The 68,090-nt window shown below is 50.6% G+C and overlaps 5 protein-coding genes across 9 annotated transcripts in view; 3 read left to right on the top strand and 2 right to left on the bottom strand.

The window, feature by feature from the left end:
- The window catches only part of MAPK8IP2 (mitogen-activated protein kinase 8 interacting protein 2), a 12,951-nt gene extending 42 nt beyond the window's left edge, over positions 1–12,909 (bottom strand). The window contains exons 1-12 of one of the 3 annotated variants that reach the window (XM_060188875.1): positions 12,146–12,903; positions 10,992–11,097; positions 9,101–9,397; positions 8,926–9,046; positions 7,605–8,819; positions 7,269–7,344; positions 6,974–7,146; positions 6,772–6,881; positions 6,131–6,235; positions 5,924–5,994; positions 1,172–1,270; positions 1–685 (exon numbers count right to left, since the gene is read on the bottom strand). The exon at positions 1–685 is cut by the window's left edge and continues 42 nt beyond it. In XM_060188875.1, the coding sequence (XP_060044858.1) occupies positions 613–685; positions 1,172–1,270; positions 5,924–5,994; positions 6,131–6,235; positions 6,772–6,881; positions 6,974–7,146; positions 7,269–7,344; positions 7,605–8,819; positions 8,926–9,046; positions 9,101–9,397; positions 10,992–11,097; positions 12,146–12,210 (2,511 nt within the window). In that variant the 5' untranslated portion in view covers positions 12,211–12,903 and the 3' untranslated portion in view covers positions 1–612. Of the gene's footprint in view, positions 686–1,171; positions 1,271–5,923; positions 5,995–6,130; positions 6,236–6,771; positions 6,882–6,973; positions 7,147–7,268; positions 7,345–7,604; positions 8,820–8,925; positions 9,047–9,100; positions 9,398–10,991; positions 11,098–12,145 lie in introns of all 3 variants that reach the window. The other 2 variants (XM_007519364.3, XM_060188876.1) reach the window with 2 other exon arrangements.
- A 10,588-nt stretch (positions 12,910–23,497) lies between these two features.
- On the top strand, positions 23,498–27,038 carry CHKB (choline kinase beta). 2 transcript variants are annotated; one of them, XM_007519365.3, is made up of 11 exons: positions 23,499–24,023; positions 24,109–24,217; positions 24,439–24,552; positions 24,744–24,877; positions 25,107–25,196; positions 25,348–25,406; positions 25,506–25,587; positions 25,703–25,811; positions 26,118–26,221; positions 26,493–26,574; positions 26,733–27,038. In XM_007519365.3, exons 1-11 carry the CDS (start codon positions 23,800–23,802, stop codon positions 26,805–26,807), a joined length of 1,182 nt encoding a protein of 393 aa, XP_007519427.1. In that variant the 5' UTR covers positions 23,499–23,799; the 3' UTR covers positions 26,808–27,038. The 2 variants fall into 2 exon arrangements, with proteins under 2 accessions (XP_060044861.1, XP_007519427.1); XM_060188878.1 differs by lacking the exon at positions 26,493–26,574 and having other exon boundaries at positions 23,498–24,023.
- A 391-nt stretch (positions 27,039–27,429) lies between these two features.
- CPT1B (carnitine palmitoyltransferase 1B) lies at positions 27,430–37,350 on the top strand. 2 transcript variants are annotated; one of them, XM_016186560.2, is made up of 19 exons: positions 27,430–27,649; positions 28,208–28,367; positions 28,719–28,858; positions 29,164–29,341; positions 29,546–29,647; positions 30,132–30,269; positions 30,351–30,428; positions 31,322–31,429; positions 31,505–31,589; positions 33,512–33,707; positions 34,030–34,215; positions 34,289–34,394; positions 34,474–34,590; positions 34,976–35,140; positions 35,213–35,347; positions 35,454–35,606; positions 36,156–36,269; positions 36,787–36,879; positions 37,019–37,350. In XM_016186560.2, exons 2-19 carry the CDS (start codon positions 28,227–28,229, stop codon positions 37,097–37,099), a joined length of 2,316 nt encoding a protein of 771 aa, XP_016042046.1. In that variant the 5' UTR covers positions 27,430–27,649; positions 28,208–28,226; the 3' UTR covers positions 37,100–37,350. The 2 variants fall into 2 exon arrangements, with proteins under 2 accessions (XP_016042046.1, XP_016042048.1); XM_016186562.2 differs by lacking the exon at positions 27,430–27,649 and adding an exon at positions 27,742–27,875.
- Positions 37,351–49,661: 12,311 nt separating this feature from the next.
- Positions 49,662–60,154, top strand: SYCE3 (synaptonemal complex central element protein 3). The gene is made up of 3 exons (XM_007519366.2): positions 49,662–49,731; positions 51,417–51,525; positions 59,818–60,154. The coding sequence occupies exons 2-3, from the start codon at positions 51,417–51,419 to the stop codon at positions 59,973–59,975; spliced, it is 267 nt and encodes an 88-aa protein (XP_007519428.1). The 5' UTR covers positions 49,662–49,731; the 3' UTR covers positions 59,976–60,154.
- Positions 60,155–61,434: 1,280 nt separating this feature from the next.
- Positions 61,435–65,229, bottom strand: KLHDC7B (kelch domain containing 7B). The gene is made up of 2 exons (XM_007519420.3): positions 64,569–65,229; positions 61,435–63,614 (listed from the first exon to the last, which is right to left on the bottom strand). Exons 1-2 carry the CDS (start codon positions 65,227–65,229, stop codon positions 61,435–61,437), a joined length of 2,841 nt encoding a protein of 946 aa, XP_007519482.3.
- Between the last annotated feature and the right edge of the window lie 2,861 nt (positions 65,230–68,090).

Here is a 68,090-nt window from a genome sequence, read left to right as displayed (position 1 = left end):
GGTATTGCAGCAGCAAAGCAGACGCCCGCGTGGGCAGGGCACCCTCCTCCCAGCAGCATCGGGGGGATTGGGGTGAGTATCAGAACTACCTCAGTTTCCCCCAGGTCCTTCTAGGGAACCCCTCCCTGCTCCCCCTGAGCTCTGTGTGGGCAGTGCGGGGTAGTCCCTCCCCCCTCCCATGGTCAAGGATAGGATAATCTCTTGAGATTCACTATAAAAATTAAAATTCCTTTATAAATCACAGAGGAGAGGCAGGAAGGGTCACCTGGGAGCCTGATGCCATCTACAGCTTCACCTTCCTCCCTCCTCTTTCCAGTTCTGACACCAAAGTAAAGAGCAGAAGGCAGGAGTTTGCAGGCACAGAGAAGGGGAGGGGACAGAAGTGTGGGGGGAGGGGGCCCAGGGGCAGACAGGGTGGCAGAGAATGGAAGGGGGAAGCAGAGGGTGCATGGTGTTCCTGCTCCCAAGGCCTGGAGGGAGCATGGAGAAGGTTTCTCAGCACAGCCCCGAGAATCCCTGGACCATCAGGCCCCATGTGTCCCCATCCAAGCCACAGTGGTCTCTTGAGCCCCACCCCGGTCCCAGCTGCACCTGGAGCAGGAGTGGCGGTGGCTACTCCAGGTAGATGTCCTCTGTGGGGCAGGCGTACTCCAGGTGTTCCTGGTAGTATTCCAGGAAGGCTCGGCTGCAGAAGAGTGTCACCAAGCTGTCAGGGCTGTCCCTAGCCCTTCCCTCCCTTCCCAGCCCCACTGCAGTTCCTATCTTCCCCCTACCCCCACTGCAACCCCAATGCCCTGCCTACCTGCCCTCGTCATACTAGATCACACCCTGAGCTCTCCTGACTCAAGGATCATGTGTGATCGGGTCCCAGTCACAGGTCACTTGCCTCAGAGCCTCCATTCCCTCCATATCGAAGCCCTCCTGGTGCCCTCTTGCCACGCTCCTGCTCTCCATCTGCCCTCTTCCTGTCCCTTCTCATCTGAGCTCTCCTCTCCTCCTGCCCTAACTCTTCACCCCCATCTCTCCTGTCCCCAGAACCACCCCACCCCCAAAGCTGAAACCCTCCCATCTTTTCCATCTGTCTGTTCCAGTTCTGCACCCCACACTCTGTCCCCACCATCCCTCCCCATGAGTCCAGCCTGACCCCCCCCCACCCCCAGGTCTAACTCACCCCACACTCTGGGCCACTGGCCTCATGGACTCCTGGGAGACAAAGACATGGCAAGCAAAGCGGCTCAGCAGAGGGTGTTTGGTGATGAAGCCAAAATAGCTGTAAGGGGAGTCGGGGTGGAGGGGCATCAGAGCACAGACCCACAGCTCAGCACCCCCATCCCTGACTCGGGGCTCTGGAGAGAAGAAGCAGGAACAGAGGACTTGGGAAGAGAGTATGAGAAGTGGGCCACATGATTCCAAGCTTTTAAGGTAACTTTAGGTGGGTTCCAGTTCAAGGCACCTATGAGGAGTTGGTGATGGCTCAATTTTTTTTTAAGATGTATTAATTCCCCACCTCATGGAGGACTCTTCACAAGCCATGAAGTAGATCTTCAGGGGTGTGTGTGTGTGTGTGTGTGTGTGTATGTATGTGTGTGTTTCTCTCTTTCCTTCTCTGTCTCCCTCTCCCCTCTCAATTCCTGTCTGTTCTAGCAAACAAAATAGAAGGGAAAAAAATAAATAACCACCAAGAATACTATATTTGTAGTGCTGGCACTGAGTCCCAGCAATAACCCTGGTGGCAATAATTTTTAAAAAGTGTATTATCATTATTTTAAACATCTATTCATTAAGGGGGCCAGTGCCGCGGGCCACCACAGTGGTCCAGAGTCACCCAATCTGTTCTCCCTCGTGCTGACTCCTGACCGACCGGGGAGGTTGCCTTCAAGACCCCTGACCTTCCTGTTGCTCATCCACTGTGGTGGTCCGCGGCAGGCCAAGTAGTAGCGCAGCAGGTTAAGCACACATGGCATGAAGCACAGGGACCAGACTGGCATAAGGAGCCCTGTTCAAGCCCCCGGCTCCCCACCTGCGGGGGGGTTGCTTCACAAGCGGTGAAGCAGGTCTGCAGGTGTCTGTCTTTCTCTCCCCCTCTCTGTCTTCCCCTCCTCTCTCCATTTCTCTCTGTCCTATCCAACAACAACAGCAGCAATAACAATAATAACTACAGCAAGGACAACAATAAACAACAAGGGCAACGAAAGGGAAAAAATATAGCCTCTAGGAGCAGTGGATTCATAGTGCAGGCACTGAGCCCCAGTGATAACCCTGGAGGCAAACGTATATATTCATTAACACAAAGGAGGATAGAAGGGAGAGAGAATGTGAGCCAGAGCATCATTATGTAACATGCGGTGCTAGGAACTGAACTCAGGACTTCATGCTTTCAAGTCCAAAGTTCTAGCTACTACACCACTTCCCAAAGAAATCATTCTTAGTATTTACCAGAACACTGCTCAGTTCTGGCTTATGGTGGTGTCATGAATTGAGCCCAGGACCTCCAGTGCCTCAGGTATGAAAGTCTGTTGTAGTACATATAGTGTTATCTCTTTGTCCCTATTTCCTTTTTTAATTTATTTATTTATTGCTTCCAAGACTATCGCTGGGGCTCAGTGCATGCACTACGAATCCACCGCTCCTGAAGGTCATTTTTTCCATTTTATTGGACAGGACAGAGAGAAATTGAGAGGGGAGGGGCAGAGATAGGGAGAGAGAAAGACACCTGCAGATCTGCATCACCGCTTGTGAAGCGACCCCTCTATTGGTGGGGAGTTGAAGATTTGAACAGGGATCCTTGCATGGGTCCTTACACTTCATACTACGTGCACTTAGCTCAGTGCACCACCACCCAGCCCCTGTTTATTTATTTTTAAATAATTAAATTGATTTATTTCTGAAAGAGATGGATAAAGAAAAAGAGAACCAGAGCATCACTCTGACACATGTGTTGCAGGAGATTGAACTCAGAACCTCATGCCTACAAGTCCAACACATTATCCACTGTGTCGCCCCTGAGCTGCTTTATTTATCTTTATGAGAGAGTAAGGGATATCAGAGCACCACTCAGCTCTATCGTACAATACCTGGGATTGAACCTGAGGCTCCTGGGGCTTCAGGCAGGTAAGTTCTGTGCTCTCATGAGCTATCTCCCAGCCCTGGGTTAATGACTCTATGACAGGCTGTCTAGCTGTCTTTCCTTCACAGCTGATACATCCTGCCTCATGTCCCCATTGGCAAATGCCTCACTGTTACCAGATGCTCTAAACCTTTCTTTTTAAAATATATATATATATATATATATATATATATATATATATATTTTCCCTTTTGTTGCCCTTGTTGTTTTAACATTGTGGTTATCATTATTTTTGTTATTGATGTCATTGTTGTTGGATAGGACAGAGAGAAATGGAGAGAAGAGGGGAAGACAGAGAGGGGGAGAGAAAGATAGACACCTGCAGACCTGCTTCACTGCCTGTAAAGCAACTCTCCTGCAGGTGGGGAGCTGGGGGCTTAAACTGGGGTCCTTGAGCCGGTCCTTGCGCTTTGCACCACGTGTGCTTAACCCACTGCACCACCACCTGACTCCCGCTCTAAGCCTTTCTAGCTCCACCTCTGATCCTTCAAACTCAGAGTTATTTCTAAGTTCTTATGTGGGGCTTGACATTGACCCTGGATCTGTCAAAGCCTATTCCAGACACAGCCTGCACCTCAGTTTTGTTGCTCATGCAATCACCAACCCATCTCTGCTTCAGCCTTTTCTAGAACTTTCCTGCAGTCTTCTGCTTATTCAAGACACTAGTAACAGGTTGTTGGGATAGCATAATGGTTCTGGAAAAGACATTCATGCCTGAGGCTCTAAGATCCTAGGTTCAATCCCTAGCACCACTATAAACCAAAACTGAGCAGTGCTCTGGACTTTCTCTGTGCATATTATTTTCTGTACGGCCTCATTAAAGTAACAAATAAATAAATAAAATCTTTAAAAAAAAAAAAGAAGAAGAAGGGCTTGTGGGCCAGGGAGATAGCATGCTATGCAAAAGCTTTTCATGCCTGAGACTCCGAGGTCCCAGGTTCAGTAATCCCAGCACCAGCATATGCCAGAGCTGGGTAGTGCTCTGGTTAAGAAAAAAGCAAAAAAGGAAAGGCCCATCGCAGTCCTTCAGCATTAGACTCAAGACCCCGCCAACTGTGGTGAATCCAATCCACATCAGATCAGTCTGGGTTTTTGTGGGAATCCACACGACAGCATCAGTGCCAAGACAACAGGCTCATGTTACCCAGGATCGCATCACAACCTCATCTCAAATGCTGTGTTCAAGTAACCATAGTCCTAGTCACCAACACTTAGCTGCGGCTCCCTTGTGCCCAGCACCATCCTTGGCACTTTATATTATGTCCTCACACAAAGCTCTCAAGAGTCTATGGGACTATGAGAATCTGTGCCCTGCTCAGAAGCCAAGGATCAGAGAGGGTCAGGAACCTGCCCCAAGGAACCACAGCAAATCTGGGGCAGAACTAGGGCTACTTGCAAGTCCATCCTGAAACATTCCTGTCTCATTCAGACACAGCAACTTCCTGATCTACCAGGGGCTTCACAATGAAACAAGTTCACCTTTTGTTTGGCACTTTAGGGTTCCTTACCATAAAGGACTGACTGCCCTGAGTTCTAGAAGAACAAATATTAGAAAGGCCTGTGCCCCGGTGTCTTCTTTCAACCCTGACATTTCTCAGAGAGGCGTTACACAGTGGAAACACTGCTGTATCTAACTCTCTCCTCAGTGCAGAAGCAGCCAGACTGGACTCTGGCACCACTCTTAACACAGAAACATCCCAGTGAGAACAAGCTGGCCTCAACATCTGTCCCAGGCCTCGACCCCAGCAGTACTGTGATCTTCCTACAGCTGTCTGCCTTTAGCACCTGCAACCTCCAACACCCCCGCTGGCCTCTGGCCCTGGGCTGCCAGTCTGCCTGCCTGCTCCTGTCTCCTGCATCTAGGATGCGGGCACTGAGAAGGCACCAGTCTGGGCTGAGCAGGAAGCCCATTACCCTGCCCACTGGTGAAGGGAGGCAAGAGCTTCTCTTTCACCCCTGTTTCCTCTCCCTCAGTCTGGCTCTCTTGTCCTCTTCACAGCTAACCACTAGACTTCTCCCAAGGAATGCCTGCCCTCCAGGCCTCCCTCCTACATGCCAAGCCAACATAAGGTCACTTCAACCTCCCTGCATCTGTGATTAAATGCTACGGTGCCTGCAGATACTGGGCTGTTTACCCCATGTTCCTTCTCCTGGTGAGGGTCACCATCTGCCTGGTGCCCAGGAGGTATGTCATTGGTGCCCTTCCAAGATGCAACACCCAGATGACCTCTGCAGAACTTGGTTCTACCCTGTCTGCCTAACAGCCAGAGCTCAGCTGTCACCTAATATCACACTGGGGGCCCATCACCAGCAGGAGTAAGAACAAGCTCCCTAGCAAGTCAGGAGAGCACAGGTGCCCAGTGACACTCCAGCCTCCTTCCAGCTGATCCCTGAACTCCAAGTGTTTCTCATTCATAGCTTCAACTCAGCTGGTCCCCAGTCAAGAAAACCCACCCATCACTGACTGGTTCTCAGAGGCTAATAGAGCAGTCTTCAACCACCCCCACTGCCCAGGAGAACTCACGTCCCTCTCACTGTGCCCTCAACCCCCACATTGACATCCTCAAGACACACATGCCTGCCCCCAAAAGAAACTTCTGGCACTTACTCGTCTCTGTCTCCCCACCTGGACCAGAGAGCACTTGATGCATACATCTCAAGCCCAGTACAGAGTGGGCGCCACATGGGAGCTCAATTTGCAGCCCCAAATGGGTGCAAGTGGGGCTATCAGGGGGAGGCAGTGGGGATGGGCAGCCCTCAGGGTGTGTGAGGACCCAGGAAAGGTGAGGCTCTCACCAGCTGTTGCGGGGGTGGCAACCACAGAAGGAGATGTTCTTCATCTGGAAGAAGTGGCTGCAGTGCTGGAACTACAGGACAGAGAACAGTAGACGTTGGGTTAGAGGGAGGGACCCGAGCCATCCTGATACCCCTGACAGACATTTCTTAGCTCAGCCTCGGGCCTTACCCCACCCCCATCCTCCCCAAGCCTCCAGAGTCCCCTACCTCAGGTCCTCCACTCAAACTTAGCTTGACCCCCCGAAGAGAAATCTCGAGGTCACAGGAGGCTGGGGGACGCAGGTGGACAGTTAGTTTCCGGGCAGTGGCAATCTAGGAGAGAGGTCAGGGGACAAGCAGGTCTCAGCACTGTGAGGGTCTCCGTACTCCTTGGTGGAACATTCTCCGTAGTGCTTGAAGACTCCTGACCCTGATGCTGGAAGCTAGGGGCCATGCCTTGGTCTCAGGACCAGCAGGTCCTCTCTCTGCCCCCAGCCTGCCTCCCTTTTCTTTGGTCCCTCCTGTCAGGTCCACACTGTCCCATGGCTCCCAGCTCCTTATACAAGTGCCAGCAGATGGTGCTCAAGAGCATCTGCTGAGTGAAGGACTGAGTGAGCAAATGGAAGGGAAGGGTCTGTGAGGGCCAGTTTTCATTTTCACACAAGTGGGCTAGTGAAAAGGTTTTGGGACCTCAAGGTGATGGGGAACAGCTGCCAAGTCTCTGAAGCAGGGTTGGGGGGCAGGCCTGCCCCAAGGTGCCTGAGATGTATGTCAGGATGGTGAGAGGCCTGGAGCCTCCAAGGGCTATGCCAACAGATCCCACACACACACACACACACACCGCCCCAGGCCCCCACCTCTAGACTCACCTTCTGCATGGCTGCACAGAGGATGCCATTGCCCTGGTGACAAGGCACCTCCACGGAGCCCAGGAACTGGACGTCAAACCGGTCCACCCAGCAAGGACTCCGCTTGCTCCCTGGGGTGAGGGGGGCACATGGGCCCAGGTCAGGCAAGAGAACAAGGGCCACGGTCTAGGATACTGAAGGTGACTAAGGGGCGGAGCCTCACCCAGCAGGTCTTTGGCAGGGCCGGGCACTGCGTGAGCATAGAAGGCAGGAAAGACCCCACGTTCCCCCGTCCGCATGTTGAAGCCTCGGAACCAGAAGTCGTCCTCCTCAGCCTCCACCAGCACTGGATCGTCCACATCCAGCTCTAGCTCATCTGGGTGTCGAGGGATGAACCTGGGTGTGGGGGGGAGAAGGGAGCAGAAGGTCGCTGGGGCTGGGGCATAACTGGGTGGCTTTTGTCCAGGGTCCTGTCATGTGGGTAGACTGAGGCTGAGGTCATAACAGCAGGGCCATACCTGAAGACAGCCCGATGCGTTTGCTCTCTCTCCTCCCCGTTGACCAGGCAGGAAAAAAGGCCAAATGACTCAGTGCCTGAGACACAGAGACAGAGAGAGACAGAGACTCAGAAGTGGGTGGGGAAGAAAACGCCAGAAGGTCAAAGCCAGGGCTGGAGCCACTGTTTCTCCTCTAGAGCTACCCTTCCCACCCCATCCCTTACCTTAGCAGGGATCCAGGGAGATCCCCTGACCACCCCCCAGACCTCAGGGGGCCTGGGCACTCTGGAAGACTGGGCCTGAGAGTCCTGTCTGCTACCCCAGGGCCACACCCCTCTGCTCCCCACACCCACTCACTGGAAGAGCGGGAGGTGCTATTGACGAATACGTTGAGGAATTTCTTGGAGAAGGTGAGGTCAGGGCTGTCCGGGGAGGCGTCCCCAGGGGTCTGGTCACCTCCCAGCAGCGCAGCCCCCGGCTCCTCCTCGCTGGCCTCGCCACCACTGTCCTCGCTGTCGTCGCCCAGGCCGGCACAGCGCCGCAGGCTCACCAGCTCCAGCTGCGTGTGCTCGTCCACCACCAGCGTGTACTTGACCGCGTCGTACACCAGAGAGGCGTCCAGGGGCGCCACAGGGGCCGAGCCCCTGCCCCCAGGGAGGCCTGGCTTGTCCTCAGCATCATCCTCATCCTCTTCCTCCTCATCCTCCTCTTCCGAGCAGGCAGCAGAGCAGGAGCGGCCGGAGCGGGCGGCGCGGCCTGAGGCGGCCCAGAGCGGGGTGATGGTGTCGCGCGTGGGGTTGCTGAGAAAGAGGCAGGGCCCGGGCTGCGCGGGGAGTGGCCGGGGCGCGGGGGGCACGGGGGGCGGCGACCCGCACAGCGTCTCCATGTCCAGCAGCTCCACATCTCCGGGCCCCGCGGCCGCGTGGTCAGTGCTGGCCAGGTCGCCGGCGGGAGAGGTGGGCTCCCCGGGCCGCTGCGCCGGGGACAGGCACTGGCCGGGGCAGCGGATGGGCGACGAGCCCTCGGAGATCATGCGGCTCACCAGGTTGCTGAGCAGCCAGGGCGAGTCAGCGTCCTCGCTGAGGTCGGGCTCCGACTCGGAGCCAGACTCGTACTCGCTGTTGGTGTCGTCGGGGCCCACGGGCAGGAAGGCGGGGCGGCGCGGGGGCTCGCAGGGGGGCTCAGGCTCCGGCTCCGAGGCCGGGGACGAGGCCTCCTCGATGGAGTTGGTGAGGTGCGAGGATCGGCCGCTGCTGCTGCCCCCATCGCTGCTCAGCTCCAGCTCCGTCTCGGAGATGGACGAGATCATGCGTCCCAGACGCGCGCCCCCGGCGTCCTCGGAGTCCGAGCCCGGCGAGGACAGCTCCTGGCTGCTCCGCCGGCCGCCGCGGCCCCCGCTCGAGCGGCTGCCCAGGTCCGCTTCGATGCCGGGGTCCGAGGAGGGCGAGGTCCCGTCGGGCGCAGGCGGCCCCGCGGGCCCGTTCCCTTCGCAGTCGCAACCCGGGTGCTCAGGCGACTGCGCCCCGCAGGGGCTCTCCTCGGCGGGGGCGGGCGGGAGGAGCGCAGGCGGCTCTGGGGGGCAGCGGGGCGCATCAGCCAGTACCCGCCCTCCTCCCCCACCTCCTGCACCTCGGACCCTGCTTTCCCTTCCTCCTCCCCCTCCGATCACACCCCTCACCTCTGGTGGGCTCCTGGGTGGGTGAGCTGGGCACTGTCTCTTGCCAGGAGGCTGGGGGCGCTGGGGCAAAGCCTTCATTGTTATTCAACGAGTCCTGGCGGGGTGGGGGCAAAAGAGCGGGCTAAGGAGGCTGCTTTGGTATTCAGTGTCTGGGTGCTATGGGGCTGAAGCTCACCTGGGCTCCTAGTGTAGTCAGCTGGAGCGTGGTGGGCCGGTGCTTGTGGGGCTCCTCCTGGGACGGGGAGGGGATCAGGGCATCCAACACGGGGACTTTCTTGCCTCCTCCCTCTTTGCTCTCCCCTTCTCCCTCCTCCTCCTCCTCCTCCTCATCATCATCCTCTTCTTCTTCCTCCTCCTCCTCCTCATCGTCATCATCGTCATCATTGTCATCTATCATCTCAAACTCCTGGAAGTCATCTTGGAAGGAACAGATGGGGTGCGGCTGCTCCGAACGCCCCAGGGAGAGGCTGTCCTGAAGGAAGAAGGGACAGGACAGAGTTAGGTGACTTGGAGCCCCAAGGCCAGGAAAGGGGGGATTCAGAAGCTATAAATCAAGCTCAGACTCCAGCTCTCTCTGCCTTCCACCAACAGAGCAATTTGGCTTTCTTTCTCTTTCTTTCTCTGCAATCTGCTTAAGATAGGTAAGGATCACTCCAGTTCTTGATAAAAGATCAAACTCCCAAGCCTGGGAGACAGATTCTCAACCTGTCAGCCCCCAATATCTATCACATTTGATCCCAGAACTCTTCCTTACAAGTCTCTCTCTCTCTCTCTCTCTCTCTCTCTTCCTTCCTTCCTTCCTTCCTTCCCTTCCTTTTATCCCCAACCAGGACTTCACTGGGACTTCATGTCTGCATGATTCCACTTTCCCTGATGGCCTCCTCCCCCACCCCCCAGTCAGGGAGAAGGTTAGAGACAGAGAGGGAAACAGGGAGAAAGGGAGACACCATAGCGCCACTCCTCTGCTTGAGGAGATCCCCTTTTGCATGGTGTTCCCATGTGGTGATGGGAGCTAGAACCTGGGTCCTCCCTCACACATGGTGAAGTACATTACTGGGTGAGCTATCTGCCTGCCCCTTTGCTTCATGGCATTTTTTTTTAAGTCACCATTACTATACATAGTTTGCAATCTGTCTACCCCACTAATATACAAGCCCCACCAGGGTAGCCATGGCAATATTGTGTATTGAGGTAGCTCCACTTGTAAGAACAGGACCTGGCCCACAATGAGTGCTCACTAATACGGACTAAGTGTACACAGACTGAGACACCAGGACCCTTCTGTGAAGGGAGCTTCACCAACCTGGCTCCAATCCCAGGGCCTTTTCTGCGGCCTATCTTTCTGCCCACTGTTCTTCTCTTCCATTTGTCCTTTGTCCTACCACCCTCTTGCCCCACCTCCCTCATGTGCCCACCTCCTGCATTTCTTCCTTCAGGGCTCTGTGCTGTGCCATTTCCACTGAAGAGTATCTCTTGTGGCCTCAGTCTCAGTTGGGCTCCCCATACTGCACCTGTGTCCTCCTTTGGGAATTTAGTCCTTGGTACTCAGGCAGCCAGTGCCTCTTACAGTATCTCTTTCTTCCCAACTAGTTTTGCAAACCTCTAGGAGCCAGGGCCATACCTATCTTGTTCTTCTCCAAGTGTCTGGGAACCCCCAACACTCACCACATGGCAGTAGCTCAAAAGTATTCTTGAATCAATGAAAACAGAAATGTGGAGAAGCAGGAAGGAGCAAAAGCAAGAGATGGGGCAGAGAGAAAGGATTTCAGTGGTGGGAACAGGAGGCATAAGAGGGAGGGACAGCACTGGGGAGAAGAGGAGGTGTGATGGCAGCTGAAAGAGGTTAAGAATGTGATCTGAGGGCAGTGAGGACCCAAAGCATAAGCATACCTCCCCTCCCCTAAGCTAGCTCACTGGTGGTAGGGGGCATGTGAGGGCTGGGGAAAGCTCTGGGGTGAGCTCAAACTCACACTGAGACCCCAAGTGAGCCCTCAAGTGAAACCCGAGCCAGGTTATCACCTGAATGGGCTCTGCACCCACCCACCCCACCCCTGCCCTCTCCCCACCTTCTCGCAGTGGTCCGAGTCATAGCTGAGACCCAGGCCACAGTCGTCAGTGATTTCAGACAGATCTTCATCATCAAATTCTTCCAGGCTTATGTCCTGAGGTGGCCTGGAGAGGAGACCAGGGTCAGAGAGCAAGGATAGAGCTTCTGAGAGAGTCACCAATCCTGCCTAGGAGCTGGTCCCAAGGAGGGACCAAGGCTCATCCCCGCCCCCTAATTCCTAGTTTCTTGATCTCCAGAGTCACCAGCTTCCAGACCCAAATCCTGCTATCACCTTGAATCTCAAGCTTTACTCTCCATTGGATTGGCCCCCACAATCTGAGCCATGACCACCCCAGCCAGAGGAGCCACTCTGATGTCAATTCTCCTCCACCCCTCCCCCCTCACAGAGCCTGCAGCCTCTCCCTGTACACTCAGCTCCACGTCCCTGTCCCTCTGGGTCCTACTGGCCTCAGCCTCAGGGGAGTCAGGCTGAACAGTGCAGGGGGGTGGGGAGGAGCTGAAGCTGCAGCAGCAGAAGAAGAGGGAGGTGTCAAGCTTGTTCAGGGAGCAGAGTCTGGTCAGCTTGCATCTCCCCATTCCTGCCCACAGCAGGTTACACCAAGGTCCAGTCTCTCCTTCCCCACCCTCTTCCCCAGCCCCCTCCCTCAGGGCTCCAGGCTTGATTTCAAATTCCCCCCCCCCCCAGTCCCATGGACCAGCAAGATTGGGCTCAACAAGGCCCAAAAGACACCAGCCAGCTGAGAGTGTGTGCTGCCCAGGAGGGGTGCCCCTTAGAGGCTGGGCCCCCGGCCTCCACCCTTGAGGTGTCAGATGGCCATGCTGGGTGCGGCACCCGGATCTTAGTGGGAAACGGAGGTGGGGGATGGGGTCATTAGGACCTGAGAAGAGGAATAAGGAGGAGGACAAAAAATAAGAGACCCTGAATCAAAGGGTGGGAGATAGATGGGGAGTGGGCATCAGAGGCCTCAGGGCAAGACAGGGGCCTTGACTTGGGTCCCCCAAGATGATGATGGGGGTGGGGTGGCTGGACCAGGTCGCGGGGGGCTGGGGGCTGGGTCCGAGTGTGGGGGGGGGGGGGCAGGGGCGAGCATGGGGATGGAGGGCTGCAGGAAGATGGGGACCTGCCAAGGCCCCGGGCACCAAAATGCGTACCTGCAGCCTGGCGGCGACAGCGAGTGAAAGGTAGAGAGAGAAAACATCTCCGCCCGATCCGCCATCTTCTCCGGGGAAAGGCCTGCGACTGCGGCGGGGGAGGGGTGACGGAGCGGCAGCCCCGCTCGCCCTTCGTGCTTCCTCCTCGGTCCTCAGCCCTCCCCGAGTCACCTCGTGACACGCCCTGCGACACCCCGCCCGCGACACACCTCGACACCCTGCCAGGACACCGCGGCAGCGAGCGGCGGCGCCGCAGGGGGAGGGGAGGAGGGAGGATCCGGGAGGAGGAGGAACCGGAGGAGGGAGGGGGCGCGGGAAGCTGGTTGGAGGAGAGGAGGTGGCTTGACTTGAGAGGCTCTGCTTAGGGAAGGCTCGGGTCTGTGCTTTTTTTTTTTTTTTTAGGGGTGGGGGGAGCTGCTGAGAAGCGTAAAGGTTGGGGGTGGGGTCAGGTTCGTGCTCCCGGGGGTCTGCAGAGGGGAGACGTGAGCGCTGCAGTGGGGGTGTGGGAGGAAGGCTCTGTCCAGGTCTGCAGACTTCTGGCTAACTGGGGTTGGTTGGTCGGGGCAGAGAGGCTTTTGAATGGGTACAGCCCTCGGGGTTGCGGTGACGACCCTCCCCAGGAATCAGATAGGAAGAGTTGGGGGGTGGAAGTAGGGGCTTATCCCAGGCCTGGATCCGAAGTGGCTCAGCCAGGGCTGGGCCGCGCGTCTCGCCCGCTGGAGGAGCTGTCTGCCTCCCAGTGCTGATCAGGAGCTGTCCCACCGCCGGTGCTGATCGCTGTTCGCTGTTCGCTGGTTAACCTCCCTAGACTGGCTGGCTCACCGGGACTGGAGAAGCTGTTCCCTGACTGGTGCTGGTCAGACTTGGGGAAGCTGTGCCCCCAGAGCTTGCTGGTTGGTCTGTGCTGGACAGGGACCTCCGACCAAAGGATGCTGAGACTGGCTGGATTCAGAGTTGACCATACTGAGCATGCTGACTGGAACTAAAACTCCCAGTGCACAATACAGACTACGCAGGCTGGACAGAGGTATCAATGGGCACTGGGTGAAGTTCTAACCTTAAGGCTATGTTCATGCAATTAGAGGGAAAAAAACTATTTCTTCTGCATCGACTACACGAAGAGCACTGATGGCTCGCCATGTGGCTGTGTGTGGGGGGTGGGCTGAATTAAGCTGCTGGGGTGAGAAAGAACAGCGCAGGGTTCTGAGTAGGGTTGAGAAAAAAAAAAAAGGATAGAGAACCATGTCAGGGGGTCTTTATGGAGATTTGGCCCCAAGAAGAAGACTGCAATTTCAACAAGAGCGCAATGAAAATATCATTTTACCCCCTTGGTGAAAATTATGTGCCTTGATATTTCTTTGTTTAAATTTTCTATGGAAAATTATTTCATGGAGCTGGGTGGTGGTGCACCCGGTTGAGAGCACATGTTACAGTGTGCAAGGACCCAGGTTCAAGCCCCCAGTCCCACCTGCAGGAGGAAAGCTTTGCGAGTGGTAAAGCACTGTTGCAGATATCTCTCTGTCTCTCTCCCTATCACCCCTTTCCCTTTCGATTTCTGGCTGTCACATTCAATAAATAAAGATAATTTTAAAAATTTTAAAAAGCAAAATTATTTCTAAAGGAAGAATGAGGCACTTGAATAATTAATGCCTGGAAGTCACAGGACAAAAAGAGCTCATGCAAATTGGGAAAGCTGATGTCATTCTTTAAAAAATAAAGAAAGAAGACTTATTTGTTAACTTATGAGAGAGAGCATCACTCTGGTATATGCAGTGCCAGGGATCGAACTCAAGAGCTCATACTTGCAGGTCCCGCACTTTACTGCTCCAATCTTTCCCAGATGTGAGGGTTAGACCATCCTTTGGGTAGCAGTTATCCCATCCCAGAGAGAAGACCTATGACCAGGGACAGACTGTGTCCTCCTTTGTAGCCACAATTTATATTTTGTCTAACTTTTAGTGTCTTTCTAAGAATAGCATTTGAACTATTTGGAAAGTTGGGAAGGGAACAGAACACTGGACTTGCATACATGAGGTTCTGAGTTCAAGCCCTAATACTTGCATATACCAGAGTGATGCTCTGGTGTTCTCTCTTTAGCAAATAAATCTTTTTTTTTTTTTAAGAATAAGGAAACTTACAAAGGAAGGGATGGGATATGGAACTCTGGTGGTGGGAATTGTATGGAACTGTATCCCTCTTTTTTTTTTTAAGAATTTATTTATTTATTCATGAGAAAGATAGGAGGAAAAAAAGAACCAGCCATCACTCTGGTACATATGCTGCCGGGGATCCAACTCAGGACCTCACACTTGAGAGTCTAGTGCCTTAGCCACTGCGCCACCTCCGGACCACATAAATCTTATTTTTTAAAGAGTAGATTTGAGTCCCTAATGCCTGAGAGTAATGTGAGATCAGAGATCTTATCTTTCTTTGAACCTCCAACTTGAACATAGGAATTAATAGTAGTATATATGTGAATTAACTAGTTTGTGAACTCTACAAAGTCTAGGGTACTAAGTCATTGTCATCATACTGTTTTTGTTCCATTTTAGGAGTATCAAAACCATTTCCTGTTCCTGAAGCTCAGGTCTAGACATACTAACTATTCCCTGACTTACAGAACTTTAGATTTCCTCAGATAATTCAATTTGACTCTGATTTCCCAGTTTCCTTTTGGTCCCAAATCTTTTGTCATTAATATGGCCAGTCTAGCATCAGTCCCTGGGCTTCTAACCAGTTAATAGTCTTTGAGTCTATCTAGTGCATCTCAAAACTTACCTCCACCTAGAATTACATCAACTTAATTCCTAAATCTCACCTTAGATCATCACCCCCTAAGCTTAAGCTTAAGCTTATCTTCCTTTTCATTCCCTTATTAGATTTGCCCCCCCTTCCACCCAGTTCCCAATGCTATAATGGTCGAGAACTGAGTCTTCAACTTCCACTTTTATCTGTGGTGTCTTCCATCTGTCTCCAGAAAATTAGAAAAGAGTCACCAGTATTACAGTTTGAGAGATCACGGTACCTATCTTAATTTTATCATCAATTTTCTGAACATGGGCAATTAGTCTATCCTAAAAAAAAACCTGTATATTGTTATTTTAAAAGTCACATGAAATAACACATGCACAGTACCAGATATCAGCCTTACCTCTTACTTGTAATCATGTCCCTCATAGTAGTGCCCATCTCCTCCCATCCACTCAGGACTCTACTCTTTCCAGCTCAGGGATACATGGGTAAAAACAAACAATCTATTTCCTGAAGGGGCATATAACATCAAATTTGTATGTGTAACTTCATGTGAACTTCATAGCATCTTTCTCTGGATGAATAAACTGAGGTTCATGGGATCTGATATGGTCAGTCTATTTCTGAAATTTTTTCTTCCCTCTATATATGGGTCCCATGCACTGCTGGTTTTTCACCTGCTTTCCTGACTATTATTGACCATTACTTCCTTCCAGACTTCTATTTCATCTCTTCAGTGTCAATACAAAGTGTTCGGGCTCTCCCATTTTATCTATGTAGTACTGGGAATTGAGCCCAAGACTTCACACTTGCAAGGAATTAGCTCTACCACTAAACCACTTCCCCTGCCCTAACTCTACAATTTTAAGATTTTGGTTTGCTCCATCACCCACTGATAGTACAGAAACTTATCACAAAACACAAAAATTGACTGGACTTACATGGGAAAATTGGAATAGCAGCACAGTTTCAACAATCCTGAACACTAATCAAAAAAAGTCAAGGGACATTTTGTGAACAAATTTCTCACAGACCTGAATGTTAAGTAAATGGAAAAAAAAACTGCCATTTATTTTACACATCTAGCATAGAAGTTACAAACACACACACACACAAAAGAAGTTACAAACACAAAATAAAAATTCCAATGGCTAAAAATGTGAAAACAAACATATGACAAGTATGAAAAGCTTGAGCCATACCTTGATGAGAATAACCAGTAATTTCTCCACATTCCAAATCTTGATTTTAAATATCAGATTCTCTATTACTCCCTATTTTCTCACTTTCTTACTATATTACTGTGATGGCCATAAGTCTCTGACTTCATAAATAATGTGTTCCATTTACTATTTCTGTGTAGCATATTACCACTAAATTTATTAAAATAACCATGTTACTCTAATACAGTTTGGGGATCGTGAATTCTAGGACTTCAGTGGGAGGTTCTTATATGGAAATTCTTGTATGGTCTGGTTATAGTGAGAGGTCAGCTGGGCTGGACATACCAGATGGACCTTTCCTGGGCATGGTTGCCATGCTGACTGTGGCTTAGCTGACTGGAGGGTGAGAATCAGCTGTACACCTGTACCTGGCCTCTCAGGGTAGTGAGATTTCTTTTTCTATTTTTCTTCTTCTTCCTCTTCTTCTCCTCCTCCTCCACCTCCTTCATCTTCTTCTCTTCCTCCTCCTCCTCCTCCTTTTGCCACCAGCGTTATTGTTGTGGCTTGGTGCCAACACTACAAATCCACGGCTCCTAGAAGCCTTTTTTTTTTCATTTTTCTCTTTATATTTTATTTTTATTTGACAGGACAAGAAGAAGGAAGGGGGGATATAGAGAAGAGAGATAGATACCTGCATACCTGCTTCGATGCTCATGAAGTATCCTCCCTATAGATGGGGAGCAGGGGTTTGAACCCAGATCCTTATTCATGATAATATGTGTGCTTAACCAGGTATACCACCACCCAGCCCCCTAGACTTATCATTTTCTTTCTCTAGTTTTTTTCCAACAAGATTATTGCTGGGATTCAATGCTTACCTGACTCCACCATTCCCAGAGGCTTTTTCTTTTTTCCAGATAGAGAGCAAGAGACAGATGTTGAGTGGGAGGTAGAGAGGGAGACAGAGGAAAGACATGACAGCATTGCTCCACCACTTTTGAAGTTCTCCCCTAGCAGGTGCTCCCATGTAGTGTTGGGGACTAGAACTGGGTCCTTACAGATGGTAGCATATGTGCTCCATTGAGTGAAACATCTCTCGGTCTTCCAGGGTAGTCAGATAAAACTTGGGGATTCATGTCTGAGAGTTCAGAGCCTCACACACTGACCCACTTTGGGGTTGAGTGGGTAGTCAGATATCTTAAATAATGACTGGCTTATCCCAGAGTGAGTGTCAGTTGGAAGCTACAGTCTTTTTCTGATCTAACCTTGCAGGCTATATGGTTATTACTTTTGCCATGTTTGTTGGTCAAAGAAGTCATAAGCCCATGCAGGCTTAACAGAAGAGCTATAGGCACCACCTTTCCTTATGAGGAGTCTCAATGATTTGGGTGTCAAAGAACTGATGTTGCACAAAGCACAGGCATAAGGATCCCAGTTCGAGCCCCTGGCTCCCCACCCGCAGGGGAGTTACTTCACAAGTGGTGAAGCAGGTCTGCAAGTGTCTGTCTTTCTCTCCCTTTTTCTGTCTCCCCTCCTCTCTCATTTTCTCTCTGTCCTATCCAACAACAACAACAGCAGCAGTGACAATAATAATAATAACAACAATAAGGGCAACAAAATGGGAAAATGGCCTCCAGGAGCAGTGGATTCATAGTGCAGGCACCGAGCCCCAGCAATAACCCTGGAGGCATGCTGGGGCTCACGTGGAGTAGCTCCAACTGGGGGGGGGGGTTTAAGCCTCCAACCCTCCCTCACCAGCTCTAGTGGCTGAGTGAATTAGAAAGAGGCATCGGGGAACATTCTGGTATGAACATTCATTTATTTGAAGGTGGGTACAGGCTTTTATACTGAGTTAAACAAAGAACATTTTTCACACATGTCAGAAATTACAGGTTTCTTAAAGGTCAGCTTGCCCCCATGGTAGGGGGTTGGTATGACAAGAATTGATGAGATACATAAAGGTCAAGACAATTAGTTTCCATGATGCAGACAAGTTAATTATCCAAAGGTATTTGAGAGAAGCATAGGGGTTAAACCAGTAGGGTGAGGTAGAGGAGAAGAAAAACAAAGCTTGATGTGAATCACAGGTATCAAAGGGCACAAGGAAATGGAATATGGGGTCTCACTGCCGGGGTGTATGGTAGAGTGTGTTCCCTTATCTGATCAGAAGGTGAAGTTATAATGATGTGTGAACTTTGAGTGAACGCTCAAGCAGGCAGCCATTTGGCCTGCTGCTAGCAGGGGGCACTAAGTGTGAGAGGCCTGTAGGCTTTCTGTGAGCTTGAGAGACTAACAAGGAGAAACTGAGTCTGGGAGACTTTTCCCTCTTGGCTCATCTCTCTAAGGAGAGAGGCTAACAAGTGGGGTGTCTTTCCAGACCTCCATCCAAGGATGGGAGAGCTTCCCTAAGCTCTACCAAGCTTTCACATAGTCTCACAGTGGCAAAAAAAAAAAAAAATGACTTTCATGTTTGAGGCTACAGAGTTCGTTTCAATCCCCAGACTAGCATAAGTTGAGCAGTTCTATAGTAGTAGTAGTAGTAGTAGTAGTAGTAGTAGTAGTAGTAGTAGTAGTAGTAGTAATATGATTGGTGTTATAAAATGGCCAGGTATGACTTGACTATATAATAAAATGTGTTGGGGTGTGGGGAGAAAGCTCATCTGGTAGAGAACACATTTTACCATGCACAAGGACCTGAGTCCATGATCACCACATAGGAGCACCAGGCAAAGAAAAAGCTTTACAAGTGGTAGAGCATATTCTCATATAGTCTGTCCTCCCTCTCAGTCTGTCATCTATCAAAAAAAAAAATCATCTGGCAATGGTGGGATCATGTAGGCATGAAGCCCCTGCAAAAACCCTGGCAGGAAAAAAAAATAAAGTATCAAAAATTGAGACCTCGAAATCCATATCCTTGAAAGCATTTTCCAAGTGACCAATGAATTCATGACATTTTAAAATTATGGCTGAGTAAAATATAAAATCAAGCATGTAAGATAAACCAGTGGATTTTTAAATTTCTTTATTGGGGTTTTATGGATTAATGGTATAATATAATAGTTAGTATATGCAGAACATTTCCCAGTTTTCCACACAATCTAACCCCCACTAGGCCCTCCTCTGCCATCACGTTTCAGGACCTGAACCCTCCTCCCCACCCCAGAGTCTTTTACTTAGTGCAATACATCAACCCCAGTCCAAGTTCTGCTTAGTGTTTTCCCTTCAGACTTTGTTTTTCAACTTCTGCCTATGAGTGAGATCATCCCATATTCATCCTTCCGCTTCTGACTAATCTCACTTAACATAATTCCTTCAAGCTCCATACAAGGTGAGGTGAAGAAGGTGAAATCACCTTTTTTATAGTATTTATTTTCCCCTTTTGTTGCCCTTGTTTTTATTGTGGTAGTTATTAATGTTGTTATTGTTGATGTCATCATTGTTGGATAGGACAGAGAGAAATGGAGAGAGGAGGGGAAGACAGAGAGGGGGAGAGAAAGATAGACACCTGCAGACCTGCTTCACTGCCTGTGAAGCGACTCCCCTGCAGGTGGGGAGCCAGGGGCTTGAACCGGGATCCTTACGCTGCTCCTTGCGCTTCCTGCTGCGTATGCTTAACCCACTGTGCTACTGCTTGATCCCCGAAAAACACCATTTCTAATAGCTGAGTAGTAATTCCATTGTGTATATATACCACAACTAAACCAATGGGTTTTAATGTACTAGAAGATTTTTTAAGATTTTACTTATTTATTAATGAAAAAGATAGGAGAGAGAAAGAGCCAGACATCACTCTAGTACATGTGCTACCAGCGATTGAACTCGGGACCTCATGCTCGAAAGTCCAGTGCTTTACCCACTGCTCCACCTCCTGGACCACTACTAAAAGATTTTTTAAAACAATTTTCCTTGATGTGATTTTAAGTTTAAAACTGAAACAAGCCTGTAAGAAACTAACTCTGTTGTGACTGGGAAGGTAACTCAGTCAGTAGAGTACACACTTTGTGTTTGTTTGTTTTTGCCTCCATTGCTGGGGCTCAGTGCCAGCACTACAAATCCAGTGCTCCTGGCAGCCATTTTCCCTCGCCCCCATTTTATTCGATAAAATGAGAGAAACTGAGAGGAAAAATGAGAGAAAATGAGAGAAAAGGATGGAGAGGGAGAGAAAAAGACACCTGGGGTGGGGGGTCAAGTGGTAGTGCACCAGGCTAAGTGCATATAGTGTGAAGCGCAGGGACCAGCATAAGGATCCCAGTTCGAGCCCTGGCTCCCCAACTGCAAGGAGGTTGCTTCACAAGCGCTGAAGTAGGTCTGCAGGTGTCTATTTTTCTCTTCTCTGTCTTCCCCTCCTCTCTCGATTTCTCTCTGTCCCATCCCACAGAAAGAATGGCAATAATAACAATAATAATGACAACAAAGACAACAACAAAATGGAGAAGACGGCTTCCAGGAGCAGTAGATTCATAGTGCAGGCACCAAGCTCCATTGATAACCTTGGAGAAAAAAAAAAAAGACACCTGCAGACCTGCTTCACTGCTTGTGTAGCTGCAGGCAGGAAGTGGGGGTTCGAACCCAGCTCCTTACATATGTACTATGTGCACTTAACTGGGTGTGTCACTGCCCAGCCCCTAGAGTACACACTTTGCAAACATGAAGCACCAGGTTTGGTCCCCAACATTACATATGGCATATGACCATAACAGTCATCTAGTCTGGTCTCTCAATAAATAAATATTCTTCTAAAAAGGAAGAACTATCTGTGTCAAATCTTGGTGGACAATATCAATGAAGACTCATAATTATCTAAAAAAGGTTTCCAATAACTCTATAAAATGCTGGGTTTTTTCTTCTATTAAAACCAAAACTAAGGGGGCCAGGTGGTAGCACAGTGGGTTAAGCACACATGGTACTCCGTGCAAGGGAGGGCGTAAGGGTCCCGGTTCCAGCCCCTAGATCCCCACCTGCAGGGGGGTCACTTCACGAGCTGTGAAGCAGGTGCAGGTGTCTATCTTTCTCTCCCCTTCTGTGTTCCCCCCCCTCTTGATTTCTGTCCTATCCAACAACAACAACACTAATAACAACAATGACAATAAACAACAAGGGCAACCAAAGGGAAAAAAACAGCCTCCAGGAGCAGTGGATTCATAGTGCAGACACCGAGCCCCAGCAATAACCCTGGAGGCAAAAATAATAATAATAATAATAATAATAAAAATAAAAATAAAAAAATACTGTAAGAGATTGCCTGCAGAACCATCACCATCACCACCACACACACACACACACACACACACACATCTGTAGAAACAGATTATAGGGCACAAGTTACTTCAACTAAGTCAGACATTCGAGAAATAAGCAAAAATGTAAAAAGAAAGTTGCTATCACTAAATTTTGCCTTACTATTTTTATAAAATGATTTATGTTCATATGCAAGTGTTTATTGTCATTGGCTGGTTGTTTACAGAACCAGGGCCTCTTGCATTTTCAACTCACTGCTCCTGGGCCAACTTTGTCCTTCTCATTTCATACAGAAACTGACAGAAACTGCAAAATAGCTCACTTGGATAGTGTGTTATTTTGCTGTATGTGCAACCCAGGTTCAAGCATGGGCCCTACCACTTTGAAAGAATCTTTGGTGCTATGGTCTCTCATTCTCTATTTAAAAAAAAAAATAGACAGGGAGAGACACCATAAGAGCAGATTCTCCCTCCTCTGCCCCCCCCCCCCCCAGTGCTATAGCACTCCCCTGTGGTGCTGTGACTCCGGTCTAGGCAGTGCACATGGCAAACCCAGATGAGCTATCTCCTAACCTGAAGAATCTTCTTGAATTCACCGAGATTGTAGTTATTTGCTACAGTGGTGATAGGAAACCAACAATGACCTGAGAATATTGGTTGTTTTTTTTTTTTTTTTGGCAAATATGTCTTTATTTATTAATGAAGGAAATGGAAAAAGAGAACCAGAACATTTATTTATTTATGAAACAGGAAAAAAGTGAATCAGAGCATCACTCTGGTATATGTGCTGGAATCAAGTCCGGGACCTCATGTATGAAAACCTAGCACTCTATCTACCCTTTGTGCCAAGCTTCTAATTTGAATCAACATAACAGACAAATGAAGAGAAACAGGAGGTTAGTGGCCAGATCAAACATATATATGGCAAACACATTACCATCTTCTCATCAGTATAAGCTGTTACTAAATATAAATTTCACTTAATCAACTTGAGTACTCCCAGTGCTTGAGCCAAAACATCAAATCTAGAATCCCTCTAGAGTACACTATTGCAAATAAATTCCAACTAAACTACAATTCAGTCTTGGTTTTTCGTTTGTTTTGTTTGTGTGTTTTACTAGAGTAAGCTCAACTCTGGCTTACAGTGGGGCAGGGGATTGAATCTGGGACTTTGGAGCCTCAGGCATGAGAGTCTCTTTGCGTAACCATTATGCTATCTATTCTCACCCCAGTTTTGGTTTTATGTCCTCACAACTCAATCCCACACATCACCTCCCAGGCTATTTTGCTAATATAAACTGGCGAAAAGAAAACGTAGCTTTTTTTAAAAAAAGTTTTTTTTCCCTTTTGTTGCCCTTGTTGTTTATCATCATCGTTGTTATTGGATAGGACAGAGAGAAATCGAGAGAGGAGGGGAAGACAGAGACAGTTAAGATATACTGAAAGAGGGGCGGGGGTGGCGCACCTGGTTGAGCGCACACGTTACACAGTGCGCAGGTTAAACGCACATGGCGGAAAGCACACAGACCCGGCATCAGGATCTCGGTTCCAGCCCCCCGCTCCCTACCTGCAAGGGGCTCTCTTCACAGGCGGTGAAGCAGGTCTGCAGGTGTCTGCCTTTCTCTCCCTCCCTGTCTTCCCCGCCTGCAGGGAGGTTAGAGAAGCTTCACGAGCTTCTTAAAATTTCAATGAAAGGTTCCAGAACTTCTGAGGACTTATCTGTCACCCTCTAACACGTGCTGCTTTTACCCAGGACTGAGCACCTTCCTTCTGTTTATCGTGTCTATCGGATCTCATCGGTGCTACGTGGGACGCCCAAATGACCAAGGTCCCAATGGATTGTACTGTGTCAGAGATGGGGAGAGTCAGCACAGCCTTGAAGCAAGAGAGTCAACATGCTTGGTGTCACTCTCATATAATCACGAACTGGTTTTAGAAATGCAGCCTGGACTTCCGGAAGTTGGAAACACAATTCGCACACCCTACTGCCCCGCTGGCCAGAGGTCAGACATCCATCACAAGCAACTTCCGGGAACGCCTATTAATTAGACCCCGCCCTCCAGGTACCATACTGCCAATCAGAATCGCCCAGCCTCTTGCGACGCTTCTTACTGGTCCATACGCTCTTCTGTTTCCGGGACATGGTCCAAACGGCAGCCCACCCGACTGGCAGCCCCGCCTTAGGGGCGTATCCAGGTCCTGTCTGACTCTGGGAGAGGCACCGTAAATCTCGGCTCGGAAACCGCACAGGCCGGGCAGAAACGCGCGAGACTTGGCCTTCTGTAGGTTCCGAACCACGGTCGAACCACGGTCGGGGGGGGGGGGGGGGAAAGAGCCGGTTGGCCCCGCCCCCTGTCGAGAGGAGCCGGAAAGACCCGAGTCTGACGGGCGACGGGCAGGCGAGCCGGAAGCGGAGCCGAGCGTTGCCGGAAGGAATCGAGCCCTCCAGAGGGGCTGACTGTAGTGGGACCAACGTCGGGCCCGGCCGGGCCGACCCCGCGCCATGGCAGCGGAGAGCACGTCTGTGGCCGGGGGAGGGTCTGTCTACGACCGGGCAGCTGTAGACAGTTCGCAGCCGCCCAGGTGCCCAGCCGCGGTCCCGAACCGGCGGCGCTTCTCGTCGCTGTCGCGTGACGCCGAACACCGAGCCTACCAGTGGTGCCGGGAGTACCTGGGCGGGGCCTGGCGCGGAGTGCGGCCCGAGGAGCTGAGGGTCCAGCCCGTGAGGTGGGAGGTCAGGGGTCAGCGCCCGGCGGGGGCGGGGCGGGGGGCGGGGCCTCGGGCTGAGCGCGCACTCTGGGTCCCTCCCCAGCGGAGGGCTCAGCAACCTGTTGTTCCGCTGCTCGCTGCCCGACCGCTTATCCAGCGTTGGCGAGGAGCCCCGGGAGGTGCTGCTGCGACTGTATGGCGCCATCCTGCAGGTGAAGAGGGGGCGAGGGCCGCAGTGGCCACCGGCTTGCGGACCATGCATCTAGTGTCGCGGATGACGGTGTCCCCATCGCACAGGCCAGGGCCATATGAAAGCATCTTAAAGCTGGCGCTCTGGATCCTCCCGACAGCAAAATCACGAGTCCCAGCGCTGGTGGGAGGGGAAAGCAGACCCTCCCGTGACTCTCTGGCCCCTTTACTGCCCATCTTTCAGGGTGTGGACTCGTTGGTCCTCGAAAGTGTGATGTTCGCCATCCTTGCTGAGCGGTCGCTGGGGCCTCAGCTCTACGGAGTCTTTCCAGAGGGCCGACTGGAACAGTACATCCCAGTATGAGCCTGGCCTGAACTCCCTGAGGCATCCCCTCCTCCCGGCCCTGTCCCCATCCCATGATTTATCTTCGCACCCCCACCCCAAGTAGGGAAGCCCCTCCCCCAAGACCCTGACCTCCCCCCATTCCCCAACCCCTTCCCCCTCCTGCCCCAGCCCCCCTCACCACCCTGATAGGTTCCTGGGTGCAGAGCCGGCCTCTGAAAACGCGGGAGCTTCAAGAACCAGTGTTGTCAGCAGCCATCGCCACAAAGATGGCCCAGTTCCACTGCATGCAGATGCCTTTCACCAAGGAGCCCCACTGGCTGTTTGGAACCATGGAGCGGTGAGTCGGAGCCCCCTTGGGCTGACAGTTACCATACTGAGCTGTGACTGCAAATGATTTTGTCCAGTTCCAAGGTGACTGAGTGTCTCACAGGGTCTCCCAGAACAGACTTCCAAACATTTTTTAGACAGGGGTGGGAAAACTAGTAGGACAGTCTGGCTAGGTTAAATAGGAGAGTTGAGGGGACGGATAACACAATGCGCATGTCCGACTGTTCTTTGGCCCTAAGGTACCTAAAGCAGATACAGGACCTGCCTCCCACTAGACAGGCGAACCTGTTGGAAATGTACAGCCTGAAGGATGAGATGGGCAACCTCAGGTAAGGGCCGCAGGAGGGAGCAGGAGAGCACAGAAGGGGGTGCCAGGTACTGTGGGGGTCCTCCCAGGGTCTGCTGAGGGCTGGGGGTGGAGCCTGCCCGAGATAGCTCTAACCCCCCCACTGCTCAGAACCCTGGCGTGCTCTCTTGCAGGAAGTTTCTACACTCTACCCCGTCCCCCGTGGTCTTCTGTCACAATGACATCCAGGAAGGTAGGAAAAGGCAGCTGAGCCTCTCAGCCCAAGGTGAGGGGGGGCCAGAAAGTTCTGGAGTGACAACCCCACCACCACCACCACCACCACACTCCCCAGGGAACATCTTGCTGCTCTCAGAGCCAGAAAATGCCGACAGCCTTATGCTGGTGGACTTTGAATACAGCAGTTATAACTACAGGTGAGGCCAGAGCGTCTCCAATCGGTCTGTTCACACAGTGCCCTGGAAAACAGACCAGACCTTCATGTCTACACTCCCAGGTATTTGGGAACTGAATTACACCTTCTTTCCCCAGGGGCTTTGACATTGGGAACCATTTTTGTGAGTGGGTTTATGATTATACCCATGATGAGTGGCCTTACTACAAAGCACAGCCTGCAGACTACCCCACTCAAGAACAGCAGGTATGGGAACCAGGGCCTAGGGGGAGGGTCTGACCTGTGTGGGAAGAAGAAGGTGGCATCTAAAAGGAATGGTGAGAGGGGCCCAGGTGGTGGCACACCGGGCTGAGCACAGGTTACCATGTGCAGATACCCAGGTCAAGCCCCCAGTTCCCACCTGCAGGGGGCACATTTCACAAGTGATGAAGCTGTGCTGCAGGTGTCTATCTATCTATCTCTTCCCTCTCAATTTCTGTTTAAAAGGAAGGATATAAACTGGGAGAGGCTCTGTAGTCTTTCCAGTTCCTGACTCGTGTCTGCTGATTTCAGCTTCATTTTATTCGGTGTTACCTGGCAGAGGTAAAGAAAGGGGAGACCATCTCCAGAGAGGAACAGAAGAAACTGGAAGGAGATTTGCTGGTAGAGATCAGTAGGTGAGGAGAAGTGGATGGGGCCGAGGTAGAACAGGAAAGGGACGACTGAGGGCAAAGCAGTCAGACTCAGGCTGCAGGTAAGGGACAAAGACAAAGTGGGGGCAGGGAGCAAGGATGGGCCTGAGACTGACAGGAAGACAAGTCAGAACGGGAGGATTTGCGGTGATGGGAAGGAGCTAGAGCTTCTGGATATAACCAGCCTTGGAGTGGTAAACTCCGCAATGCCGAATGTTCTCTAAGCCCCTTACTCCCCCCCCCACCCCCCCGCCAGATACACTTTGGCATCCCATTTCTTTTGGGGTCTGTGGTCCATTCTCCAGGCATCCATGTCCACTATAGAATTTGGTTACTTGGTGAGTAGCCCAGGTGGGTTAGTCTGGCAGTGTGGGGGAAGCAGCAGGGCCTTATGTCCTCCGAGTGGACCTTTGGGGGTGACTGGACACATTGAGGGGGTGGGGTGGGGTTCTAGTCTCAAGCCTTACCAGTTTGTGGGGTGGGTTTCATGTCCTAGGAGTATGCCCAGTCTCGCTTCCAGCTCTACTTCCAGCAGAAACAGCAGCTGACCAACCTCCACCCCTCATCCTGACTCTCCACCTTCTAACTCCTCAGATTTCTCCTAGAGCCTCTAAGGCAGGGCGGCCCTCCAAGGAATTGGAGGGCAGGCAAAGACTGCAAGAGGCCCCAGGGACTGGGCTGAGCCCCCAGTGAGACTTGGGTTCAGGAGACTGACCTCTCCACGAGTTTGAACTGGCTGTCCCCACAGCGGGCAGTCAGACAGGACTGTACCTTAAGACAATAAACAAGCTTCTTCATTCCATCTGTGTTTGACTTTGCTTGGATGCATTAGAGTATTAACCAAGGAGTACCACACTGATAAAGTGAGGGCTGCAGGGAGCCTCAGTTTCCCCCTCCTATCAGCTGTTTGGTGCTCAGGGCTTGAAAGTGGTAAAGGGTCTACTCTGTCAGTTGGAGCCTTTTGTTACCCATCCCTTCCTCTGATGGTAAATACTAAGAGACCTTGGGTAAGGAGTAAGTAGTGAGGTTACAACGAGCTCCTTGGGGTGTGGCTCTCCAACCTTGAGCGCTGGATTTCAGGGTAGGCGACACAGTTGACACGGATGAACTTTCCCCTACATTCTACTATTTTTAGCTCTAATGCCACCACCCTCACGTGAGCCCTTGGGTCCCCCAGGTTCCCAGACCTTTGGGCAATCTTCAGCTTGTAGAAACACTGACCCCCCCCAAGCCTGATTCCTGCCTCTGAGGGGAGGGCATTTGGGCTGCCGCCCTGTGTCTGTTTCTCAACCCAAATTTGGGAGTGGGTATCAGGTTCCCGGTGAGGGCGGAGCAGGGTGGCCAGGCCTGAAGGACGTGGGGACACCGGCCAGGGTGACTGGCCCCACACGCGGACAGAAGTGAACGCGAGTCGTGAGTAGGGGGGCAGAGCAGGGCGATCCGCCCCAGACTGGCATTGGCACTTGGGCGCACGCGGTCTCCACTAGGGACCCCCCCTCCCCCCACCCCTAGCCCAGACCGGCTCGGCTGCCTGGATGCCTCTCGCCACCACCCTGAGCCCAGCCTTCCCTGCCCTCTTGGCTCCTGAAACTTTCAAGGCCGCTGTGCCCGGAACTCGCCCTGAACGCTAGGCTCAAGGGTTCGGCGGCCGTTGGCCGGGTTGGGGGCTGCCGGCGGGCTGGGGAGGGGAGAGGCTAACTTGGGAAGGGGGTGAGTGGGGGGAGGTGACTGCAACTAGCAGGGCGAGGCAGAAGGGGGTGCAACTAGCCGGCGTTGGGGGGGCGGGTTGCAGCTAGGGGGCGCGGGCGGTGGGCGCAGGGGTGGGCGGGGTGGTAGGGGCTGCAGCTAACGGGGCGCGGGGCGGGGCTATAGCCAGCGGGGCGGGGCTTCAGACAGGTGGGCGGAACACTGCGGGTGCCGGGGCAGAGCCGCCCGAGCCCGCCCGCGCCCACTCTTGCGCCCCCCTCCCAGGTGCCGGCCAACCCTCAGGATGGCGGAAGCTCACCAGGCGGTGGCCTTCCAGTTCACTGTGACCCCGGACGGGGTCGACTTCCGGCTCAGTCGGGAGGCCCTGAAACACATATATCTGTCCGGGATCAACTCCTGGAAGAAACGTCTAATTCGAATCAAGGTGGGCACAGGTGTTTCTCTTGGTCGCTTCCGCCCCGCAAGCTCAGAATAAAGCCTTCCGGGGAGACAGAGGCCAGGTGCCAGCTGCCGCCCATTGTCAAGGTCCTCCGTCCCCCAGCCTCAGCTGAGAGGTCTGCAGGCAAATGTTCCGGCAGTGCAGAAACCAGGGGGGTGCGGTAGGTGTGGATGGGCGTGCAGCAGGTGACGGTGGGACTCGGTGTGCGAGCGTGAAGGAGTGAGGACACAACAAGTGAGGAAGGAAGAAAACTGCCCAGGCAAAGACCGGAGCCTCCTAAATGCCTGCTCGCCTTGACCGTCTTGCTTTTTAAAGATGCTTGTTTCTGCCCCACAGAACGGCATCCTTAGGGGTGTATACCCTGGCAGCCCCACTAGCTGGCTGGTTGTCGCCGTGGCCACAGTGGGCTCCTCCTACTGCAACGTGGACATCTCCATGGGGATGGTCTGTCACATCCAGAAATACCTCCCTGAGGGGTAAGAAGCCAGACCTGGAAGGGCACGGGTGTCAGGGGAGAGGGTGAGGGCTCCTAGGCTGAACAGATAGGGGACAATCGCCATGGGAGGCCATGCGGGCAGCCTCTGTGGAGCCAGCACCACCCCATCTCGGCCCCACACCCCTTAGTCTGGATGAGATACTCATATATGAGAGGGCCCAACGAGGCTCATCTCCTCGCTGCCTCCCTTAAGATGGTTCACAACCCTCAGGACTAGAAAAATCAGAATGTCCCCCAGGTTGGCCTGGAGTGAACCCTCTGCAGCCCCCTCCCCTTCTCCCACAGAAGTGGTACCTACCAGACCCCGCAGAGCCGGGCATTGATCAGCATGGCTATCTTCTCCACGGCAGCCTGGATGACAGGCATCTTCTTCTTCCGCCAAACCCTGAAGTGGCTTCTTTCCTACCATGGTTGGATGTTTGAGATGCATGGCCGGACCAGCCGTTTCACCAAAGTTTGGGCTGTGAGCAGAAGCCAGTGGAGGGATTCAGCCATCTTGTCTGAGACCCCAGGGCACCTCACTTGGGTTGTGAGCTGCAGAGAGAGGCGGGCCAGTGCCTGATGTGTGGGCTTGTCCTGATTCTGAGGGTCTGAAACCAGTTCTCAATCCAGTTTGTTCCCACTCCTCCCCCTGGCTCCCCTCCAACATTCTGCTTTGTACCCGCAGATTTGTGTCCGTCTCCTGTCCAGCCGGCGGCCCATGCTCTACAGCTTCCAGACATCTCTGCCCAAGCTTCCTGTGCCCACTGTGCCAGCCACAATTCAGCGGGTGTGTGAATCAAGCATCTCAGTGTGTGTGGGGGGGGGGGGGCTGAGGGGTAAAATGGACACAGAGGACTTTTTTTTTTGAAAATTTTTTTAATATTTTATTTATTTTCCCTTTTGTTGCCCTTGTTTTCTATTGTTGTTGTAGTTATTATTTTTGTTGTTGTTATTGTTGTTGTTGTTGTTGTTGAATAGGACAGAGAGAAATGGAGAGAGGAGGGAAAGACAGAGAGGGGGAGAGACAGACACCTGCAGACCTGCTTCACCGCCTGTGAAGCGACTCCCCTGCAGGTGGGGAGCCGGGGGCTCGAACCTGGATCCTTACGCCGGTCCTTGCACTTAGCGCCACGTGTGCTTAACCCGCTGCGCTACTGCCCGACTCCCTCAGAGGACTTTTCTAAACATAAGGGACTCTCTCACAGGGGCCAATGGGACTAGGCTGGTCATCATTGTTTGCCCCCCATGCTGATGATAATCTGGCCCAACAGTACCTGGCGTCAGTACATCCTTTGCTGGGTGAAGAGGAATATAATCGAATGGAGAAGCTGGCCAAAGAATTCCAGGAAAACACTGCCCCCAGGCTGCAGAAGTATCTAATACTCAAGTCATGGTGGGCGACAAACTATGTGAGTTGTTCCTTCCAGCTTGCCCTCACCCAACTGCACAGCTTTCCTTTCTGCACAACTCTGACCTCCACCCACCCACAGGTGAGTGACTGGTGGGAAGAATACATCTATCTGCGAGGCAGGAGCCCCCTCATGGTGAATAGCAACTATTACGCCATGGTAAGAATGGGATCACATGTGCCCAGCTCTGGCCCCAGTTCCAGGTCTTGGGGACAAAGGGCCCTGGAGGACAACTCAGAGCCCTGGTAGTAGTTTCCTTGGGAAAGTGGGGGTTCTCTAGAATGACCTGGGTGAAAGGAGAAATCCTAGGAGACTAGACAGGAACAAGCTTAGGAATCATAGAGATGCTGAAACTCTGGAGAATCCAGGAAACCCCACAGCCTGACTCTGTCACCCCAGAGTCCTTCAGGCCCATTGTCTGCCCACCCCAGCTCTGTCATTTCCTTCCTGAGTTTCCTTACTGGCCTGACCAAAATCCGGACACCACTATTAGGGAACTTCCTTGAACATACTTCCCTTTGTGTCACTTTGCAGATCAGGATTGCTTCCCTTAGAGCTCAAGAGGCCGCGCACCATGTGGTCAGCCCTAATGCTCCCAGCATCTGCCTGTGCATAGTCAGCTGGTCTCCCTGCTTCCCAAGTACAGTCTCCTCCACACGCCTCTCCCCTTCGCCTCCACTGTCCAAAGCATGATCTGGGCAGTGCTGACAGTCCCCTCCTCTGTAAAGCTGGCCTCCCAGAAACTTACATACCATTTGTCCAGACCAGAGGTTGTACATTTTTTTTGTTTTTCGTAGTGGAATCCCTACCTCTAAGCAAACTAAAATATGAACAAATGAAATTACTTAGGCGAAGCCATTCAGGTCAAAGTAGGTTCAAAGGAGTGAGTGACCAGTGCTGCAATATACCCAGGTCAGACCAGAAATGAGGGGCAGGACACTTCGGGTCCTTGCACAGAGGAGGCATGCCTTTGCACACGTCTGTCCCAGCCACCCTGTAGACTGACACACACACACATTCTCTCTCCCTCCTCTCTCTCTCTCTCTCTCTAGGACTTTGTGCTCATCAAGAACACAGAAGTGCAGGCAGCTCGCCTGGGTAATGTTGTCCATGCCATGATCACTTACCGTCGTAAACTGGATCGTGAAGACATCAAACCCGTGAGTTGTGTTGAGGTGGAGGGTACACTGGGGAAAGGAGGGCCCCTTCTGACCTGTGCTGAACCTTCCTCCCAGGTGATGGCAATGAACTTAGTGCCCATGTGCTCCTACCAGATGGAAAGAATGTTCAATACCACTCGAATCCCGGGCAAGGATACAGGTACCAAGCTACAGCCAGGCACTCTTGGTGGGGCCATGGGCACAGAGACTTCTCCGTCCCCACCGGGGAACCGCATAGCTAGGCTCCCACAGCTGTCCTCTGTGACTTAGGATCACATATCTAAAAAATAGTTTGTTATGACTTTAGAGACCTGTTTAAAGTAGGATGCTTGTGCTGGGACCTTGAGGAACCAGACAGAACCTCTCCTCTGCAGGTTCACAGTATAGAACAAATGTTTCTTGGGAATGTGTGTGTGTGTGTGTGTGTGTGTGTATGTGTGTGTGTAGGGGGGTGCTGCTATCCTCCTGGATTTGGGGGTTCCCTTCTAGGAACCTGGAGTGTAGTAAGGGGATGACTAAGGGGGCTGACTAAATGGCCTGTGGGAACAGCAGCCTCCCCATTTCTGACAGCAGGCCAATCTGTAATGTCCCATAGTTGCAACTTCTTCTTCTTCTTTTTTTTTTTTTTTTAATATTTATTTACGGGAGTCGGGCGGTAGTGCAACGGGTTAAGCTCAGGTGGCGCGAAGCACAAGGACTGGCATAAGGATCCAGGTTCAAGCCCCTGGCTCCCCATCTGCAGGGGAGTTGCTTCACAGGCGGTGAAGCAGGTCTGCAGGTGTCTATCTTTCTCTCCCCCTCTCTGTTTTCCCCTCCTCTCTCCATTTCTCTCTGTCCTATCCAACAACAATGACATCAATAACAACAACAATAACTACAACAACAATAAAACAACAAAAGGGAATAAGTAAATAAATATTTTTAAAATAAAAATATTTATTTACTTATTCCCTTTTGTTGCCCTTGTTGTTTTTTTATTGTTGTAGTTATTGTTGTTGTTATTGATGTCATCGTTGCTAGATAGGACAGAGAGAAATACTGAGAGGAGGGGAAGACAGAGAGGGGAAGAGAGAGACACCTGCAGACCTGCTTCACCGCCTGTGAAGCGACTCCCCTGCAGGAGGGGAGCCAGGGGCTCAAACTTGGATCCTTAGGCCGGTTCTTGCACTTTGCGCCACCTGCACTTAACCTGCTGCACTACTGCCCGACTCCCAGTTGCAACTTCTTCTATGAGAAACCTCATAGAACTATTGTTAGCATTAAACCAGAGGTAGAGGAGGCACCCAACACAGGGCCCAGCTAAGTGCAGGTAGATTCTGCCTCCAGGGAAGGAAGCGCAGGTTAAGTTGGACACAGCACAAATAGAATATGCCAGGGGTAGGGCCAGGCAGTAGCACAATGGGTTAAGCGCACATAGCTCAAAGCATAAGGACTGGTGTAAGGACCCCAGTTCTAGCCCCCGACTCCCCACCTGCAGGGGAGTCGATTCACAAGCAGTGAAGCAGGTCTGCTGGCATCTGTCTTTTTTTCTCCCTCTCTGTCTTCCCCTCCTCTCTCGAATTCTCTCTGTCCTTCCAACAACAGTAATAATAACAACAAGGAAAAACAACAACAAAATGGAAAAAATGGCCTCCAAGAGCAGTGGATTCATAGTGTAGGCACTGAGCCCCAGTGATAACCCTGAAGGCAAAAATAATAAATAAAATAAGAATAGAAAAGAATAGGGAGTCGGGCGGTAGTGCAGCGGGTTAGGCTCATTTGGCGCAAAGCGCAAGGACCGTCATAAGGATCCCAGTTCAAGCCCCCGGCTCCCCGCCTGCAGGGGAGTCACTTCACAAGCGGTGAAGCAGGTCTGCAGGTGTCTCTCTTTCTCTCCCCCCTCTGTCTTCCCCTCATCTCTCCATTTCTCTCTGTCCTATCCAACGACGACATCAATAACAAAAACAGTAATATCTACAACAATAAACAAGGGCAACAATAAATATTTTAAAAAAGAAAGAATATGCCTGGGATCCCTTTCCAAGGGGGCTGGGGAAGGGAGCTGCTGCCACCATCCTCCCTCAGTCGCAGCTTCTATCGCAGACATACTGCAGCACCTCGCTGAAAGCAGGCACGTGGCCGTCTACCATAAGGGCCGCTTCTTCAAGGTGTGGATCTATGAGGGCTCACGCCTACTCCAGCCTCGGGACCTAGAGATGCAGTTCCAGAGGATTCTGGATGACCCCTCTCCACCTCAGCCTGGGGAGGAGAAGCTGGCGGCCCTCACTGCTGGGGGAAGGTATTAGAGCCTGGCCTGGCTGCTTCGGGGCTCTGCATGCTGCCCCGGACTCAGAACTGGAGGCATGACTGGGAGAGGGGTGTGCCAGCAAGGTGTCCTCTGTCCAAACCAGGACCCACTCTGTGAGGGGCACTGGTGTGATGGCACCAGGTAGCAGGCATCACCTGCCATGCCTGTGTGTCCACCCACTAACTGGGTGGTGGGTAAGTGGGAGTGCTGAGGGCCAAGGGCACCTTCCACCTCACCAGTCCTGTCAGGTCTCAGGCAGTGCCCTCCTCAGCAGTGACCTGGCCGCTCATTCTGTTCTTGTCTGTGCCCACAGAACAGAGTGGGCGCAGGCACGCCAGGATTTCTTCAGCTCTGGCAAGAACAAGGCTTCTCTGGATGCCATTGAGCGTGCCGCGTTCTTTGTGGCCCTGGACGAGGAGTCTTACAGCTATGACCCCGAAGATGAAGCCAGTCTCAGCTTCTACGGCAAAGCCCTGCTCCATGGCAATTGCTATAATAGGTATGGTGCCCGCTCCCTGCGCCGCCCTCCTCTGCACCTCACCTACCTTCATTGCTTGGCTCTCCTCCTGCAGATGGTTTGACAAGTCTTTCACACTCATCTCCTTCAAGAATGGCCAGTTAGGCCTCAACACAGAACACGCATGGGCAGATGCCCCTATCATGGGCCACCTATGGGAGGTAAGAAGCCCAAAGGAGGGTCCTTCAGGGTGGGCTCCGGGCTGGAGGACAGGCTTCCCAACCTGCCTTCTCCTTGCAGTTTGTCCTCGGCACTGACTCCTTCCATCTGGGCTACACAAAGACTGGGCACTGTGTGGGAGACCCCAGCCCCCGGCTGCCCCCTCCCCAGCGGCTGCAGTGGAGCATTCCTGAGCAGGTGCATAGGTCAAGCAAGGGCAGGGGTGGGCGTGTAAGAGTCGCAAGTCCCTGGGACCCTCTGACACCTCCTCCCCTCTGGCTCTGCCGCACTCTCGGGATGGGTCTGCACCTTCTCAGGGTTCAGATTGCCCACTGGGAGAACAAAGGTGCCAGGGCTGTCTAGTGATTGTGTTCACGGAGCACCTGTAACCCCTCAGTCCTCCCCTGAAGCCCAGCCCCTCGGGGAGCCCTTTGTGTCTCCTCCCCAGGATATGGAGGCGTGTACCGAGAGCTCCCCAGTCTTGCCCTGCATCTGTTACCTAAGCTTCAGACCTCCAAGGCATGACCCTGGAGCCCTACTTGGATTGCTTTGCTCCCTGCTGACTGTTTTCATGTCTCGGCAGTGCCAGGCGGTCATTGAGAGCTCCTATCAGGTGGCCAAGACGCTGGCAGATGACCTAGAATTATACTGCTTCCAGTTTTTGCCCTTCGGCAAAGGCCTCATCAAGAAGTGTCGGACTAGCCCCGATGCCTTTGTGCAGATTGCCTTGCAGCTGGCTCACTTCCGGGTAGGAGCCTAGGGCAGCTGGGGTACAGGGGGCACTTGGCACCTGCCACACTCACCCCTCTGTGTTCCCTAGGATAGAGGCAAGTTCTGCCTGACCTATGAAGCCTCGATGACTAGACTGTTCCGGGAGGGACGGACTGAGACTGTACGTTCCTGTACCAGTGAGTCCACAGCCTTTGTTCAGGCCATGATGAAGGGATCCCACAAGGTGAGCCCTGCTCCCTGTAACATTATGGTGAGGAGTCCGCCTCCATTTCCTACCTGATTTGAGGGTTAAGGCTGTTCTCCACTAACTACTCTGCTTCTGACCTTAGAAATCAGAACTTCAAATTCTCTTCCGGAAAGCTTCTGAGAAGCACCAGAATATGTACCGCCTGGCCATGACGGGGTCTGGGATCGACAGGCACCTCTTCTGCCTTTATGTGGTCTCCAAGTACCTGGGGGTTGACTCCCCTTTCCTGGCAGAGGTTAGTGCTGTCAATAAGTGGGTCTTTCGTCCTGGTGTCCTTTCCTGGTGGCTCTCGGTCTGCTTTCTGGCTGGCTGGTTGCCCTGAAGTTGCTCTGGAAGACTATGGCCAGCTTTCCTGCTCTGCACTCTGCCCAAGTCTTTGACACTAAATGAGGGAGCGGGTGTCATGTGTGGGGTGATCTGTCTAGTGGTGACCGGTTGCGGGCAAAGTGAAGAGGATTAGACAGGCCGAGTGTCAAAGAGGAGAGGACTTCCTGGGCCTGCACAGTGGGGCAGGGGTATGTTGGGTGGTGGTGGGGGGACAGGTGCAGGAGGGGAGTCACAGAAACAGGCAAGTCCAGTGGGCCTGAGTGACTATCAAGGGCTCCATGCAGATGGTGCAGTGGGGAGAGCAGACCAGGGAGGCCAGTGCTGTCTTTGGCTCCTGCACTGACTTCCACAGCTCAGCCAGGACAGAGTCCAGCTCACACAGGTGCTTGGCTGCCAGCTATGGATGGGTGTGTGCTTATGTGCATGGCATCTAACCTCTGCAGCCTTCCTACCACAGGTGCTGTCAGAACCCTGGCGCCTCTCCACCAGCCAGATCGCTCAATTCCAGATCCACATGTTTGACCCAAACAAGTACCCCAATCACCTGGGTGCCGGAGGTGGCTTTGGACCTGTAAGTGTCCTCACTGGACAGCAGTGGGTGGCCCAGCCCAGGGGTTTCAGAGGAGAGACACGAGCACAACCATGGCCCTGGCCCACGTGCAAACAGGATGGACGGTTACTAACCCTACAGAAAGCTGCCTAGGATCCACCCCAGCTGAGACCTCCTGAGGAGTGGGGCCATGCCCAGGATGGGTGTCCAGGGGGCTGGGAAGCACCTTGGGCCCCTCTAAAGTATGTCCCCTGCAGATTTCACTCTCCCACTGAGGCCGTCACATAGGCTCACTTTCCAGAGAACTGGAGAGCCCCCATCAGAGGGGGTGACCTTGAGCCTCCTGAAGGAAGCATGAAGTCCTGGATTCCTGGGTGGGGCCTGGAGCCACAGGGGTCGGAACCCTTTGGCTTCTACACTCTTTCCTTGGGGGGTGGGGGAGCACTTCTGTGAACCCCTGTGGAGAAAAGACTAGCTGGGCCTTCAGGTCTTCAGGGTTTGGTCCACCTCTTCTTCCTTGCCCCTGAATTGTCCTCAGGTAGCAGATGATGGCTATGGGGTTTCCTACATGATTGCTGGGGAGAAGACAATCTTCTTCCACATCTCCAGCAAGTTTTCAAGCTCCGAGACGGTGAGTCTCTCTTGTTTCCATTAAGGTTGTGGAAGGGAGCACCCTACAGGGCCCTGTGTGACTGGGAAGGAGTCCTTGCCTGTGGGAACAGGGGAGGGGAGTCACCCTGGAAGTTGGTCTGAACTCCTGGGTCCCACAGAATGCCCAGCGCTTCGGGAAACACATCCGCCAAGCTCTGCTGGACATCGCCGATCTTTTCAATTGCAAGATTGACAGCTGAGGGCTGGAGAAATGCCAGCTGCCCTTGCACCCCCACATTATGGAGGAAGGGGCCTGTGGTTGGCTTGCACACTAGGGGTGGCCATGCAGCGGTGCCCAGGCTCTAAGGACAACTCTGGCAGAAGACGCTCCCTAGGCAGATCCTGCTCCCAAGGGCCCAGGTGGTGGAGGTGGGGTTGGAGCAGGGAGGGGATTCTGATCTATTTTCCTGCTGGATACTAATAAAAAATAAGGCTGTATAATTCCCCCTTACCCCTTATGTACCTGTGTTTCTCTTTGGAAACTAGGAGACCTCTCTGCTCCAGCTGAGGTCAGAGAGGTGACACAGGAAAGGCCGGGGCTGGGAGGCTGTAAGAGGCTTGTGACTTGCTCTGAAATGTGCATCTCTGCTCATCAGAGCTCATCAGCAGTGCAGTCTCCGCTGCTGATGTCCACCCACGTGTACACTTAGAATACATTATTGCTTCAGACACTGTCATCTGTTCCCTGAGGCCACTAGGGACCCCTGTCTGCTTCACACACAGCTACTTCCTCTAGATTGGAGCACGCCTGCTGAGACCCTTGTCTTCCTCCTGGACTTTGGGAGGGGCTGCAGGCTGAGTCCAGAGATTCAGGTACCACGAGGTCATGTTTATGAGAACGCTCACAGGATCAAAAAGCCACATGTGCTCCTTCCCTTAGAGCAGCTTTCCTATTGAAATAACAGTACGGCCAGGTGGTGACACACTGGGTTAAGCACACATAGTGCAAAGCGCAAGGACGAGTTCAAGGATCCCGGTTCGAGTCCTGGGCTCCCCACCTTCAAGGGGGTTGTCACTTCACAGGCGGTGAAGCAGGTCTCCAGGTGTCTGTCTTTCTCTCCCCCTCTCTGTCCTCCCCTCCTCTCTCAATTTCTCTCTGTCCTATCCAGCAACAACAAGGGGGAAAAGATGGCTGCCAGGAACAGTGGATTCATAGTGCAGGCACTGAGCCCCAGTGAGAACCCTGGAGGCAATAAATAAATAACATTACCATTTACAGAGCCACTGATCAGAGGGTAAAGCCTAAGATTTGCATGTGTGAGATCCTGGATTCAACCCCCAAAACTTCACAGTCCAGAGTAGAGCTATGCTCCAGTCCCACCCCCCACCCTCGACTTAAAAATAAATCTTTAAAATTTTGAGTAGCGCATAATAATTATGCAAAATATCTTCATGCCTAAGACTCTGAGGTCCAGTTTGAATCCCCAACACCATCATAAGCCAGAGCAGAACTGTGCTGTGCTTAAAATCAAAAAAAGAAGGGGGTCAGGCGGTAGCGCAGTGGGTTAAGTGCACGTGGCACAAAGCTCAAGGACCAGCTTAAGGATCCGGGTTCAAGCCCCTGGCTCCCCACCTGCAGGGGAGTCGCTTCACAGGCGGTAAAGCAGGTCTGCAGGTATCTGTCTTTCTCTCCCCCCTCTGTCTTCCCCTCCTCTCTCCATTTCTCTCTGTCCTATCTAACAACAACGACATCAACAACAACAACACTAATAACTACAACAACAATGAAAAACAACAAGGGCAACAAAAGGGAAAATAAATATTTAAAAATTTTTTTTTTAAAAAATTTTAAAGGGGGGGAAAATGGCCTCCCAGAGCAGTGGATTCATGGTGCAGGCACTGAGCCCCAGCAATAACCCTGGAGGCAAAAAAAAAATTTTTTAAAGAAAAAATTGAGAATAAAAGATAGTAATTTTGATGGGGAGTGAAAGTAGGTACTCCACTATTACTGTTACATGCTTTGAACGAATCTAGACCTCAGCAGTCTGCTAAGGCTAAACACCCAAAAGTAGATCACATACAGTTCTGGTTTCTTAGGAACCAGTGTTTACTAAGCACCCACCATGTCCTCGGCTCTGTGCTGGGGATCCCATGATGAACAAGGCACAGCCTGTCCACGTGGGCCTCATAACTTGGTAAGGACAGAGGGACTGGTACAGAAACCAGGGGACCTTTGGAATAATGCATTTAGCATGTACTTACTGAGTGTTACAAGTGTGGTAGACGCTGGGATACGGCAGTGAACGACTGATAAAAACAATCCCTCCCTGCAGCATGGAAGAGTCTAGTGAGGGAGACAAGCAGTAACCAAGAAGAATGAGTAACTTACATAGTAAGTCAGATGGTAATGAGTGCTCAGGAGAGCAGTCAGCAAGGGGAGGGATTAAATAGAAGGGGCAGGTGGCAATGTCAGAGAGGGTGACAGACAGACCTCCCTGGGGGGTAGGGGGTACTTTTTACTACAGGCTTGAAGGAGGTGGGGTGCAGCCATGTAGGTGGGAGTTGCAAGGCAGAGGTGTCTTGCTGTAGTGGAGGACTGTGCTGGAGAGCCTGTGGTTATGTGGAGTAAAGAGGGGGAAAGCAGGCATGAGCCAGGTGGAGGACTGTGCTGGGGGGGCTGTGATTATGTGGAGTAAAGAGGGGGGAAAGCCTGGGAAGCCACATTGGCTTCTCCAAATAACCAAAGTCACCAAAGTTTCTGTAGAGAGTGATGATCTGTCCTGGGTATTTGTGAGGTCACTCAGGCTCACTGGAGTGAGGGAAGAACACAGAATAGTAAGGATAGATATGGGAGACATCAGTTCTTCTCACGCTGGAAGCAGAAATAGAAGAAACAATGGACCCTAAATAAAGGAATGGAGAACTCAGAAACTCGGCATGTCACAGGACAGTTAAGAAACAAGGTGTGGCAGCAAAGATAATTCCCTATTTCTATTTTGGGTGGTGGGGTGACTAGATGAGACTGTAATGAAGTGTTGAAGATCAAACCCATAAGCTTGCCTAGGCTTGGAAGCAAAGTAAGTTTTCAATAAACTGGATTACAATTAATGTTGAAATTTAGTCAGTATCCCTTTATCTGATTAGTTCTTGGTTAAAACATATAAAAAGGGGGAGTTGGGCAGTAGCACAGCAAGTCAAGAGCATGTGGTACAAAGCGCAAGGATCGGTGTAAGGATCCTAGTTCGAGCCCCCAGCTCCCCACCTGTAGGGGAGTTGCTTCACAGGTGGTGAAGCAGGTCGGCAGGTGTCTATCTTTCTCTCCCCCTCTCTGTCTTCCCCTCCTCTCTCCATTTCTCTCTGTCCTATCTAACAACAACGACATCAACAACAACTACAACAACAATGAAAACAAGGGCAACAAAAAGGGAAAATAAATATTTTTTAAAAATTTTTAAAAGAAATAAAAACCTCAACATGCTTCAGCTCAGACTGTGTCCAGAGACTTCACGTGTGGAATGACAACCCTTCAGCTTCATTACTCAGGTGAGACCTTTCCTTTCATAGTATTCTCTAATTCCATCCCAGGTGGTTCACTTTCTAACAAAGTCCCAAAACCTAGATATAGACCAGGTTCTTTGAGAGAGAGCATATGTTCACACGTATCCATAAACCAGTGCAAAATATATACCTGAAAGCAGAAGTACACTAGAGTTTGCAGTGAGTACCCCCCCCCAACACTTCCTCTCCACTATTCCAGCCTTTGGGTCCATGATTGCTCAACAATTTGTTTGGCTTTGTATGTTAACTCTCTTTTCAGCCATCAGGATGCCAGCCAGGCTTCCCTGGACTGAAGACCCCACCAATGTGTCCTGGAGCTCCGCTTCCCTGGAGACCTACCCTACTAGGGAAAGAGAGAGGCAGACTGGGAGTATGGACCGACCAGTCAACGTCCATGTTTAGCAGGGAAGCAATTACAGAAGCCAGACCTTCCACCTTCTGCAACCCACAACGACCCTGGGTCCATGCTCCCAGAGGGATAAAGAATGGGAAAGCTATCAGGGGAGGGGGTGGGATATGGAGATTGGGTGGTGGGAATTGTGTGGAGTTGTACCCCTCCTACCCTATGGTTTTGTTAATTTATCCTTTCTTAAATAAAAAAAGAAATTAAAAAAAACATATAAAAAGAAACCACAGTGCTAAGACAGGGTGACAATTTACTAGACTCAGGTAAGTTCTCTTGTACCCCATAGGTTTACACATCTACAGTAAAGCTAGCTTCATCCAACAAAATATTTTATTTTATTTTATTTTAATGAGAAAGCGATACAGAGAGAAAGACCAGAACACTGCTCAGCTCTGACTTACAACCATACTGAGGATTGAAACTGGGACCTCAGAGCCTCAGGCATTAAGTCTTTTGCAGTACCATTATGGAATCACCAGCCCAACACAATAGAATTTTCATTAATACTCAGTTGACTGAAAAGGAGACTCTGCTTCAGACCATTATTCAAAAAATTAGGGTGGCAGTAGCCTAGTTTTCCTCAGAGAGCCTCAAGTTGTCTTGGGCATCAATATTCAGCAGGTACCTGGAGGCTGGGGGAGGGGGGGGAGGAAGAGAGAGAGAACACTCAAGAAAGGTTTCTGTGAATGTGATCTGGTAGGGCTATAGAGCTCTCCCATCCACATCCCAATGGTCATGACCCATACTGCAAGGAAGACTAAAAACTGTCATTGAGCTATGTGCCAAGACAGAAAGAAAACATGAGGTGAACTGTTAGCTGGTTTCAGATGCACTAGGGCATGGGTGAGCCAAACTGCCCTCTCTAAATTCCCTGATAACCACATTCATCTGCTGGGCAGGGACATAAGCCCCTCTAAGAACAGAACCCCTCTCCCCTGTCCTTGCTTGACACTCTGTCCTTCTACTGTCCAGAGGCCAGCAGGGCCGGGCAGACCTGGGCTGGAGCCAATGCTCTCAGCTCCCGGCTGCCTGTACCTGGGTCCCCCCTTTATCTCCCGAGCCTTGGCAGTCTCCATGAAAGACAGATTCAACAGTCATCCCCACCACAACTCTGAAGACTGGCAATGGATGGCCTTCAGCCGGTCGTCCAACAAGTGTTTGCTATTCCTGCAGAGCCGAGGGCTGTCCCCGAGAATAGGAACACAAGAGTAACCAGACAGACATGGCAGGCATTGCCCCAGGCTCTAGGAGCTGAGGGGAGGCACACAGTCTTCAGACACTGGGGCGCCCCCTCATGCCAACATTACTCACCCTCAGACCTCGGGCAGGGCAGGACCTGGACGCCCCGCCCCTTGTGCTCCGTATTCCAGCCAATGAGCCCTCGAGTCTTAAGCCCGACCTGGGCGGCCCGTCACGTGCACGTGGCCCCGCCCCTTCCGCTCTGTATTCCGGCCCGTGAGGACACGTGGTCAGCGAGGAGGCGGGGCTGGTAACGACTTCCTGTGTGCCTCTCACCTCAGGGGCCGGCAGACCTGACACGGCCGCAGGGTGAGAGAGAGAGAGAGAGAGAGGTGAGTGAGGCGCCCCTACCTGTCTCTCCCCGGGGCTGTGCCCACGGTCTCCCGCCACACCCTGCAGCCCCGCTCCTCACCCGCACACCCAGCCCGTCACCCTGCTGCCCTCGTTCTCCTCACCCGTCGCGCTCATTCCCACTGTGGATCGCCTCGCCTCTCACCCGGCAAACCCCGACCCCTCACCCCTAACTCCTACCCTGACCTGAACCTTCACCCCGAACACTCCACCCCCCACCTTCCATCTCCTCCCCGTGGCTTCCTCACCTGGCACAACCCAGCCCCTCGCCCCGTACCCCCTCGCCAGCGCGCCCTGCAGCCTGGAAGGATCCCTCGACTCCACACGCCCCCCTCGCCTCGTTCCCTCACGTGAACACCCCGGAAGCGGGGGTCGACCCAGTCCCTGCACACCCCGCTCCCACACACCACACACCCGTCACTCACAGCGGAGCAGCTCTGACCTGACTGCCCTCTCACCCTCGTACGTCTCCCCTTCCAAGAGGGACCCCAGAGACCCTGCAGCTCTTCATACCAAAAAAGACCCTCAAACCACAGCCTGGATGTGTCTCTGCCCTCGGCACATCCCAGGATCCAGTCCCCAAGCCCCTCCATTCCCTCAGCCCTACTCACCCAGAGAGACCCCCCCCTTCTCTCTCTCTCTTTCTCTCTCTCCCTCTCTCCCTACGATCACCCCCCACCTACTTTGCCATCACCTGCATTCCCTTGGCACCGACGCTGGCCCAGGCCTCCTCTCCACACGAGCTCTCCTGGCATCCCAGGCAAACTCATCAGGAAGGAATGCCATGGACACTCACCGCATACTCTTCTTCCTCAACTTCCTCCTGAATTTCTTTTCTCCTTCCCTCCTTTCCCCCGCCACCCCTTTCTTTTTTCTTTTTTTTTTAATGTTTGTTTTATATTTTATTTCCTTTTACTTCACTGCTCCAGACAGATTTTCTTCTATTTCTTTATTGGGGAATTAATGTTTTACACTCGACAGTAAATACAATAGTTTGTACATGCATAACATTTCCCAGTTTTCCGTATAACAATACAACCCCCACTAGATCTTCTGTCATCCTTCTTGGACATGTATTCTCCCCACCCACCCATCCCAGAGTCTTTTACTTTGGTGCGACTTTTTTTTTTTTCATTGACAAAACCATCTAATAAGAGGGGTGAAATTCCACACATTTCCCACCACCAGAGTTCCATATCCCATCCCCTCCATTGGAAGCTTTCCTATTCATTACCCCTCTGGGAGCCTGGACCCAGGGTCATTATGGGGTGCAGAAGGTGGGAGGGCTGGATTCTGTAATTGCTTCTCCGATGGACATGGACATTGAAAGGTTGATCCATACTCCCGGCCTGTCCTCATCTTTCCCTACTGGGTCAGGGCTCTGAAGAGGTGGGGTTCCAGGGTACATTGGTACTTTTTTTTTTTTTTAAGGAGAGCACTACTCAGCTCTAGTTTATGATGGTGTCAGGGATGGAACTTGGGACCTTGGAGCATCAGGCGTGAAAGTTCTTTACATAAGCGTTATGCTATCTGCTTGGCCCCTTTCTGGACTTATTTTCCAGGCCCATCCCTCATTTAAGATCTAACATCCTTAGGGGATGAGCAGATGGCATAATCGCTATGTGGAAGATCTAACATCCTTTTAGCCATAACTTCCACCCTTCTAGCTGTTGTGTGTTCTGTCTTCCAGCATGTCTGCCCCTGAAGTGCCCCTACTTCATGCCCACCTACCATCTTAAACACCCCTTATGCCACCATTCTTATGGATCTGGGAGATACTCATCTGGTCCAACATAGACTTTACCATGTACATGGACCCATGTTCAAGTCCCTGGCATCACACGGGAACACCAATGACAGCAGGGTAGTGTCGTATTGTCTATTCTCCCTCTCCCTCTTGGTCTCTCTGTCTCCCTCTGTTTTTTGAGATTAAAAGCAGAACAAGAAAATCCACTAGGAAGAGTGGAATCACAAAGGAGCCCACTCCAGTGCCAACCCCCCCAAAAAAAAAACTCTCTTACTTGTACCCTCACCTTGTCTGTCCACCAACTATCAAATCCTCTTGTTACACTCCATCCATTTTCACTGCGCCACACTAGGGGTTCTGAGGATACTGTGAATCCATCTGTGTGACCTCAGCTATGCTGCCACTGCTTCTCTGCTCCTTGTCTGAAACCTCTTGGTAATACACAGCTTTGCCCAGCCTTTGTTATCCTCCATGAGCTTAGACTGCTTGTCCTTTTTTTTTTTTAATAAATGTTATTTATTTATTTATTCCCTTTTGTTACCCTTATTGTTTTATTGCTGTAGTTATTGATGTCGTCGTTGCTGGATAGAGCAGAGAGAAATGGAGAGAGGAGGGGAAGACAGAGAGGAGGAGAGAAAGACAGACACCTGCAGACGTGCTTCACCGCCTGTGAAGTGACTCCCCTGCATGTGGGGAGCCAGGGGCTAGAACTGGAATCCTTACACCAGTCCTTGTGCTTCGAGCCACATGCGCTTAACCCACTGCGCTACCGCCCGACTCCCGTCCTTTCTTTAAAGTAGATTTTAATGTATTTCTTTTTGTGAGAAAGAGAATAGGAGAGAGAGAGAGAGACTGAGTCAGAGAAAGACACCAGAGCACTGTTCACTTTTGGCATATGGTGATTCTGAGAATTGAACCTGAGGCCTCTAGGATCTTGGGCATGTGAGTTCTGAGTCACCACTCCAACCCAAGAGTGTCTGTTCTTTTTCACTCAAGAACTGAACCTGGATCACTTGAACTCCTGCCAGCCTTTTCCTGTCCCCTGCCTCCTTCCCTCCCTTTGCATTTCCCTTCCCAGGGTAAGGTAATCATTTTCCTGTCTGAGCCTACTTCCTGCACCATTAGTACTTTCCCTTTTTCTTCAGCTTTTTCTGCCCAACTTGCCCTTCCTATACAACCAAAAGACAGGCAGGACTGTTTTTTCATTAAAAAGTAAAAAAAAAGAACTTCACCCTTTCTCTTTTTCTTCCTTCCCCCCCCCCCTCTTTCTGCAATGGTCTGTCTCTTTCTGTCTCTCTCTTCTGTCTCTCACTCTCCCCCCCAAATATAGAAAACTGGGTCTAAGATGCTACTTAGTGGTATTTTGCATGTACAAGGTCCTGAGTTTATTCCCCAGTACCAGATAAGCAAAAGAAAAGAAATTTTTGAGTGCCAGCAGCAAAATATATGAGAGTGCAAACAGGACCCGGACTGCCAGAGCCAGTTCTCAGATCTGCCTGCATATGCCCTGTGACTTGGAACAATTGAGTTAACTTCTTTGAGTCTTACTTTCCTCATCTTAAAATTGGAGTAATAGTATTAAAGAGTCCCTATAAAGGCTAAAATGCTGAGAACAGTGTTTGATTGGAAATAGGAACAGTCACTATGGGAATAGAAAAGACAGGCGAGCCTTCTAGATGAAAACCTTGAACAGTCTGGGAGTCGGCACAAGGGTAAAGGGTTGGACTTTCAGCATGAACTCCTGAATTCAATTCCTGGCATTGCATGTGCCAGAGTGTGCTCTGGTTTTTTGTTCTCTCTTCCTCTCTTTATCATAAATAAATGGATAATTCTGTTCAGTTTCTTAACTAAGGAAAAGAAGTAACACTTGAACTGAGTGTTAAGAGAGTAAGGGGAGGATATTCAGGGAACAGGATAATAATATATATAAAGGCATGGAAGCAAGAGTAAACATGCTTTCAAAGTTCTCAATGACATGACTGAGATACTTATTTACAGAAAAAGGCTTTGGTTTGAAATTGAGTAAGGACATGAATGACTGACCACTGTTCTTCAAAGAATCTCGATTTACAAACAAGTTTCTTTTATCCTATTGATTTTTTTTTCCCTCCAGGGTTATCACTGCACTACGAATCCACTGCTCCTGTGGCCATTTTTTTTCTTCCACTTTTTTGGACAGAACAGAGAGAAATTGAGGAGGGAGGGGAATATAGAGAGGGAGAGACACAGACACCTGCAGACCTGCTCCACCACTTGTGAAGCGACGCCTGCAGATGGGGAGCTGGGGGCTCAAACTGGGATCCTTGTGTAGGTCCTTATATATTTTTTAAATATATATTTATTTATTCCTTTTTGTTGCCCCTTGTTGTCTTTATTGTTGTTGTTATTGACGGTGTTCGTTGTTGGATAGGACAGAAAGAAATGGAGAGAGGAGGGGGAGACAGAGAGGGGGAGAGAAAGACAGACACCTGCAGACCTGCTTCACTGCTTGTGAAGGGATTCCCCTGCAAGTGGGGAGCCGGGGGCTCAAACCGGAATCCTTATGCCGTCCTTGTGCTTTGTGCCACCGGTCCTTATGCTTTTTTTTTTTAACTTTTTTTTTATTTATTATTGGATAGAGACAGAGAGAAGTTGAAGGGAAGGAGAGATAGAGATGGAGACACCTGCAGCCCTACTTCACCACTCGTGAAGCTTTTCCCCTGCAGGTGGGGACCAGGGGCTAGAGCCCGTGTACTTGTGCACTGTAGTGTGTGCGCTTAACCAAGTGTGCCACCACCTGGCCCCGGTCCTTATGCTTTTAACACGGTGCACCACCGCCTGGCCCCCTATTTTTCTGTAATCCCCAGTTTCTTTAATACTGTTTGGAGTATAGTGGGTACCTAAATTTACCAAATTAAATATTTGAGATGACTGAAGCTTAGGTTATATATAAGAATGTTGATAGGTATTGATAAATATGAGTTTTGGTATCTTTAAAGATGATATTGGGGCATACAAATCATTTGAATGTTTACTTTGTTTTTAAAAACTAATATTTTATTTATTTAATTATTTTTATTATCCTTTAACCTATTGATAGAGACATCCAGAAATTAAGAGGAAGGGGAATATAGAGAGGGAGAGAGAGACAGAGAGACACCTGCAGCCCTTCTTCACCACTGGTAAAGTGAAGCTTTCCTCCTGCAGGTGAGGACTGGGGGCTTGAGCCCAAATCCTTATACATTGTAACATGTGCACTCAACCAGGTGTGTCACCATTTAGCACTCCCAAACTGATACTTACTCAGCTTACTAATTTGCCAGTGAAGCAGTGCTGCTGGTGTCTCTCTGTCTCTCTCCCTATCTCCTCCTCCCCTCAGTTTCTCTCTATCCTTGTCCAAAATAAATAAGTGAAAATAAATTTTTTAAATGTTACCAATTTTAAAATCCAATTGGGAGATCTACAAAACATATCTCAAACTTTTTTTATTAAACAGTCTTTCTTTATATTAGTGATTTAACATGGATTTAATCTCAAACTTAGAAATAGGTCAAACCTCAAGTTCCTTTTTTTTCCATACCATAGTAAAGAAGGTGGGGGTAGGTAGCATAATGGTTATGCAAAGAGGCTCTCATGCCTAGCTCCAAAGTTCCAGGTTCAATCCTCTACACCACCATAAGCCACAGCCGAGTAGTGCTCTGTTAAAATAAATAGATAAAAGAAAATTTAAAAAACCAAACCACAGTGCTGCTCAGCACTGGCTCATGATAGTACAAAGGATTGAATCTGAGACATCTGAACTTCAGGCATGGAAGTCTTTGGCATAATTATTGTGTTGTCTCTCCAGCCCCAATTCTCAGATTTGTAAATAGTCTGTCTCTATATGCTGATTACTCCATTTTTTTCTTTTCTTTTCTTTTTAATTGTTACTAGGATTATCACAGGCGATACCTGCACGATGAATCCACCTCTCCTGATGGTCATTTTTCCTTTTGTTTATTTATATTTTATTTTATTGTTATTTTTTATTTCATAGGACAGATAGAAATTGAGAGGGAAGGAGGTGATAGAAATGAAAAGAGAGACACCTGCAGACCTGCTTCACTGCTTGTGAAGCTCCCCCCCCCCCGGAGGTGGAGAGTGGGGCCTCGAACCTGGGTCCTCATGCATGATAATGTGTACACTTAACCAAGTGCACCACTACCCCCCACCCCCAATTTTTTCTCTTTTAAAAACATTTTATTTATTCATTTATTGACTGGAGAGAAAAACTGAGATAGAAGGGGGAGATAAAGAGGAAAAGAGGAAGTCGGGCAGTAGCGCACGTGGCGCAAAGTGCAAAGACCGACATAAGGATCCCTGTTCGAGCCCCCGGCTCCCCACTTGCAGTGGAGTAGCTTCACAAGTGGTGAAGCAGGTCTGCACGTGTCTTTCTCTCCTCCTCTCTCCATTTCTGTCTGTCCTATCCAACAACGACATCAATAATAACAATAACTACAAGGGCAACAAAAGGGAATAAATAAAAATGTTTAAAAAAAAAAAGAGGAAAAGAGAGAAAAATACCTACAGCTTTGCTTCACTGTTCATGAAGCTTCCCCTAGTAAGTGGGGACCAGGGACTTGAACCCAGGTCCTTGCTCATGGTAACATGTGATTTCAAGTGAGTGCACCACCACCCAGCCCCACAAGCCAAAATTTTCTGTCTCTAGCCTACCTTCTCCCCCGAATTCATTTGCCCAGCTGCCTACTTAACTTCCCCACTTGGGGATATCTTGTATATACAAATGAGATTCTTCCAGTCTCAGATACTTGGTACTTCCATTTCTGCCTCTCCCATCAAAAATCTTAGCATCATCCCTGATTCCACATTGACTCATTGGCAAATCTTGTCTGCCCTCCCCTCAAAGCATGCCTTGAGCTGTCTTTTAAACTGTTTTCAGCACTCCCATGATGATTCAGTTATGTGTGTCACTGCATTATTCCAGTGGCCCCTTTACTTTCTGTATAGCAACTAAGCGGTTCCTATCGCTCTGCCTCTGGCTTACCCAGTAGACTCCCAGCTCAGTCTTTGTTCTTACTGCTGTCTCTCTACGGGACACCCCAGATAATGTCTGGCTTATTCTCTTATTTCCTTTAGATCTCCTGTCAAAAATACTTCAGGAATACCTTCCCAGCACACTTCTTTAAATTTCAACCACTACCCTACCTATATACACACTCTCTACCCCTTCATCTTTTTAAAAATTTTTTATTGATTGATTGATTATTGGACAGACAGAAATTAAGAGGGGGAAGATAAAGAGAGAAAAAGACAGAGAGACACCTGCAGAGCTACTTCTCTACTTGTGAAGCTTTACCCCTGCAGGTGGGAACCAGGGGCTTGAACCTGGGTCCTTCGACACTGTAATGTATGCGCTTCACCAGGCACACCACTGCCTGGCTGCCTGACCCCTTCATCTCTGATTGACTTTTCTCCCTAGTACTTAATTCCCTCCATGTGTTTATTCCACTTCCTAATATTGTGTATTCTCTCCTCTTCCCAATAGAATATAAACCTCATGAGACCAAGGATTTTAATCTGTTTTGCTCAGTGCTGTAGCTTCAGAATCTAAGGTAATGCTTAGTAAATCCATATTAAATATATGGATAAAATAATATAACCTAATGAATTGAGCAAGTATCCCACACAACTTAAATGCCAATTGTGTCATCTCCTGCCTCTTTGCTTTCACCCACATGAGAGAATTTGTAACCACCCACATGAGAAAATTATTTTCTTCCGTTTTTTTCACTTCTTTAGCACTTTTGTAAAAAAAAAAAAAAAAAAAAAAAAAGTAGAGATTTTTTAACTCTACAAAGTTTTGGGGTTGTTGCTTACTTTCTATCACTTCCTCTGTAAATGAGGCTCCATGAAAGCATGGGTGATCTTTTTACATTGGGGGGTGGGGTGATCCAGGACCCACAGATAGGCTGCCATGTTCACAGAACCATCATTAAATGTCTGGCAGAGTAGATGTTCAGTAAATCTGTGCTTGGTGGTGAGTAGTAAAATGGAACTCAAGGAAAGCATTACCTGTAGAGAGGAGGAAACTGATGGGCAGGACAGTAGATAACTGGATCAGGCTATGCTGTGAGATCCACTGTCGGGAGCCATAATGACACTGCACATCACGCCCCTAAGATGGTGCCGGCCACGTGGTGGCTAAACCAGTAAAGTGGTAAACAACCTTGCGGAAGTTGGACGATCCAATTGAACAGATTGCGTGCTGTACACGTGAACTGTTTTATGATTGGTAAAAGGCTGCATGATCTATGAATGCTGTATGCTTGCTTAATGCCCACTGGCTGACTATGTAACAGTGAAAGGTACTTAAGGTGGCCATAAGAAGGAAATAAAGGGAATTGAGGAAGAAGACTCTGGTGTCCGTGTCGTTGTTGCGGGCCGACAGCGACAATCCACAAGTGCACCAATAGGTGATTATTTATTTTATGAGCAAATAAAATTGGTGAGTTTCAGTGACCCCTTAGGTTACAACTATAAAAGGAGGTGGCACAGTGGCTAGTGCATTGGACTTGGGAACATGAACTCTCAAATTCAGTACCTACCATTACATGTGCCAGAGTGATGTTCTGGTTCTCTCTCTCCTTCAGTCTGTCTCTGTCTCATGTTAACAAATAAATTTTTAAAATATTTTATTTACTTATTTATTTATTTTCCCTTTTGTTGCCCTTGTTGCTTTTTATTGTTGTTGTAGTTGTTATCGATGTCGTCATTGTTAGATAGGACAGAGAGAAATAGAGAGAAGAGGGGAAGACTGGGAGGGGGAGAGAAAGATAGACACTTGCAGACCTGCTTCACCACCTGTGAAATGACTTCCCTGCAAGTGGAGAGTCGGGGGGCTTGAACCGGGATCCTTACTCCGTTCCTTGCACTTTGTATCACGTGCGCTTAACCACTGTGCTAATGCCCTACTCCCAACAAATAAATATTTTAAGAAATATAATAAAAGGGCAGAGGGCAGAGAGCATAATGACTATGCAAAAAGACTCTCATGCCTGAGGCTCCAAAGTCCCAGATTCAATCCCCATACCACCATAAGCCAGAGCTGAACAGTGCTCTAGTAAGAAAAAAAAAAAAAGAGGGGTCAGGCGGAATCGCAATCGGTTAAGCTCACATGGCATGAAGCTCAAAGACCGGCATAAGGATCCTGGTTCGAGCCCCCGGCTCCCCACTTGCAGGGGAGGGGCCGCTTCATGGGCGGGCCTCTCACCATAGCTTCTTTCAATGCATAATCTAGATGGCTGATTCTGATCCAGGGGAAAGAAACTATGACAACATGCTGAAAATGCTATCAGACCTGAATAAAGACTTGGAAAAGCTATTGGAAGAAATGGAGAAAATCTCAGGTAGGATGTTTCCCCAAACATAATGCCTCCCCCTTCTTTCTGATAGTTTAAACCAGCTATCTTCTTAAGTGTGCCTGCTCTAAAAAACCTCTCAACTTCTATAACACAAAGTCCTCTCTCTCTCTCTCTCTCTCTCTCTCTCATGCACACACATACACTTATACTATTGATATTGCTTTGAACTGTTTTCTGATTATTGTACATATACTTGCATTTTATTCTGCAATTGGGTGGTTATCTTCTTGAGGGCACAAATCGTGACTTTTTTTTTTTTTTTATAACTTGCATTATCAGACCCAAGTTCAACAAATACAAATAATGTTACTTTAATACCTGTGAACAGCTTCTGTATATCCTTCCTGTGAGTCATTTATAAATGAGAAGAATTCAAAGAAAAAGTGTCAAGACAGGTGCAGTGCTGACATGGGAGGGATAAATTAGCGAACAGGTGTCTCCATTTTGGAAAGAAATGTTGGTCTCTTATTCAACATGTCTATGCTCAGTGGGAACCAGCAGTGGTAGTAATGACATTGTACTTCCCTTTTCTTCATCATCTTAGACTCTCCGTAGTTACTTTAATTTCTGAGTCTAAGTTTTGCTAAAGGCTGTCATGTCTGCGGCCAGGAAATAGCTCAGCAAATAGAGCTTATTGTGGAAGAGACCGTGGGTTTCATGCCTGGCACCATGGGCAGGACCAGTGGGACCTCCATGCATGTCGAGCTGTGCTTTTGTGTCTCCCCCTCTCTCCTTCTCTCTCTCCCCCTCCCCCTTCTCTCTCCCTTTCTTTCCCTCTCCCTCCCCCTCTCCGTCTCCCTCTCTCTCCCTCCCTCCCTCTCTCTCTCCCTCTCTCTTTAAGTTTATAGAATTGTCGTTTTCGACGGGTTATGTTGTTTTCTCCGGGCTGGCTTCACGGGCGGGTAACAGACGACCAGGGACTCCTGGTTGAGCTGTAGGCAGTATCTCTTTATTCATGCAGGACGCAGCACAATCTAAGACGAGCTGAGCTAAACTCAAGGTAAAGTACTCTAAAACTCACAATGCTGTCTTTATATATACTTGCCAAGTAGGGTGGAAACAGGGTGTGACATAGAGAGGGTGGAGAGAAAAGTGACTGGTGACAATCAGAGTGTGACAAGGAGAGGATCAGGGTGTGACAAGGATGGGGGGTGGAGCAAAAACATATCATGAAACAGTGGGGATTGAACCAATGCCCTGGAGGGAGGTACTTGTTAACAGCGGTTATATAAATAGAATGAAGTGGTTATGTAAATAGAATAGTGTTAAGCAGGGGGGATTTAAACCAAATGAAACAGAAGGGGTCTCATGCATACCAACATAGAATAAAAACTGGAAAATAACAATGTAGGCAATTTTTAAAAAGCACACATATTCTACTTAAATGGGAACAAACTGTTTAAGAGACCTTTTTAGTTTGAAAATAATCTCCATTCATTAATACAAGTTTTAGAAAAATTCTACTTAGAAATGTTTGCAGAGCTTGCATAGTAGCATAAAAAATAAGTTAAGGGAAGGGGTAGATAGCATAACGGTGATGCAAAGAGACATTTGTGCCTGAGGCTCCAAAGTCCCAGGTTCAATCCCCCACACCACCATAAGCCAGAGCTGAGAAGTGCTCTGGTAAAAAATAAAATAATAATAATTTAAAAAAATAAGTTAAAAGTCTTTCATGCTTGAGACTACAAAGTTCCTAGGTTCAATCCCCAGCACCACCAGAAACCAGAGCTCAGAAGTACTCTGGTAAAAAACAAATAAACAAACATGTTTATACAGACCTATAGAGGTGGGTCAATGGTAGAGCTTTTCACATGTGCAGCCCTTGGTTTAATTCCAAGTATTCATTTCTGTCTATATGTATACATCTCTCAGAAAAGCAAATAAGGGAAAGGGGGCAGGAAGTGACTCACCCAGTTGAGCACGCACATTACCGTGTGCAAGGACCTAGGTTCAAGCCCCCATTCCACACTTGCAGAGTAGAAGCTTCACAAGTGGTGAAGCAGGTCTGCAGGTATCTTCCTTTCTTTCTCCCTCTCTATCTCTCCTCCCCCTCTCAATTTCTCTATATCCTATCATAAATAGAAAGAAAAAATGGGGGTCAGGCGGTAGCATGTCGGGTTAAACACACGTGGCACAAAGTGCAAGGACCAGCATAAGGATCCCAGTTTAAGCCCCCAGCTCCCCACCTGCAGGGGAGTCGCTTCACAAGTGGTGAAGCAGGTCTGCAGGTGTCTGTCTTTCCCCCTCTCTGTCTTCCCCACCCTCTCGATTTCTCTCTTTCCTGTCCAACAACAATGACAGCAATAACAACAATAATAATAACAACAACAATTATAAACTATAAGGGCAACAAAAGGGAAAAAATAGCCTCCAGGAGCAGTGGATTCCTAATGTAGGCATCTTACTTTAAGTCCCAGGTTCAATCCCTGGCACCACTATTAACCAGAGCTGTAGCACAGCAGGTTAAGCGCAGGTGGCGCAAAGCACAAGGACCGGCATAAGGATCCCAGTTCGAGCCCCGGCTCCCCACCTGCAGGGTAGTCGCTTCACAGGTGGTGAAGCAGGTCTGCAGGTGTCTATCTTTCTCTCCTCCTCTCTGTCTTCCCCTCCTCTCTCCATTTCTCTCTGTCCTATCCAACAATGACAACAACAATAACTACAACAATAAAACAACAAGGGCAACAAAGGGAATAAATAAATAAAATAAATATTTTTTAAAAAATTTTTAAAAAAATTTAAAAAGGAGAGCTGGGCGGTAGTGCAGTGGGTTAAGTGCACACGATGCAAAGTACAAGGACCTGCAGAAGGATCCTGTTTGGAGCCCCGGCTCCCCACCTTTAGGAATATCACTTCACAGGCGGTGAAGCAGGTCTGCAGATGTCTGTCTTTCTCTCCCCCTCTGTCTTCCCCTCCTCTCCCCATTTCTCTCTGTCCTATCCAACAACAGCAGTAATAACAACAGTAATAACAAGGGCAACAAAAATGGGAAAAAATGGCCTCCAGGAGCAGTGGATTCATAGTGCAGGCACTGAGCCCCGGCAATAACCCTGAAGGCAAACTGATGATGATGATGATGATGATGATGATGATGATGATGATGATGATGATTAACTAGTGGCTGAAGAAATGGCTCAACTGGTAGAGAATTGGACTTGCATGTCTAGGTTCCAGGTTCAATCTCCAGTGCTACATGTACCTGAGTAGCGCTCTGTTTGTCTCTCTCTTTCTCATATGTATTAAATAGATGTTCTCGAAAATAAGATAAGTAGAGGAGACAAAAGGAAGAATTACCCCAAAAGGACTTCCTAGGTTTTCTTTTTTATAAAGAGGATCCAGAAAGGGGCTCAGCATTCATGTACCCGGCATGCATGAGGCCCTGGGTTTGATCCCCCATACCACCCGAGAAAACAGCAAACACAAAACAAGTGGAACTCCATGGACAGTAGAGCAGTGCTTCTCTCCTCCCCCTCTCTTTAATTTGTATTATATTTATTTATTTATTTATTTATTTATTTATTTATTTATTTGATAGAGACAGCCAAAAATGAAGAGAGAAAGGGGAGCAAGAGAAGGAGAGAGGCAGAGAGACACCTGCAGACTTTCTTCACCACCCACAAAGCTTCCCCCCTGCAGGTGGGGACCAGGGGCTCGAACCTGGGTCCTTACACATTGTAGCATGTGTACTCAACCAGGTGCACCAACACCAACCCCCCCTTTCTCCCTCTCTCCATCTCTCTCATAAATAAGCAAAACAAAAATGTTTCTAACAAGACTAATGTTGCAGGTTTTTGCTATGTGCTTATACTAATTTTATTAGAGATTATGTCTTCTCAACATTTCTAAAAATGTAGATAGAATGCATCTATAGTATACTATACTTAAAAAGTTACACTAATGTAAAAAGTAAGATTATTAGACCTCCTTCTTATAATTTCTGGGATCATGTGCATTATGTAAGCAGAAAGTATCTTATGGGATAGATCTGTTTTTATGGTCATTAGTTCTTATAACTCAGTAAGTAAATGTTTCCTTTTCTGCTTTGATCTTAGGAGGCTCATAGCTAGAATTCTGACTGATATGAGGTTTGCTGTTCTAGGCTGTGTTTCCCCCTGAATTTTAATGCCTTCAAACCCTCTTTGCCCTATGTAGCTCATTACTTAGCTTATAATAAAAGTGTCTCATTTTGAGCACCTAGTGAAACTAGACTGTGTGTGTGTGTGTGTGTGTGTGTGTGTGTGTGTGTGTGTGTGTGTGTGTGATCGGTTTGATCTTCATAGCAAGCCATGAGATGGGGCCATTGCCCTTTTACAGATGCAGAAACTGAGATGAGCAGAGATCCTTGTTCCAGGTCACACAGCTAACACGTGAAAGAGAGCCAAGAACTGAAGTTGACAGGACTCCCAAGCCCACGTGCTACCTGCTGACCAAGTGTTCTGAGAAGATGGTCTGCAGGCGCCCTACCCCAGAATTATCTGGGATGCTTGTATGATGCAGATCCCTAAATATCATTCTCAGCGACTTTTAAGTTGGAAAGAGTCAACCATTTACTTTTGTCTTTTTCTTTCTTATTTGAAAGAGGCAGAGAGGAATAGGGAGAGGGAGAGATGGGTAGAAAGAGAGATACTAGGGGGGGGTCGGGCAGTAGTGCAGCAGGTTAAGCACATGTGGTGCAAAGCGCAAGGATGGCGTAAGGATCCTGGTTTGAGCCCCCGGCTCCCCACCTGCAGAGGAGTCACTGCACAAGCAGTGAAGCAGGTCTGCAGGTGTCTATCTTTCTTTTTTTTTAAATTTATTTCTTTATTGGGGAATTAATGTTTTACATTCAACAGTAAATACAATAGTTTGTACATGCATAACATTCCCCAGTTTCCCATTTAACAATACAACCCCTACTATGTCATCTATCATCCTTCATGGACCTGTATTCTCCCCACCCACCCACCCCAGAGTCTTTTACTTTGGTGCAAAACGCCAATTCCAGTTCAGGTTCTACTTGTATTTTCTTTTCTGATCTTGTTTTTCAACTTCTGCCTGAGAGTGTGATCATCCCATATTCATCCTTCTGTTTCTGACTTATTTCACTCAACGTGATTTTTTCAAGGTTCATCCAAGATTGCAGGTGTCTATCTTTCTTTCCCCCCTCTGTCTTCCCCTCCTCTCTCCATTTCTCTCTGTCCTATCCAACAACAATGACATCAATAATAACAACAATAATAACTACAATAATCAAACAAGGGCAACAAAAGGGAAAATAAATAAGTATTTTAAAAAGAGAGAGAGATACTTGGGGGCCAGGTGGTGGTGCACCTGGTTGAGCACACATGTTACAATGTGCAAGGACCTAGGTTCGAGCCCCCAGTCCCCACCTGCAGGGGGAAAGCTTTGCAAGTGGTGAAGCAGAGCTGTAGATGTCTCTTTCTCTCTCCTTCTTTATCTCCCATTTCCTTTAATTTCTGGCTTTCTTTAGCCTACAAATAAAAATAATAAAAAAAAGAGAGACACTTGTAGCACTGCTCTACTGCTCATGAAGCTTCCTGGCTGCATGTGAGGACAAGGAGTTTGAACCCTGGTCCTTGTTCATGATAACGTGTGTATTCTACTGTGTGCACCACTGCCCAGCCCATTGGTCATTCACTTTTTACCAGGCATCCTAACTGCCCCTCCTGCTTTCAAAGTTTGGGTATTCCGATAGACTTATATAGTCATGTGCCATCTTGGTATCTTTTATAACATTTCCCCCATAGCCAAACAGATGTCATTATCTGTAAAACTTCGAGGCAGGTCATTCTGCTAACCTCTTTTGCCTGTTGACATGCATGTACATTTGTTGTGGTTCATTCTGCTTATCTCCTTCTTCTTCTAGCTGCTTATCTCCTTCTTCTTCTAGCGTTTGCCCTTCTTCCATAGCCAGTCAACAGCGTCAGGTTGAGCCTGATGTAAAGTTTCGAGACCTCCTTTGAATCTGGAGAGGTGGCAGTCGTTGACTATGTGGGTCATAGTCTGTCTGGAGCCGCAGGGGCAGTTCGGGTCGTCTCTGGCTCCCCAGCGGTGGAACATAGCGGTGCACCGGCCATGGCCTGTTCGATAGTGATTGAGGAGGGCCCGATCATAACGTGCTAGGTCAAAGCTGGGTTGACGCTTGCAGGGATCTGTGATGAGGTGTTTGTTCTTTACCTCAGCTGACTGCCAACTCTGTTTCCAAGAGTCTGGAACAGAGAAGTTCAGTGTAGGCGTAGGAGACCAGATTGGATGACGAGACGTCAAGCGTTGGACAGGGTGGGCGAAGATATCCGCGTATATTGGCAGGTCCGGTCGAGCGTAGACGTGGGAAATGAACTTAGATGATGCCGCATCCCGACGAATATCTGGCGGGGCGATGTTGCTAAGAACTGGCAGCCGTGGAACCAGGGTGGAATGGATGGTTCCAGAAATTATCCTCATGGAGGAATATAATTTGGAATCGACCAAGTGGACATGGGGGCTACGGAACCATACTGGGGCACAGTATTCTGCAGTGGAATAGCATAATGCCAGAGATGATGATCGTAGTGTGGAAGTGCTCACGCCCCATGAGGAGCTGGCCAGTCTTGCAATGATGTTATTCCTCGCGCCCACCTGTGCTGCAGTTTTTATGAGATGTTCGTGAAATGACAGAGTGCGATGGAGAGTAACGCCAAGATAGACTGGCTGGGCTTATCTCCTTTTTAGGTTCATTTCCTTCAGGATATAGTTTCCCAAAATATTCAAGAATTTTCAGCCTAACACAAAGGATTTCTTTAGGGTGTATATTTACTCTGTTGGCTATTGTGCAGAGGGGAGAGGATGCTTGTTCATTGCAACCACTGAGGATAGAACCACACCAGTGGGGTGGGCACTGCAGTGAAGGGTGTGGAAGTTGGGAGCCTGTAGGCATCAACTGGATTTGTACAAGCCGTGGGACCCAGGAGAGTGAGTGACCAGCCCCACCTGAGAGTGGGTACTTGGATGGCTGTTGGGGTCACCTCGCACCCACTACCTATGAACTGTAGCTAAATGAGGGCCTGAGTTTGCTCTACCGTTTTTCTTTTTTTGGCCTCCAGGGTTATTGGAGCTCGGTGCCTGCACCACAAATTTACTGCTCCTGGAGGTTATTTTTTCCCTTTTGTTGCCTTTGTTGTTTTATTGTTGTGGTTATTATTGCTGTTGTTATTGCTGTCGTTGTTGTTGGATAGGACTTAAGAGAAATGGAGAGAGAAGGGGAAGACATAGAAGGGGAGAGAAAGATAGACACCTGAAGACCTGCTTCACCACCTGTAAAGCGACTCCCCTGCAGGTGGGAAGGCAGGGGCTCAAACCAGGATCCTTGTGCCAGTCCTTATGCTTAACCTGCTGTGCTATTGCCCGACCCCTACTCTACTGTTTTTCTAAGGTTTCATATAAATGGTCCCTAAATGTCATCAGCTGATGTGTCCAAGAGTTAACACTGTATGAGATGAGGTTTACTCTATTTAGAAAAAAAATTTTTTTTGCCTCCAGGGTTATTGCCAGGGCTCAGTGCCTGCACCACAAATCCACTGTTCCTGGAGACTATTTTTTCCCCTTTTGTTGCCCTTTTTTTTTAATCATTGTTGTGGTTATTATTATTGTTGTTGCTGTGGTTGGATAGGACAGAGAGAAATGGAGAGAGGAGGGGAGACAGAGAGGGGGAGAGAAAGATAGACACCTGCAGATCTGCTTCACCGCCTGTGAAGCAATTCCCCTGCAGGTGGGGAGCCGGAAGCTCTAACCAGGATCCTTACGCCGGTCCTTGTGCTTCTTACCATGTGTGCTTAACCCGCTGCACTACCGCCCGACTCCCAGGAAAGAATTTAACAGGGTTTTTTTTGCCCCTTCTTCTTTTTTAAGGATTTTTTATTATCTTTATTTATTTAAACATAGAGACAGCCAGAAATTGAGAGGAGGGGTGTGATAGAGAGGGAGACAGAGAGACACCTGTAACACTGCTTCACCACTCATGAAGCTTCCCCCCTGTAAGTGGGGACCAGGGGCTTGAGCTCGGGTTCTTGTGTGCTAACATGTGCACTCAACCAGGTTCGCCACTACCTGGTCCCCCTTCTTCTTTTAATGAGTCATCTAGCATGTAACACACTAGCTTTCTTTCTTGAAGAGTCACTGGATGACTCAGTGGAGTCTGGTCCCTAGAGTGCTGCACTTGGTGGGAGCATCCATCCCTCCCCAAGATGCCCCCAAGCTGCGGCCCCTGCCATGGGCTGACCAAGGCCCCTCTGCTTGTTGCAGTGCAGGCCACATGGATGGCCTACGACATGGTTGTGATGCGAACCAACCCCACGCTGGCCGAGTCCATGCGCCGCCTGGAGGATGCCTTCCTCAACTGTAAGGAAGAGATGGAGAAGAACTGGCAGGAGCTTCTCAGTGAGACCAAGCGCAAGGAGTAGACCACTGTGCTGGGGGACAGAGCCTTTCCTGACTGGCAGAGGGACAGCCAAATACACAACGTGTGTGCAGAGTATTTGTTTGCCATTAAACATATTTTCAAGCACAATCTGAGGAACACTTTCTGTCCTACCAGTGGCATATCCAACCTTGTGAACAAAATATAGAAATATAAAATGCAGACGCTTTCAATTATTCATCATATTTATTGCCGGTAATGCCAACCATAGAATAGAAAATAAAATAGGGGTCAGACAAGGATTAAAAAACAACCCAGGTGGGATGGTGACATTCAAATTTATTTGCCATCCTGTGGTGGGCTCCAGAGTTGTTTATTCAGTTATGTGTGCTGGGCCCTGTGCTTGGTGCTCAGGCTTATGACCTGCTGTCCCCACCCCTGAATGACAGATACGCCTTCTCCCCTATTTTACAGACAAGAAAAGTGAAGTGAGAAACCTCAAAGGGAGATGGCATAGTGGTTAAGCAAGACTTTCATGCCTGAGTCCCCAGAGGTCTGAGGTTCAATCCCTGGCACCAGCAGAAAATAAGATTAAAAAAATCTCATCCAAGTCTGCATAGCAAGTAAAGGCATAACTAGAGTGAAATTGAAGTCTCACCTAAGGGGGGGATGGTTAGAGAGAAGTGGGCTGAGCTTCTGGACAGACTAAGCAGGGTAGGTGAGGCTCCACAAGGCTGAATGAGCCGCAGAGGTCCTGGCTAGACCTGGGGGAGGCTTGTGGGCATGACTGCAGATAGCAGAGCCATTTCACAGACCGGGGTCAAGGCCCTTGATGATGACCAATCAGATGAGTGGGGAAGAGAGGCACTACGGGGACGTTCCTGGGAAGAGCCCCTCCAGAACTACAGGTCTCAGGACAGGTGTAGAGTCCCAAAGACACAGGTTTGGTTTGGTTTGGAAAGGGCTGAATTATTTGCTCCCTATTCCTGCCTTCCCACTCCTTGTCACCTCCTCACCAGCCTCACAACTCTAGGGACAGAACACAGGAAGCCCAAGCCTGTTTGCATCTCCTCCTCAAATCTGCATCCATAATCAGCAAGCTCCTCAGGGAACCTTGTTCTGCTCCTGGAGGACACATCAGTCCTGGCTCTGGGAACCTGCAGGTGGATTCTTTTAGGGAAGCATGGTGGGTTTCTGGTCTCTGGGAACCCAGAGTGAACTCTGCCTGCCAGAGTGGCATGTGAGCACCCCAGGAGGAGACGGACTGAAGACAAAGACTGAATCACAAGCACATGTAAACGTGCAGTTCTTGTGAGGAGCGTGAGAACACAAGCTGGTGTGTGCCAGCAGCCAGCACAGGTGCAGGGAGAGGGAAGGGGATATTAAGAAAATGGAAGCAGAAAAGGATTCTTCTCAGAAACAAAAGCAGAAAGTCACGTGTCCCAGGCACTTCGCCATGCCCTGCCTGCCCTGAGAGCCACTGAGTTCGGAGCACCCAGCTCTCAGAGGGCAGTCTGCATCGGTTCTGCACTGGGCAGGGTCAGGACGAATGGACAAAGGACTCCCTTGCTCCCCAGAGGGAAGGGCTGCAGCTCCTTGGCCTGGAACTGAGCAGTCCCCTCTGAGACGGTGAAAGTGGCCGTGACCTGGTGGTTGAGGCAGTAGATGGTGTTGCCCAGCACTGCGCAGCGCAGCGGAGTGGGGTCGGGCAGAGGCAGGGAGGCGGCTCGGCTCCAGGAGCCTGTCACCGTGTTGTAGCGCATCACTGCAGCACCCACGCCCCGGAGCAGGTCAAATCGGTATAGGAAACCACCCAGCGCCACCATATCGCTGGACCTCCGGTGGCTGGCACTGTAGGGACACTCAGCCCAGGCATCCTTCTCGGGGCTATACCTGAGTAAGCGGTAGAACAGGTGACCCCCGGTGACATAGATGTCCCCCCGGCAGGCCACGGCCTCATGGGCCACAGGGAAGGTGCCTGCTGGAAGGGGCGCCCGAGAGGTCCAGGTGTCCGTGCGAGGGTCGTAGCATTCCATGCTGTATAGACACTCACCCCCGATGGCATACAGCAGCCCCTCCACAGCCACCAGCTTGAGCTGGGCCCGTGCCTGCTGCATGGGCCTCACCTGGCTCCAGATGTTGGTCAGAGGATTGTAGCAGAAGACCTCATTGGAGCAGACAGACTGGGCGCCAGAGCCACGGATGCCTCCCGCCAGGAAAAGGTAGTTGTGCATGGTGCAGAGGCCGCATCCCCGGAGCGGGACCTCCGCTGGCACCTGGGTCAGCTGCCTCCAGCTGTTCTCTCGGGGGCTGAACACATGGAGCGGGGAGCAAGGAGGCGGGGGGCCAGGGCCAGCAGCAGGAGCCTCCTCCCCAGGAGGACCCCTCGGGAATCCCGGGCGGCTCACCTGGTAGAGACTAGGCAGCACCAGGACCCCCAGCACCGCCTGGCCCCGGGTCCGAAGGCTCAGGATGCGCTGGCGCTCAGCTCCACTCAGCTGCCGGTAGAGGCCGGGGTCACCCAGCACGTGCAGGAGGTTGTCACTCATCAGGGCGTAGGCCTCCTGGGCCAGGCCCGGCTCCCTGTGCTGCTGCGCCAAGGCCAGCACGTCCAGGCAGCTGCCCAGATCCAGCCGTCTCTGCAGAGCTGCTGCTGAGGCTGGCCCCCGGGCTGGAGAGCTGGACTTGCGGGGTCCTTCTACCACACCCCAGCTCCCAGGCCTCTGCAGAAACACCATGAGCTTGCGGGCCTCCTTCTGCTTCTCTGTGAGCAGCCCCCCACCAACAGGGCTGCCCCTATCCCCTGGCGCCTCTCCTTGCTGTGGGTGGGGGGCCTCAGGGCCAGCTTGCTCAGCACTGTCCACCATCTCACACAGGCTGCGTTTCCGGGGCCGTGGGACCGGTGGAGCGTCCTGTGTGGCCGAGCGGGCAGGTATGGAGCCAGGCTGAGGCTGCCCAGGAAGCCTGGAGAGGGGCCTGGTCGTTGCAGTCCTGGGCAGTGGAGACTCCCCGCGTTTCTCAGTTGACCCATGTCCTCCTGAGCCTGAGGGTGGGCCTGAGGTGGGAACCCCCTTGACCTCAGAGCTGCTCTGCTGATGCTCACAAGCAGTGTTAGTCAGGTCCCCTGTGCCTGCCCCTGTGGCCAGGCTGGAGACAGCCCTGTCAGGGGGCAAAGCAGGTTCTCCGTTATCAGACAGTGTGGAGCTGGGCATGTTAGAGGTCCCTAGAGCTGCCCTGGGGACCCTCCCTGAGAACCTCTCTTGCCTGGGAAAGGGATGGCTCCTAAGAACCATAGAAATCAGGTTTTCCCAACTAGTCGAGATCTGCCCCTGCTTGCAGCGGGCCACACTCGGCCCTTGAGATGCAGGTCTGGAGCCACTAGCTGGGGTCCGGGGGGTAGTAGGAGATGGGGATGGCACTGGGGCCAAGGTTGGGGTAGGGGCAGGGATGGGATCTTGGACTGAGTCTGGAATGGGGGCTGCATCTGGGGCGGAGGCTGGGCCTGGGGTTGGGGCAGGGGCTGGAGTTGAGAAAGGGGCTGGGGCTAGGGCAATGGTGGGGACAGCAGAGGGGCCTGGGGCAGCACTTGGGGCAGGAGAGGGACCTGGAGCAGCAGAAGGGGCTGGAGTTGCTTTGGGGGCAGCAGAAGGGACCGGGGCTGCTCTCGGGGCAGGAGAGGGGCCTGGGGCAGCAGAAGGGGCTGGGGCTGCTCTCACGGCTGGTGCTGGGGAAGGGGTTGGGGTGGAGCCTGAGGCAGGAACAAGGGTGGGAGTTGGGGAAGGGGCAAAAGCAGGGCTTGGGATGGAGGTGGGAGCTGGATCAGATCTGCAAGTTGCACCGTCACTTGTACCCTGGCTCACTCCATGGGACCAAGAGTCTAAAGGGGCAGAGGCTGTAAGAGCGGGGGCTACAAGTAAGAGGTCCGGCTGGGGAAGCACGGTTGGTGGGGGGGATGCCAGGGCTGGGGGAGACTCAGGGGTGCTTGGGCGGGGCATGATCGAGGGACTCTGGGATGGGTCTGTGACTGGTTCCCCCCTGTCCAGGGGCTGTGCAAACCCCAAAGAAGCCACCTGCCTGCTTCTCTGCTCCTCCTGGCCTTGCCCAGAGCCTCTCCCTTCTCCTGTGCTGAGGGCCCCTTGCTGTTTTGTCCAGCCCCTCTCTGAACCAAAGGGTACATGGCCTCCTGAATGCTTAGTCTCAGTCTTTCTCACATCACAGGCCTCTGTGGTATCCTGCCCTGGGGACAGGAGCGGGTGTCCTTCCTGTGGCCCCTCTGGCCATGGGCACACAGTGCCTGGAGCCTGTCTGAAGTCCCTTGTGACAAAGATCTCCCTCCTTGCCCAGGGCCAGCCTTCCTTGGAGGCCAGAGACCCCTGGGACTCCCTGCTTTCCTCATTTTTGCCCCCTGAGTCCAGAAGTAGGGGTGAAGCTGGTTGGGGCCCTGACTGCGCAGCTTGAGCTGGGGGCCGTTCTTGGAGGCACAGAGCGCTCTGGGAGCCTGCGGAGAGACTGCTGGCGGCATCCACTGCGTCCCACACACTCACCACAGTGCCCAGGTGTAGGTGGTCTGGCTTTGGGGTGCGTCTGTTTCTACCTCCCCGGCTGTCACTCAGCTTCCTCCGCCGGCCACCTGTACCTCTCTCCAGGGAGCCGGCAGCCCCAGCTCCGTGCAGCCCGGAGCCGGTGTCCTGCCCTGCTGCGTGGACCCGGGCTTTGCGAGTCGGTGCCTTGTCTCTGATGCTTCCTGCCTCCTTGGGCACATCTACTTCTCTGCCAGGACTCCGCAGGGTGAAGTGTATCACAAGAGGAGCTGATGTCCCCCCTTCTTTGCTCTCGCCTGGAGCAGTGCCTGGCCTCAGAGGTACCCCTTTACTTTGAGGGGCTTCTGAGGTGGCATTGCCATATTGCTGTCCCAAGGCTGTTTGTCCAGGGGTCTTGAGTAAAGGTGCCGCGGTGGCAGTCTGACCTCCGACCCCAGGGGGCTCCTGGTCCTGAACCCCTGCAGCAACCTGACCACATCTTGCTGGGTCTGACTTCTCCTCTCCTGAGCTTTGTCCCTCGATGCCATCGCTGACCGTGGACTTTGGCAGCAGCGTTGCAGGCTGGATCTCTGGGGCTGTGGATGCTGACCCTGCCACTTCCTGGTCCTGTCCAGAGCCAAACCAGTGCAGGGCCAGTGCTGTGGCAGCCACCACCGCCAGCGCCAGCAAGGTCAGCACTGGCCCTTCCCAGTCTTCCTCCCCATCCTCGTCCCAGCCCCAGCCAGGAAAGAAACGCTCTGAGATGCCCTGGATCATCATCGTGGGGCAACACACTGGAAGTTTGAGTGTCACCTGCCCGGGCTTCTGTCTCCAAAGATAGCACCAGCGAGTGCCCCGCCCAGAGGCTGCCAGTTAAGGTGGACTGTGCCGGGCACAGTCGCTCCACCGGCCTGGAGTGGGTGGATTTCTGCCGACGTCCTAGCTGAGAGCTGTCAGTAGGGTCTCAATGGAGATACCAGGAGACAAGAATTCTTAACAGCTCCAGGAGCTCAGGCCCTCCCTAGTTCCCTATCCAGCTCCTGCCTCCTCTTCCTCCTCAAGTTTCCAGAAGCATATGGCTGTTTTCAGCACTCTCCTGCCATCCCAGCCTACCTGCTTCTGTCTAACAACCTCTCACAGCCCTGAACTCACTCCTCATCCCTGGGCCCAGCCTCAGGGGGCTCTGGCGAGAGAGAGTTACCCACAGGAAGATGTTATCAGTAGCTTCAGCAACATGACGCAGCCCTGATGGAATTACCAGCAACCCGAGAAGATGAAGGCACTGTGGGCTAGCAGAGGAGGGTGGGGAGTGGGGACTACCCTGTGGTGCCCCTCAGCACACAGGCTGGCCTCTCAAGCTGGGGAGGGGGCTGTGGGGGGCATGAGTCCTGACAGTGTCCAGCACCAGGAAAAGCTCCCAAGAAAGTGTCACCTGTCCGTGTGGGTGTGCTTCATCTATGAGGTGAGGCTGGCGTTGATCTCTCCCAGAACCTATACTATGAGGTGCTGGGGTGGGGCCTATACCCCCACTTCCAGCGGCCTCTGGGAGTTTTCAAAAAAACGCATTTGTCAAGAGGGAGAAGGAGAAACAAGAAAATTTAAAGTTTTATTTCCACTTTATTGACCAGGCCCATTGTACAATCTACCTAACCCCTCTATAAATTTGGATACTCCTGCACCTCTAGACTGTTCTCACTGTCCATATGCCCCTAAGAGTCCTGAGGGCCAGTTCTCACTCCCTATTTCTAAATGAGAAACCCTCCCTTGGGGCCCTGGCTGCTCCATCAACCTGCCTTCTGTCCTATCCCAGTCCCCAGCCTCCCTGCATCCTAGCTGAATCGCCCTCCCGTGGGGACTCCAGCCCCTCTCCACCCTGTGTAGATGTGTCCTCTGGGCGTGCACCTGGCCTCCGTCTTCGATGGCTCTCTCAGGAAGGAGTCTTGTCTCCTCCATCTGCTTCTCACCTAGGCTGACCTCAGGAGTAAGTCTTGGGACAGATGCCAGGAGGGGCTGAGACTTGAAAAACAGTCTGGAGTCCCTGGGACAAAGGCAGGGCCCCCAGGCCATGTGTCTCCTGTGCTGATGGTACACAGGACTTACCCCAGACTCAGGCAGCAAGAAGGTGGCCAAGAAGCGTCCCTGGCACCCAGCCTGGGCACTGCTAAGCCTCGGGTATCTCACCCATCTTGTCCCCTCCTGGCTCCCCTGGAGCATATTAGATGACAGCCAGAGAGTGAGGGTGGGCCTGGGCCTTAAGGTGGACCCAAATTAGGAACAGGCTTTCCAGACATTGCCTTTTTCTCTGCCCTGCGCATGTGCTTCCTCATAGGCCACAAGGTGCCCTGCAGGCATTTGCACCCAGCTCTAAGACCCCAGCCACAAATGTGAGCCCCAGGTGGTGCTCCTGGTGGGGAGGAGGGTGGTCGCAGGAAATGGGTCCAGATCTGCATGGGTTCCGGACACATGTGACCAAGGAGAGGTCTAGTCCCATCTTCTGTGCTGAGGACACACTTCCTTTGGTCAAAATCCCTACCAGGGGGCTTGGAGGGATAACTCACTGGGTAAGGCAGGTGCTTTGCCATGTAAGTGGTTCAGTTTTGAGCCCTGGCAACACAGAAGAGTGTGACAGTACCAAGCCAAGCTCTGGTCCTGTAGAGACTTCCTTCTCTCTATATCTCTGTCTCCATCTCTTTCTCTCTGGTGAAAAAATCAGCATGCATGACGTCATGACCCTAAAGGGAATAAAATAAGATACCCTTTGTGGAGAGACTTCCCTTTGAAAGGCAACTAAGGACACAGGTATTTCCTGAGGTTGATGGCCACACAGCCTCCCATCTTCCCAGAGAGCAGACATGTACAGCTAGAAAGGTAATGCCTTCAGAAGCTTGTGAGTTCCTTGCACAAACTGTGCCACAGAGATAGTTGCAGTTGTGCTGAGATAGAGTCAATATCACACATTGCTAGAGGGGATTTTTTTTTTTTTTTGGAATTTATTTATTCATGAGAAAGATAGGAGGAGAGAAAGAATCAGCCATCACTCTGGTACATGTGCTGCTGGGGATCGAACTCAGGACCTCATGCTTGAGAGTCCGATGCTTTATCTACTGTGCCACCTCCCGGACCACATGGGATTTTTTTTTTTTTTTTTTTTTTTTTGCCTCCAGGGTTATCACTAAGGCTCGGTGCCTGTACTACAAATCCACTGCTCCTGGAGGCCATTTTTCCCCTTTTGCTGCCCTTGTTTATCGTTGTTGTTGTTGTCGTCATTGCTGTCATTGTTGTTGGATAAGGCAGAGAGAAATTGAGAGAGGAGGAGAAGACAGAGAGGGAAAGAGAAAGATAGACACCTGCAGACCTGCTTCACCTCTTGTGAAGCCACCCCACACACACACACCGCAGGTGGGGAGCCCGGGGCTCGAACTGAGATCCTTCCGCTGGTCCTTGCACTTTGCGCCACATTTGCTTAACCTGCTGCACTACCGCCTGGCTCCCTAGTGGAAATTCTTTTAATGGGTCGAGTCCAGGAGATAGTGTAGTGGGTATGCAAAAAGACTTTCACTTCTGAGGCACCAAAGTTCCTGGTTCAGTGCTCTGGGGCCAGAAATGGGTCCTAGGAAGGCTGACTGGCAGCAGCCACC

Source organism: Erinaceus europaeus, chromosome 4 (assembly GCF_950295315.1).
Source record: "Erinaceus europaeus chromosome 4, mEriEur2.1, whole genome shotgun sequence".
Lineage (NCBI taxonomy): Eukaryota > Metazoa > Chordata > Mammalia > Eulipotyphla > Erinaceidae > Erinaceus > Erinaceus europaeus.
This window is presented reverse-complemented; position numbering and strand designations above follow the sequence as displayed.

Excerpts from the sequence above, each read along its gene's own strand:
- CHKB (XM_007519365.3), top strand. The coding sequence starts at position 23,800 with ATGGCAGCGGAGAGCACGTCTGTGGCCGGGGGAGGGTCTGTCTACGAC. Across the intron at positions 24,218-24,438 it reads TGTATGGCGCCATCCTGCAG|GGTGTGGACTCGTTGGTCCT; the intron begins GTGAAGAGGGGG and ends CCCATCTTTCAG. Across the intron at positions 24,878-25,106 it reads CTGTTTGGAACCATGGAGCG|GTACCTAAAGCAGATACAGG; the intron begins GTGAGTCGGAGC and ends TTTGGCCCTAAG.
- CPT1B (XM_016186560.2), top strand. The coding sequence starts at position 28,227 with ATGGCGGAAGCTCACCAGGCGGTGGCCTTCCAGTTCACTGTGACCCCG. Across the intron at positions 29,648-30,131 it reads TGCCAGCCACAATTCAGCGG|TACCTGGCGTCAGTACATCC; the intron begins GTGTGTGAATCA and ends CTGGCCCAACAG. Across the intron at positions 33,708-34,029 it reads GCCCTCACTGCTGGGGGAAG|AACAGAGTGGGCGCAGGCAC; the intron begins GTATTAGAGCCT and ends CTGTGCCCACAG.
- SYCE3 (XM_007519366.2), top strand. The coding sequence starts at position 51,417 with ATGGCTGATTCTGATCCAGGGGAAAGAAACTATGACAACATGCTGAAA. Across the intron at positions 51,526-59,817 it reads AGAAATGGAGAAAATCTCAG|TGCAGGCCACATGGATGGCC; the intron begins GTAGGATGTTTC and ends TGCTTGTTGCAG.
- KLHDC7B (XM_007519420.3), bottom strand. The coding sequence starts at position 65,229 with ATGATCCAGGGCATCTCAGAGCGTTTCTTTCCTGGCTGGGGCTGGGAC. Across the intron at positions 63,615-64,568 it reads TGCCGGCTCCCTGGAGAGAG|GCCCCTCTCCTGCCCCGAGA; the intron begins GTACAGGTGGCC and ends CTGCTGCCCCAG.